We start from the raw sequence: 72,089 nt of genomic DNA on the forward strand, positions 1-72,089 counted from the left end.
AGAAGTAAATCTGTAATTTTTAGATTTGTTGGAGGTTCCGGATTCTCCAAATTTTCTAGAGTCAAGAGTCTTTATTTTATAAGTAATTAGCTGATCAAACTTTTCTTTATTAGGATTTCTTGATCAAAGTCAAAGTTTCCTTTGACTTTGAAGAGTCTAGAATCTAGGGTTTACTACTTTATATATTATGTCTTGTACTGGTTTTTGGGCAGCTAGAGAAATAAAATGTTTCAGAATTCAGCTTTATACTTTTCTTGAGGGTGTGATTTCCTTCTCTTATATGTGATTGCGTGGAACCCTAGTTGTGATTGCTTAAGTTATTTCTATTTTTTATTTTCTTATTCTTTACCTATTAAAACATATCTACTACAATCTAATTCCTTCATTCCAAATCGTCAACCCCAACCTTCATTCCATCCTAATCCTTAATCTAGTGCTAGTTTTCAGATCTTGCATCAGCCACCCTCTCGCCCCATTCGGATACTTAAAATAGAGGATGTATCAAGATATCTTGATTAGAATGCTGGAACACTAACAGGACGGCCCTGTATCGTCCTGACATATGGGATGGTATCCTGTTCCAATGCCCCATGGAACATCCTGTAGGGATTTGATGCCTACACAAGCTATCAAACTAAAGGAGAAAAAAAGGAAGAAACTTGTGGAAGTCTTGTAGCAGTTTTCTACATTCATAATCTATACAAAAATAGCAGACTTTCACCAGGCCCAACAATAAAGTCCTCAGCCATTCAAATGGGCATCCCTTCTCCTCTCCTCTTCCTCATTCCCTCTTTGATTGCCTTCTCTCATAATTCTGATTAGCAATATCTATGGTTCAGGTTTCTCATTCTAGCTTAAATAAATGTGCATTCTTCGTATAAAGTACAACCCCAAAAATGATCTTGATCCTTGTCATCTAGTACTCCAAATGTCGTAAGAAAGCCCACTTAAAATCTAATGCGCTGGTTAATATTACAAGTTGTTGGGATCTACCGATCGACCCCTTTTACACTGGCCCACCCTCGGATCTGTCCGACCGATGCCCGACTCTACCGACCGCACCAACCAATGACTGCCGACAGTAGCTGCCGACATTATCCGACTAAAGGAGTCTCGATCGGGCAGACCCATTCTGTTTCCGACTAGCCGAACGGCGGAGCCCAGATTACTGACTCACCGTCAGACGAGGGTGGCAGCCGATGTCCGACTTCCGCAATGCGCCAGACCGACCGACGGTATCCCTGGATTTTCACCCGACGTCCCGCAGCCGAATACCGATGTATGGTCGGTCAGCTCTCCCAAACGCCGTACGACTGCTATGGGCTGCTGTCCTGACAAGGACATGCGGCATGGCCGCCCTGGGGACATTGTCCTGCCATGGATATGGGTCAACCCCAGTGACTTGACAGCCCACGGTGATTCTGACAGCCTCCGACGATTTGACAACTCTCCAATTATCTGCGCCATTAATGACAGGACCACGCCATGCCCTACTATAAAACGGGGAAGGCAACAGTATTAGAGGGGGTTCTTTCTAAGCTCCTGAGCTCTCTCTCTATCTCTCTCTCTGGCTCTCTCCCACTGACCCCCTGATTCTTTTCTACTGTTGCCTAGTTTCCTCTCTGACTTGACCGTCGGAGGGTCCCCACCGGAGGCATCTCCGGTCAGTGTGGACTTCTTTTGCAGGCGCTCGTTCCCGACGACCAGACGACGAGGAGATTGGCCGCAACACAAGTTAATTTTGAAGTTACTTCATGGCATCAGTTTCTTGAACAGGATGTAAAGTGGAATGTGAAGGTTAGAAGCACATCATATAACAAAATGTAATCAACTTTAACTTTGTTAAGAATATGAGCATTTGTGTAATTACTCTGGTGCATGATAACCAAAGGTTCCCAAGACACAGGTAGAATAAAGATGAGAGGCCGTATCAGGAGCTTGGCTTAAAAGATTGAAGTCTGCAATTCTTGCTCTGAAGTCCTGAAATAAAAGAACATTGCTGGATCTGATGTCCTGATGCACTATGGAAGGTTGAACCTTCTCATGAAGATACTCTAACCCCATTACTGCATCCAATGCAATTCTCACCCATTGTTTCCAATTAAGCAAAGTACTAGGTTTTGCACGACAAACACCTTTTCTACCTGTAGTTCTATATATAGACTGGAATGTCAAACTTATGCATAAAACAGCCTAACATACATACCATTCAAATAATCATGCAGAGAAGCCATAGTTGCATACTCATACATCAACAAATGAAAATTTCCCTCGACACAATAGCTTAGCAGTTCCATAAGATTCTCATGCTTCAATCTTGATACCATTAAGATGACATCACAACGGCTTGATTAGCTCTTGAAAGCCAAAAACGAAAGATAGAAAAGCAACCACAGTGAAATTTCAACTCTTTCGTTATTTGTTGGAACTAAAATATAGAACATGTCATGTTACCGGTTCAAAAACTCAGTGTTCAACTCAGGATTGGATGGTGTATCAAGCTTTTTTATTGCAACTTCTTTGTTGCTGTTTAGAACTACCTATACACTCTTGCATGTGACCCTGTACCTACCAAAGACTGCAAGCTGAAATTGCAAGTCTTTTCTTTGATTTCATTTAAAGATAGTGCAGGCACTGCAATAACAGATGATTCTCTTTCTGATTCACTTTTGTTTGAAGCAGAATGTTCTGAGCCTTTTTGTGTACCTGGAGACCATTGAAAAAAGTGGGAAAAGTTACAATAATAATAGCAACATAAGCAACAACAGAAGGAAAACTAATTTTGTTTTTTTAACAAAGTAGAATTCCATTTTCTATTTTTCATATTAATTTAACTTATGCTTATAAGATTTACCTTTAAATGTTTGAGCAATAGTTTGTGATAAACCAACATAGAATTGCTTAAACATGATATAAAATGTGCCTTAAGTACTATATTATACTATGAACTTGCATCTTATAAATTGTGCCTCAAAGATAAAAAAGTTCTCTGCATTGAAATAGGTCTTTTTTTCCTATGTATATTCCTTTAGGGTGTGTTTGGTTCGCAATCAAAATTAGAATCGCAATGAATTGGAATGAAAATTGGAATACCATATTCCCCGATATGTTTGGTTTGTGATTAGAATCAAAATTGGAATTGAGATGCAATTTGAATACAAGGTGAGAGTCTGGATTGGGTTTTGGGAATTAGGCATTCTCATTCTTCCTCGGAATCAAAATGGGAATGGGACTCCTTCCAATCAAACAATTAGAATGGGAGTCACTTGTTACCATTATCATTCCAATGTCCAACTCTCTTCAACCAAATATGTCTTTAAAAATCTAACTAAACATTGTCGGTTCAAGAAAAGATAGCACAATTTGAGGGTTTGTAACTCTGTTTGAAGGTATATACATGACGAAGTTCGAGATCATAATACAAAGAATGAGAATATTAAGCTGAATATGAACTACTAAAGAGAAGCATCACCTAATGGCTGAAGGTGTCTTCCACTTCAAAACATAGACTGAACACAATCAATGAGAGGACAATTTTTTGAACTAATGATTAGTCTATATTAAATGTGTCAGTCCCACTACGTGCATATAAAGAACTTCATAACAATACTAAAAATATCACAATTTGCGATCACCCGGCCAACAAGTCTTGGCCCATCTATTTGGGTTTGGCTAAATGGATTAGGGTGGAGAGCCATCAAAACTTGAGAATGGTATACAGACCGCTCTCAACTTGATGTCAACCACTTATTTTTGTTTAATTCCTAGAAAATTCGACATCTGGCAAAAGAAGGGCTGTGTGTCCTGAATGGCAAACTGGTAGAAGAAAACCTACCTTATTGAATAGATTGTTTAAGCCCATGCAGTTGAGTGACAATCTCAAGTTGAATCATTTTAGTTATGGTGGCTCTCTTAGTTTACTTACAGACATAAATCTACATAAAAAAATCATTACCCATCCTCCAATAATAGCTATACCCTGAAATTAGTGATGATATGATCTATTTGTACAATTATTACTTGAAGTAATAATAATAGATATCCTAAAGCAAACTTGAAGTATAAGAAAAAGGAAATGGAAAATGGAGGTTACCATCTAGAGCACCTAGACTGCTCCCACCTACGTATCATAGTGCATATAACTTATATATTAATATTATGTTTCTTCCCATGTTGGCATGTCCAACCTATTCCCTTCTTTTTTGGGTAGATGGCTCCTTAAAACTTTGGTATATGCTATATATGTGTATCTTTCAAGATAACCCTCACTTCATGAGTGATATGTGGCCATGTGTTAATCTAGATGCCAAAAATGACATCTATCTCAAATATAATTATACTGAGTTTATACAGTATAAATATGTTTCATGAAACTAGAACGAACCTTCCGGTTCACCCGTACCAAGCCAAATTGGCATAGAATCGGATCGATTCGGCCTTGAAAATTGAAACAAGATCTGAACTAGTTCGAACCACTTCGAACCACCCAGTTTGGAGCAGTTCGGAGCTGAACTATGTTCCGATGTTTTTTTTTATTGGGTACAGTGGATTTCGGACCTTTAATTAAAAGATTGTAAGAAGATAAGTCGTCCAGCTTCTCTTCCCTTTGTTTTCGTCTCCGAAAACAACTCCCCCCTTGTCTACAGTACAAGCAAGATGAAAAATAAGAACTCGTCAAATAGAGGTATGTGAGCTTATTTCCCACTTTCTTGTCTTCTCTTCTCTTTTTTTTTTTTTTAACAACTTCAAAATCTATAAAAATTGAAAAATAAGAGGAGATTATGCTAAAATTTTTTATTTTGATATGATTTTATTATATGATATAGATATATAGTGACACTAAAATCATTAATTTTTATTAAGTATATAATTATTTTAAATTAAAAATATATATTTAAAAAGCTTCGTTCTCATCTTGTGGGTCCGCCAACGTGTGATTGGGCGAGTGCATTGAGGATCATGCTATCTTTCGGACCTTTTGTCGAATAGATACTGGGCATCTTGTGGCAGGTGGTGTGGATGATGAAAAGAGGAAAGGAGTGTCTGATGGAGGTCGGTCATCGCCGGAGACGACAGAAGGAGAAAAGTCATGGGTCTGTGTGGGTCAAGGGCCATCGAGGCAATCCAAATGGATGGCGCAAAAGATTACATCAGAGGAAATGGAACAACTGCAGAAGTACTTTACCAAAGTAATTGAGTTTCCGAAGGAGATAATGTTGGAATCCCAGAAACAGTGGGATAATCATTCTGTCCTCATTCAGAGCCTTGGCCATAGAGTCCCAATGGACTGGCTTGCAAAGGAGTTCAAAATTTTTGAAATGTTAAATTTGTGTTGTTGTAGAACTTTGAGTCTAGAGCTATCAAAGATTTATATTCTTGTCAGGGTATTGTCACGTAGATGATGTATTATTCTTTTGTTCTTAGAGAAAAAAGATATTTTTCAGGACACATCATCCATCCAACATTTTAGATTTGTTAGAAAAATTAATGTTAAGGAATGTTTGATAATAGAAGATAGTGTTACAAATGTGTCAAGTTGCTTATGAGCTATTCAAGCCCAACTCAAATCCAAGTCCGATTTGATTATTATCAAGTTCGAGTAATTCGAATAGTTTTTCGAATTGAGCTTGAGTAGTAGGATATTAAGCTCCAAAGCTCGCGAGCCTATTCGAATTTATATATATTAATAATATTATTTTTATTTATAATATATATTAAGATATATATTATTGGTAGGCTAATACTCAATTTCGAACTCGAACTCGAGTTTTAGTATGGCTTGGTCGATATTCTAGTTGAATCAAATCGAGCTCGAGTTTTATCTATTTTTCATCAAGCTGAGCTTAAACTTGGGATATTGAGGTTTGATTGGTTTCAAAATGAATTTGAGTCATAGTATTTTGAATCGAGTCGAGCTCGAGCTTCTAGTTGCTCAACTTAGTTTGACTCGATTGCACCCCTAATAGAAGATATAAGCTTATCTTATTTTTAATCCATATGACTCCATAAGTTGCCAAAAGTATGCTAGATGGGCCTTAATATACTAACCAAATGATTCTTATTTGGTACAGACCTAGAAAAACTTATCAGCATAATTTAATAAAGAAGTTCATAATATGTTAAACTAAAAACATTTCGACGTTCATTAAAAAACCAAATAGGCACAATCTAACCATCAATTATATCTTAATTACTTATATATTTATTTTCTGTTTCTTCCACCTACTTGCATCTGTAACTTAGCCTAAGCTTTAACTTGGATATGATGAAAGCAAGATTCCAACTGTCTGATTGATCAAATCATCCACTGTATGTAATAGATTGCTAAAGATTATTAACAAAAATCAATAATATTTTAATGTAGATATTAATTATTAATATTTCATATATTAAGTGAAAGAAATAATTTTTAAGATAATATTTAACAAATTAATAATATTTAATATTATATTAAAATATAGATAAAAATATATTATTTTTTAATAATTAGGTAGTTTTCAAACATTATATTTTAGGGGTAGTGTATCTTCTAAATTAGAAAAAGATAATCTGTGTGATGCGCAGGTAATGCGCTAGTCATAAATATTATGGTGACTATTACAACATAATAAAAATCAGATAAAAGAATTTATTTATATTTAAAATATTATATATATAATTTTTTTTAAATAAAAATACACCATCATTTAACGTGGTAGCCAACAGTGAATGTAAAGTTATGGAAAAGTCACGGCCATCAAGTAATTTGTACGTTGGATTATGTGATCTCCGGCCATTCTTATCCAAGACCAGCGAATGAGGAGGGAAGGGCTCAAAGCCTATAACCGCCGTTAAAATTGCACGCCGTCTGAAAAGTTAACCGGCGTCTCTTTGGAGTCCTTGGTTGGAAGGAAGCGCTGGTGGAGGCTTAGTAGGGTTTTCGGTGGGGAAGAGCAGATGCGGCGTCTCCAATGGGCGACCGATGGCGGCCTATGGGAGCTGGACCGGGAGGCGCCGGTGACAATGGAGGGGACGGCGAGGGCGGTCCCGGGCGACCCCCTACCCCTGGGTCTCTCCCGCGGCACCCGCATATCCCGCCCCAAGCAGCTGGACTTCATGCACCGCTTCATGGCCTCCCCCCTCGTCCCCTCCTTCGCCGGCAACCCCTCCAACGGCGGCCGTGGCCTCCTCCTCCACCACGCTCACACCGTCCATCTTCTCGAGAACTGGTCGGTATTCCAACCTATTTCTCTTTCTCCCCATTGCTGATGCCTCCAATTGTTATTGTTATCAGGATTTTAGGTTTGATCTTGAAATGTCCCCAAATATTTGTTGTTCTTTTGTGATGGGGTGAAGCATGAATGGGAGGAAAATGAATGTCATTTGAAAGGTTTTATCTTCAATTGGTTGCATGGAGGTATGTTAAGAAGAGTGGGTGAGTGTCTGGTGGTGGTTTGAATTGTCTGATCTCTATATTTATTGTAGGGGAGAGGTAAAATAATTGTTCTAAATTCAGCTTCTGCTATAGCACGAGGAAGGCAAATTGCTCTTGTTTGTTAGTTGGTCTGTTATAGATGGTAATGGTCAAAAAGATTATAGTGTGAGAGAAACAATTATCTGGAGATATTATAACATTAATTCTAGATTATGCTTTCTGGTTTTAATTGTAATTATACATTTGTTACATCTCTGTGCATTATCACAATAATAATAATAGAAGTTATTCAATTAGAAGTTTTGAACAGAAAGGTAGACTATACTTTGCCAATATTTACCTTCTGTTCAATGTGAATTTTGAAGCATTAAGCTTTATAACTATTTAATGCTATTTCAAAAGGATATTTAAGTGTTTTTATTAATTGGGTTTTTTGTGTATGTACTCTCTTAAATATGGGAATTTGTGTGAATACCCTTTCAAAATTGATATGTATATGTATACCTTCATAAAACACTTGTTTTGTGTGTATACCATTCTTTTTTCTCTCTCTCTCTCTTTTTTTTTTTGTATATGTATCCGTGCCATTTAACTGTTAAAAAAATAGTGGTTTAAAATTAAAATTACTAAATACCTTTACTGGGTACACATGCAAGAAGAAATATTTATAAGGGTATACATGTAAATAGCAACTTTGCAAGGGTATTCACGCAAATTCCCATATTTAAGAAGGTATACATGAAAAAAACTAATTTTATTTTTATCTATTTGAACTTATTTTAATACTTAGATTTGTTTAGTGTCTAAATGTTTTTTGTGAAAATATTGCTCAAGGAAAAGATAGATTCGATGATTAGATAACAAAAAGAGCTATAGAAATTCTTTCACTAATCATGAGATTTTTCAACTTTATTTTTCTTCATTTATAACAATTATTATATCTTATTTCATCCCAAAGCAACTTGTTATAATTATTGTTATATATGTATATGAGGGCATGGATTAGAATATAAAAGGGGATTAGAATCACTTAAAGGCGTAGGATAGATTGCAATGATCAGGCTTTCTTCCTACTGTTATGCTCATGGGTGGAAGAACATCATCAATCATTCTCAAGCAAAGCTATTTCAGGATTTTAGAACCCTTCAAATTCACTCACAACCTCTGTGCCCATGTCGTAGAAGGCAATCCTTTATGTTGGGTACCTTAAGCCACTTTTCTTTGGAGCTTTGATTTCCTAGAAAAAAACTAGTATTTGGGATCCATCTTGTCACAATGATTTTAAATTAGCCACCTGCCTATGCATGAAAAGTTTTCTAGCTCTAAAAGATCAACATCGCAAATCTCACACACCAAAAAATAAATGTTGCAAATCTCTTACAATGCTTTCCTTTAAATAATCAATAAGCTAAAGGTAGAACTTGACCATCTTCACATGCAATGAGTGGCAATGAGAGAGACTCAGATTTCGATAGTGAGAACTCCAACGGAGGGAAGAGAGGGAGAAGGGCTGCCAACGATGGAGAAAGGGAGTTGAGGGAATGGTTTTGATTTTGGACAGAGGAGTGAAAGAGTGACCAAGAGAGATCAGAAAATTTTTCAAAAGAGATAGAGGGATTAGGGTGATCTGGAGCAGAAAAGAGTGAGCCTGTTACCCGCTTCAAAGGTAAAAAGATAATTTCATAGTTTTAATTAATTTTTAATTTAGTAAATATGATTTTGGCTAGTGATGTTATCTGAATCAATATGTCAAAGGTATTCATGCAAAAATAGTGTTTTATGAGGGCATGCGTGCAAATATCAATTTTGAGAGGATATTCATACAAATTTCAATATTTAGAAGGATATTCATGTAAAAATTCAAGAACTCATTTTTTTTGTATATATATCCTTCTAAATATATGGAATTGCATGAATATCCTCGCAACATTGCTATTTGCATGTATTCTTATAAATATTTCTTTTTGTATGTTTATCCATTAAAGATATTTCAGTCATATCAATTTTAAACTGCTAATTTCTTAATGACGTTAGATGGTGTGGCACATATGCAAAAAAAAAAAAAGAAAAAAGAAGGATATACATGTAAAATAAGTGTTTTATGAAGATATACAAGTATCAATTTTGGGAGGGTATTTATGCAAATTTCAATATATTGGAGGATATGTATGCAAAAAATCCTAATTAATTTGCCTTTTTTTGCCCCAAAATCTTCTAATTGAGTTGAAATATTCAATGCGTATCCATTTTATACTTCCATGGTCTGTCGTACTGCCTCCTACGGTCTAGTATAGAGCATACCGTACCTATTTCATACTACTACATTGTCTTGTATCATTCCATTATTCGGCACACTATCTCATATCGTACTGATACTTGATACATTGTCTTATGCCATACCAAACCACGTATTGACACCATATTAGGATGGTACCCGTATGGGTCCAGTACCAAGATGGCGAACCTTATATACATCTAACTATAATTTTATAGTTCTAACTATAATTTTTAGATTCTCATCATTCTACACAATTTTTCTCTTTTAAGTGTGGATTGACACTTTGCAGGTCTGCAACTGTTCTGGGGCAATTCCATATACAGAAATTTGTATCTATTATCAAAGAGAGAGCATCAAATCACCTTGAGAAGACCTCATGGCCTAAAACCATTGCAAAGCACATGCTTGATATATTGTCTCTGGGATTTGGTACGGAATTCCTAGTCACACCAGATTCTTCTTTTCTTCTTGAAGCATATGATGTGAAGAAGGCAAATCGAGGCAAAGCTATCTTTCATCACAAGGCAAGTTGTTAATATATATGCCATGAACCACATTTATCATCCCTGTTTTTAAGATTATAGGTGAGCAGTAATGTTCTTGGATTTAAATCTTTTTACTAGTGTTTGTTATGCATTTTTTTATAGCAAATTAACTCTTTCTGCTACTGGAATTGTAATTTCAAGGTGCTGCCTAAGCAGGATGGCTTCTTACATTCTTGCAGCTTCCAAAACACAATTTAACATTGGAGGCGGCTTGGCCTGGACTTTTTGTTGATAAGAATGGGACATACTGGGATGTACCATTGTCAATGGCAATTGATCTTGCTTCAATTACTGCTGCTTCTGGCTTAAGCTATCATTTATGCTTACAGCATAATAGAGGACAACCAGAACACTTTGGTGGTGATAAGATGAGTGATAAACCTATGTCTCTACTGCCAGGGTTTTGTGCCAAGGCAGCCATTTCCATAAAAAAGAATGTAGACCTATGGAGAACAAAAGAAGGCAAGTTAAAAATGGTCCAACCTTATGATGTGTTCCTCTCGGATCCTCATATTTCAGCATCAGGGATTTTTGGTAAGCCTCAAAATGCGATATAGATCTTTACTTTGTAAGATGTCTCTAATCATGTAGATCCATGCTTTAATTAGCTTGTTTTACACCACTCAAGATTTAATACCTATTAGAGATGGACTGCTATGATATTACCATACGGGTTTTAAGTTTGTTCTGCTGCTCTTGTTAAAGTGAGTCTTAAGTTCTTTTATCACAATCAATTCATAAAAAGCCACAAGAGGAAGTAAAGAGGTGGTGAGAGACCAGAGGACTGCTGCTGGATTTCCAGTGGGTTGTGGTGGTGCAAAGCAGTGGAGTTTGATGATGAGGACAATTGGCAAGAGGTGTGATGCATGAGAGCACCTGATGTTTGCTGGACAATGGCTGGTTTTTTGAAGGGCTGGTGGTGGAGGAAAGCTGTGGAGTTTGATAAGGAACATGGGAGATGGCAGTTGGTGAGGAATACATCTCTGGGGCCAAACAACAGGGTTAGAGCAGGCAGAATGGTATTCACCAGGGAAAGACCTCGTGCTGCAACTGGTGACAGATGATGACAAACCCACTAGGGAAGCTTTGTCCTAACAGGCAATCTAGGTCGTTCAGAGATAAGGTAGTTGAAGGAGGGACAGAGGGAGGAGGATTGTGGCAAACTTCTTGGCGATTGCTAGCACAATTAGAGCCAACACATGCCTCGAGTCATAGACCAATCGTCCTTACAGTTGGAGATGGGTTAGGAAGTTAGGATGCTTCCTATGTGTGGAGCTTGGGCACATTTGAATGATGTGTAGCAAGATTTCAGGAACCGGTACCGAGGCTCGTAACGATTTCTGATCGGTATCGTATGGTATCATACCGTACTATACTGGACCGTACCGACGATAAAAAATTCAAAAAAAATCTCATCTAATGGTCAAAAAAAAATCAAACCAAACCGGATCGAACCAGCAGCGTACCTCACCGCACCGGACCAAACCGCCTGGTCTTGGGCGGTTCGGGCTGATACCATACCGAACCGACTGGTTTGGTCCGGTTCAGGTCATTTTTCAAAAAATCGGCCTGAACCAAACCGGTTTTCTGCCAGTATGATACGGTACGGGGTGTGTACTGGCCGGTTCGAGCCGATACGGGGTGTACTGGCCATTTCAGGCTGGTATGGAATATCATAATGTGTAGCAATGGAGTGCGTTACTACTCCTGTTGAGACATTGATCGTACTTGGAGTAGATGTTGCCACATGTTTAAGGTGGTGGCCCCTCTGTTCCGTCAAGATCTTGCATCTTCATTTTGATGGCTCAAGATATCTATTTGAAACTCCTAGCACTTAGCCACCTTGTGATGGTAAACTTCTAATCTCTCCATGTAAATAAGGTGGCATTGGTAGTATATGTGGAGGCTATTTTGGTTGCTCAATCCTACTAGAGGGGGTTGTAGAGGGCTCGATTTCTTTCAGAGGAACACTTCTTGGTTCCCTTGCCATCAAGAGAGTTACTTCTAAGGATGGCTAAGGAGGTAATTATTAGTGCTATGGAATTCCAAGTATCTATCTATTCTTGGTCTGTTTCCTTAGGTGGATTTTTGGAGCAACTCAAGTACAAGTGGATCTCACCATGAGGTCTACTATACCGTTGTTGGAGCTAATTGATGGTCAAAGCCATTATTAGGGTGTTTGGCATCTCGCTCGATTCTAAGAAGGTCCATGATGGAGTTGGAGTTGTATGATGCAATCATATTTCATAATGATGTCCCTCCAGAAGTGGAGTTAATGGTTGGTCCAATAGTCTATGTGGTGAAGGTGAAGCTTTAATGCCTTGAGATTCCACTAGGTCCCACACATCGGGCAATAGAGACGGACAATGCATTGGGATCCTTGGCTTGCAACATCTCGTGAATGACTAAGGATTTAGCAGGAGCATCGGGTGATGAACTCAGTTGTGAAGATAAGTAGGTGAGGAGAACTTTTCAACCAAAGTAGGTGTAGAAGCTTGGGAGGCAGAGGACGAGGCAAAGGAGCAATGGTGGTGGAAGGGCAAAATGGTCACATTCAGCCTAGTTGAGCACTTAAACTGGGTGGAGGAACCTGATTCACCTCCAGATTGACTCGCTTTGAATTTGAATTTGAATAACTCTCATTAATCCGAGCCTATTTGCAGGGAGACAGTCTTGGTACTCCATGAGTTTCATATTGATGTCTCGAAGTTTGCAAGGGGAAGAAGCCAAGTGAGCTTCGGGGTCTAAGGAATGAGGTGGAGGGGCATCAGTGGAGGAAGGGCAAAATAATCAAATTTAACATGGTGGAGCATTCAAACCAAGTGGAGGAACCCGGTTCGCCTTCAAACTAACTCGCTTTGAGCAATGCCCCATTGTTCTTTGCCTATTACTAGGGAGAGAGTCCTAGTGCTCAGTGATTTCCACAATGATGTATTGGAATCTGCAAAGTAGAAGCTTCATAAGAGTCCAATCCCAACTTGGGACTCACCTAACCTCTATGAGGCTAGGTCATGCGAGGGCTAAACCTCTAGAGTCCAGGCATGGTTGACTTTCCACTTGTGGGTGATGCACTTCAATGGGCATGGGATAAGGCTAAGATTCCTACCCGATGGAGGCCGACAAGTGCATGTCTGGTAAGGAGCCCAATGCAAATAGATATAGGGTGCATCACTTACCCCATTCTTGATATTTCGGACCCATTTTGGGTGAATCAGAGTGCATGCCACAGAATTCCAAGCCCTTCATGATGCAACCCAACCTATTTGAGGGGTAACCTTGTTGTAAAAGGGAATTGCAGCACTTTGATTGAGGTCACCATGGTCAAAAGAAGAGATAGGTTGAAAGTGAAGGCCCAAGCTTTCAAACAAGGTGATGGTGACCATGGGAACATGGTACATTGTGCCACGATACATGAGTCTAAGAAAAGACTCAAATGATGAGTTGGTGTCATGCACTTTAAGCCAAGAAGAAATTCAGATGTTGGGAAGAAGTGTGGTTTTGTTTTCCAAGGAGAGAGCAGAAGCAACTTTGGAAGAACTCAAGATGTTAGAGAGGAGAAAAGAGGTGTTGGTACTGCAAACAAGAAAGTAGAGTAGAAGGCCTCGGATCTCCATAAGGGTGATGGAGTCTTAGCTTAAAGTGGACCGGTGGTAGGGGTGATTAGGGAGGAGTTATAGGGGTTGCATAGAGAACACAATAGTTTGGTGGCTTGGGCAGACTGGGTGGTGAGATGCATATTCTAACATAGAATATGAGGAGGTTAGGCAAACAAGAGAGCTATGGTTCATGAAAGTATCAAAAATAGTAATAGTACCATTTTTTATCCATAGGAAATGAAAATCGCTAAGTTTTCTCTCAATCTATTTTGGAAAGTGATGAGAAGGAACTTTGAGAGTTGGTTTGCCTCGCCTTTGATGCTTTGGGCTTAGCAGGTGGTATTCTGATGGCTTGGAAAGAAGATCAGGTGGAGGCAAGAAGCATTGTCAAGTGCAGCTTCTTCATATCAGCAGATTTTGTAGAAAATTGGATTCATTTGGACCTTGACAAATGTGTATGGCCTGATTGAATCTTCTTTGATGAAACATTTCTAGGCAGAGCTCAGGCAGATCACATGAAGATTTAGTGGGCCTTGGCTGCTAGCAAGCGACTTCAATGCCATCTTATGTGCTCATGAGAGAGAGGGAGTAGCAAGAGTAGACAGAGGATGTCTATGATTTTGTAAGTTAGTCTGAGACATGGAACTGATGGAGCCCCGGTACAAGGAAGGAGATTCACGTGGTCCAATTAAAGGGAGAATATAACTTTGGTGAAACTAGATTGATTTCTCTTCTCAATGGAGGAGGATAAGTTCCCATGCTCTATGATGGCGTTTCCATGTCTTTTCTTTTGACTATGACCCTTCATTATCGGACGCCCTTCCTTCTAGGGCTTCTAGATGACTCTTTAGTTTTGAGAAAGCATGCAGGTTTTACCCATAGTTGAATGTGTTATTTGAAGCATAGGCGAGGAGCATCCCTAGTTCGCAACATCTGGCATCATCATGGAATAAGAAACCTGGAAACCTAAGATCTTTGTCGAAGAGATGAAGCAATGTTTACAATTTCATGAAATTGCTTAAAAACATTGAATGTTTAGATGTTGTGGAGGAGGAAAGATAGTTCACCTCATTAGAAGGATTGAGATGATACAAGCTAAAGTGGAAGTACAGGACTCGTCCATGGAGGAGGTGGTACTGTGAAAGCAATACTCGAGATTCAATGGTTAAAGGAAGGAGACCAAAATTTGGCCTTCTCTCGCAATGTTGCTAGTTATCAAAGGCGAAGGAACTCATCCAGTTAGTTTGTTGGCAAGTGAGGATGGATTGGGGCAGCTTGTATCCAAATCAACCAAGGGATTTTAGTAGCCTTGAAGCTGGTTTCTCTTTGGAAAAAGTTAAGGGAGCAATGTTCGCATCGATAGGGGCCAAGGCCCTAGGGCCAGATGGTCTGCTCATGTTTGTGTTCTAGTTGTGCTTGGAAGTATGAAAAAGGAGATCCATTTTGTTTGTTTGAGACCTTCAATGATTCAAGCTTTGTGGGTAGTTTGAATTATTCATTCTTTGTCCTCATTCCGAAAAAGGTGGACTCCAATGAGATGGATTGTTTGCTGATCTACCTACTAAATAGTTCGATCAAGATTATGTCCAAAGTACTTTCCACAGATTAAAAAAGGCGATCCATGATCTGGTGCACCTGGACTAGCTCATATTTATAGCGGGTAGGAATGTTTTAGATTGTTTTGTAAGACCACGTGTTGGAGGTTCATTACTGGAGGAAGCAAGGGGTGGTACTTTGCAAACTAGATTTTGAGAAGGCATATGATTGGGTGATCTAGAAGTTTCTTTTCGAAACCTTGGAAGCAAAAGGATTCAGACAGAGATGGAGGTCGTGGATCATTGCTTGCTTGAGTTATGCTAAAATAACTTTTGATTTGATCGGGGAGGAAGATATTCTTTAATCCGCTCAACTCGGATCTCTCAAAAAAAAGGTAGAAGAAGAGAGTTTTCTATAGTAGGGCCAAAGTCCATTTTCTTTCTTTTATTTTTTTCATTGATTAAAAAATGAGGTACATATATTCTATTTATAATAATGAGGTCCGTCCTTATACAAATTGGGTTGGGTTCCTCTTCTAGTTCTAATGGGACTCTTTTACCTAAAATAGACGTATCTAGTAGAAAAAATTTTAAAAAATACTAAAATTCTTCATGAGGTAGATCTTGACTTCTACATTAACTTTATCTTCTGTCATTCTGCTGGATTCTTCTCAGATTAGAAACTACGTTCGGTTAAAGTCTTATTCGAAAGAAAAATCTTTGGATTGACCGGCCCATTTTGAATTTCAGATGAAAAAATTTTGGTTTGATCGCTAGGGGTGCCGCTTACTTATCGGGATGGCATCACATCATAGATCTCAAAAAATTATCCAATTTTAAAAAAAAATCATCATAATCAGATATCGTATGACTAAGATATGGTCTTCGGAAGTTTGGTTTGTGACTTAGCTTCCTGCTGTGGTAGATCTTGCTTGTGGATCTTGTCCAACCCTATCTGTAGTGGCCAAAGTGATCCATATCGAGTTCGATCATCTTGCTGGATCAAGACTCCTCATGGGATTTAGCTTCCGCTAAATTAGAATTGAAGGTGGAAAAATGCCTACTTCCCTGTTTCATGGTTGAACCACTTGGCTTTCCTTGAAGATAGTTTTCATCATTGGTCTTTCCTGCTAGATGATAAATCTTGATCTCTAGATGTAGGAGACGACTTAACTATAAGAGTTGTTAGTGCTTGTATTGAAGGTGTCGCCAATTGAGACACGACCTAAGTGAGTTAGGCAATCTTTTTCTCTAGTTGTATGAGACGTTTCTTCATCTTATCATCTATTGAGGAAGAATTAGCAGCCATACTCATCTTTTATCCTTCGATGTTCTTCAAGCACGAATAGCCTTTCTCCTGACTGGTTGTATTACTCAAACGTTTGAACCTTCCATAGATATAGATGATCAAAGCTCTGATATCGACTTGATCCGATCGGAGAGAAAAAGATTTCCTTCAATTCACTCAACTTGGATCTCTCAAATAAAAAGGTAGAAGAAGAGGAGAATTTTTGAAAGTAGGGCTCAAATCCTTTTTCGTTCCTTTTTATTTTTTTAATTAATTAAAAAATGAGGTACATATTCTCTATTTATAATAACAAGATCCGTCCTTACACAAATTGGATCGGATTCCTCTTTTACTTCTTATAGGACTCTTTTACGTAACATAGATGTCTAGTAGAAATAATCTAGAGAAAGCTAAAATTTTTTAAAAGGTAGATCTCGATTTCTACATCAACTCTACTTTTTGTTACTCTATCGGATTCTTCTCAAATTGGAAGCTACGCTCTGTCAAAGTCTTATCCGAAAGGAAAATTTTTGGGTTGATTGGTCTGTGCCTGATCCCAGACGAAGGAATTTTAGCTTGATCGCTAAAGGCGTGCCCCTTTACTGAGACGGCTTCATGTCGTAGATCTCAAAAAATTGTCCAATTAAAAAAAAAAACATCGAAATTGGACGTCGAATGATCAAGTTATGGCCTCCGAAAGTTTGGCTTACGACTTGGCTTCTTGATATGTTAGATCTTGCTCTTGGATCCTATCCAACCCTATCCGTAGCAGCTAAAGTGGTCCACATCGAGTTCAGTGATCCTCTTGGATCAACTTTTTTGTTGAATGGGTTGCTAGGGAGATGGATCCTATGCAGAAGAGGATTAAGACAGGGGGATCCCATCTAGCCCTACCTACTTGATCTTGTAGTAAATGTTCTGAGGAGAGTACTTGAGAAAGCTAGAAGAGGACTCATTGCTGGAGTTGAGGATGCCAACAACATGTTTGGTTTGTTGAACATTCAATTTGCAGACAATACAATAATTTTTTACAAGGCGATTTATCTTCCTCAGCCTGTAGTTGCTCATGTAGTCTGAAGATCAATTTATCTAGAGTTGCATATCTTATCTAGGTGAGGTCCAGGGGCATATACAGACTTGTGCAAGGATTCTAAGGTACTAGGTAGTGAATTTTTCCTCTTCTGTACTTTGGCTTGCAGATACATCCACATATCCTAAGAGGAGCAGATTGGAGACCTCCAGTAGACTTGTTCGAGAAGAAGCTGACAGGTTGCAAGTGTAGGTTCCTTTCACTTGGAGGGCACCTGATATTGATCAATTTTGTGCTGTCAGTCCTGCCTATGTACCACCTCTGTGTTCCATATGCCGGCATGGGTGTTGATGAGGATCGACAAGATCCTAAGGAGCTTCTTATGGAAAGGAAAAAATAGTGTGGCAGTGGGTTATTGCCAAGCAAAATTGGAACAAGTTTGCAGATCTAACATATAAGGATGACTGGGTGTCACTAACTTGAAGCAATTCAACAAGGCCCTCAACAAAGTGTTGGTGGAATTTACCACAATGGGGTGCTGCTTCATAAAAGAATATGATCTTGTTTAGATGTTACAGGACAAGGATCCCTGACAGCAATGGTCACTCTTTAAGGCCTGTAGCTTCATGCTTTTGTTGTGGGGTTCTTAAAATGGAGGAAGAGTTTTTAAGTGGGGTGTGCAAGAAGGTGGGTAGTGGGACGAGCACCAAGTTTTGGTAAGATATTTGGGTGAGAGCCTAGCGGCAGGAATGTAGAGGGTAGAAACAGAGTTACTGCTTGGCGACCGAGGTTTCGATACTTGATATCAAGGGTAAAGGTAGGGGCAATTCAATGAATTATCCTAGATAATGTCTCTGTAACCCTTCTGGCAGAGATGAGCTAGTCTAGAGATAAGGGAAGAACGGGGTGTTCTAGGTGGACAGGTTTTAGACATTCTTTGGAGATGATGGTGTTATTGCTCTTTTCTCCTTCCCCTGTGGAAATGCCTTGGAGAAAGGTTAAGGTTTTTATCTGGCATGTGGTGAATAGGAAGGTCCTATTAGAGGATCAACTAAAGAAGCAAAGTTGGCTTGCTTCCAAATTGTCAATTTTGTGGAAGAACAGAGGAAACAGTGAACCATTTATTCCTAAATTGTGGGTTTGCTCAATCCATATGGTAGCATTTTCATCATAGACTGCTTGTGCATAGCTTTCTAGAGGATACATGGGATATATGGGATGGAGGGGTAACTATTTGAAGAAGGCATGGAGAGCCAGATGGGATCCAGTGGTGATGGGCATTTTTTGGGGTATTTGGCTGGAAAGAAATGCCTGAGTTTTTAGCCGTAAGAAATAGATGGGGATGGACACCATTAGAAGGATCAAGAGATGGCTCACGGACTGCTTTAGAGTTGCAAGTGCTAGAGCCTGGAAGCAGGTGGCAAAGACCTTGAAAGAACCGAAGCTCATCTAGTGTTTGGGTCCCTATATAGCATGGTTTTGTTCAGAATATTTTGGGTTGGGTTTGGGTTGGTTGAAGTTCTTGTTTTATCTTTTTGTTCTTTTTTGTACTTATTTCATTAACTTAGTGAAATATGTTAGGCTCTTTTGAGCCAACTTTTCCATCAAATCATGGTCAATACATGAAAACATGAAGAATATAGATATTGGAGAATATTGTTGCAGATGTCAAATGGCGTTGTTTCAGTTTTCTGTGTCAAGATTTGTTTTTCTTTACATCGTTTGGCACGATATTCTTTAGTAAATATTGTAGATGCATTCATCATGATATTGTTTAGTAAATACTGCTGACTGGAGGTAATTATTGAATATTAAATATTTGTGTTCTTTCTTCCCCATGAAAAAGGAAAGTGATTCTTTTGACATAATCTTTCCGTACTTTTAAATCCAACTGAATCGACTCCTTGCAATTTGGAACACACAGAGAATTTATAGTACTTAAAATTCTTTCCCTCCATTAAATTGGTAACTCTTCTGACTAGAGAACTTCCTTAAGTCCTTAGAATGGAACCTAACTTAGTTAAGGTTATGAGTCCTTATTTGATATTCTTCCCCTAGTTCATATTTTGTGCTGAAACAGTCAACGCAAGCTTCTTTCAGAACATTTGTCCATGCATATAAGAAGTGTCTTATTCTCTTTTTAGAGCCTTCCCCACTAATTAACACGCCTCTCATTTCTGCAACTTCCTTTAACTTTGGTAGTTGCACGTGATGAAACATCTCAATTTGTTTTCTTTCTCCCCCTCTTATCCAACTATTGCTGCTTAAACTATATGTCAATTTGATCTTCATTTGTCATTCTATTTATGCTTTTCTTCCTCTTTCATTCTTTTCATTTTGCTAGTTATTAAATGGCTCACTCTAGATCAAAACAAGAAAACGAATGTAGGTGACTTGCTGAGTTGTTTATTGGACTTGTATAAGGGTTGCTGATTACGCTCATTGCTAGTTATTTATAAGAACTTTTTGGTCCATGGTCTAAATGTGTTTTTGCCCACTAGGAAAGCTTGCAGTATTTGCATGGATAGTGATTATGAAAATATTGCAGTTTATGATTCAACCTTTTTAGATTGTTTATTATGATTTATGTCAATTGAAATTGGGTGAAAGACGTGCTCTTGTTCAGAATTTGAAAGATAAAGAGAGAAGGCATTTTCTCATCCCCCACTCTTCCAAACAAAAGGCATATAATGATCCTGTGATTAGAAAGAGCTGTCAAATTGTATTTACTGGTGGTTGAGCCAAGTTGCAATGGGGATGTGACAATTCATTGAGGTGAATAGTAGTTTAGTAAGCCCTTTACTGTACATCAGAGTGTGTAGCTCAGGATCATCATGGTATACATCAGATGAGAGGCTGGGGCACACACCCCTGGTTCCATGGGATGAGCATCAGGCATGTCCCTGTGCAACATGATGGCCTATCTTTCTTTTGTTCATCACTAAGGTTAGTGTTCATGTGTTTCAAATTACACTGGTGCTTGTGATGTATAAATTTCAAAAAAATGTGGATGTTCTTCTCAGACATTCCTTCTCATTTAATACATCTCACTAAATACACCTTGATCTATCATAGTAATAAATCCAAGTATTGGTATGCCTGCTGAGCTATGCTCAAATCTTCTAAATCTAGCTGTATTTTTACTATCAGGGGTTTAACAAGTCATTCTTTGATATTGCTGAGTTGGTGCACGTGACAAGGATGTAATGTTGTTCTCTTGTGAGAAGAGTGGATATTTCCTTCCTCTGTTAATTATTTTGCCTGGCAAACGGCCTTTCTTTCTGTTGTTTGCCGATTATTTTGTTGAATTTCCATTTTATACTAAGCATTCTTTTTGTCTTACAGGTGCAGTGACCGGTGCATTGCTGGGAGATTGTTCAAAGAGGTTCTTTGTCAAGGACGAGTCACACAGACGCAAAACGATCAGTTTCAGTTCCCAGAAAAATAAATTTGCACTATTTTCTGATGCCTTTGCATCTGTTTCCTTCACGGCTCAACATGGAAATTTTCAAAGGCCTTTTCTTGATCTCACAAGGTTAAATGTCCGACTAGATTTTCCTTCAGGTTCAACATTCGTAAATGGTGCTGCTCGTCTGGCTCAAGACTTTTATCATTCTCGGCAACCAGATTCAGCAGCAATGTGTGCTATTTGTCCAGACATGACAGTTGCTCTTCAGCAACAGGTAGCTGCATCTTCTCTCACATACACAAAGCTGCATGTATATACATCCTTATGTTCATAAGAATGTTTTTCTCCATACATCTGTACATGTCTACGGATGCATGTGGGCCCATTTGAATGCTGCACGCACATATTTTGTGAATAACTCATTTGGAATCCCCTTCTTTTGACCCTTAAACCCATATTTGAGACTCTTGCACATTTAGATCATCGTTAGTAGCATTATGCAATCGCTTAGTGCCTTTGAAGTAGAGAGAATCATGTGGTCATGAGTTCAACATGTCTATGAGGACGCAAAATAGGTGACTAACTAGCTGGTGAGTAGCTGCTGTCTGACAATCATATTACATATGGGACCTGGAGATGTCTTATGGTATTACTGTATTAGTGCCATTAGATTTGTTGCTTTCTCTTTTCTCATGTTAAACACCATCCCAGGCATGTGAAACCAATTGCTGCATAAAATGCTGGAGAAAGATGATTCAATGTGGATCCTTGGGCCTATGGATGTCATCTTTCTGTTTTCCACTTACTTCTTTAGGCTAGGATGATCCCAAAGAGTATTTGATGAACAAACTGCCAAGAATTGACTTCAAAATCTTCATACAGATGGGTGACTATTACCTATTTCAAATTTAATTGGAGGATGATAAACTAATAGTTTAGACCAAGGGGCAATACTGTTGATCAAGAAATACCTTGTTTTTGATGATTGATGGTTCACCTTTGGATGTCTTACTATTGGATGTGCAAGATGCTCCAATAAATAGGGCTTCGCTGACATGAAAACTGAAGTTGCTGATGTGGGGCTTCCTCCTTTTTTGAATAGTTAGGTACGAAATACATGCGCGCATCTAATTTGGGAGATGTGGCAAGAGGACAACCTTTGGAATTGAACATGAAACCTGTCATCGGTCATTAAAAGTGCTGCCATACTAATAGAACCAAGTCCTACTGGCACCCCAAACTCTTATGTAGAACCACTTCAATGCTAGCCAGTTACACCATAACCAAAGAAATACAAAAGATGAAATAACAAAGAGTTGAAAGAAAAGTTAGTTGCATGGAACCCAAAACATGCATATGCACTCGTATATGCATACAAAGCACAAGCAAAGTAGAAGTTTGAGAACCAAACTTCTTCCTCTCATTTTCCTTCCATTGCTAGCCCATTGCTCTTGTAACCAGCCCTTTGACTGCCCATTAGCATTCCTATTCCAGTTTCTAGCAATCAAATATAAGTCTGGGTTGCGATTAACTAAAGAGGCCATCATGATGAGAAGGAACATAGTAGAAACCGACAAAAGCATATTACTATTCTCTTGGCCAGGACATAAAACATTTTCGTCCACAGTGCACACCATACAAATGCCATTTTTGTTGCTCCTTCCATGACCAAAACAATTGTTGGGCCTGAAATTGCTGGCATTAGCTGGCTCCGATTAGTGACATCGGCGACTATGTTGCTATAGTGATGCTTGATTGAAGAAGGGTTGGAAAGCATGTTGAGTGAGGCAGGTGGAAGTATGGGTAGAGTGAAGCATAGAACATTTTAATATGGAATTCAAAACAAAACCAATGCAACCATCTAATAATGTAAAGATATGAAATTATGGGCTGTATAAGATTTATACTATGTTAAAATGGTTATGCTTTATTTTGATAATCCTTGTTTCTAATCATAAAAATAGAAGAAAAAGAGAAAGTCTTACTACTACATAAATGATAAAGCAAATACAACTTCAGGATAGATGTTACTTAATTCAAAGCATCCTTTCAAGTAGTTTACCTGTTTGCTTGAAATTTGGTTTTCTTCTATGTTAAGCCACATGTAGGGCTGTTAATGAGCTCAACAAGCCCAAGTTGCAAAAAGATTTGGGTTCAAAGATTTTGGCATGCTCTCATGTTTTGGCCATGAAGTTCGATCAAGATCAAAAGATAGAAGCTTGAACTATCTTGGATCGGTCTCAAACATGAAATTTCGGTAAAATTAACTAAGGGTTGATTTAAGCCTATATCGGCTCGATTAAATTCAATAAAATAGAACATTGAATGGTGGGGCAGAGTGTACCAAAAAAAAAAAAAAATTGGTGGGGCAGTGAACCGAAGCATAAGGGCAAGGGATAGAAAATGGATTCATTGAAAATGGACGTGGTGGCAATGGTGAAGGGCTAGTATGCAAAATGATAATATAATATAAGCTCATCATAACTTTAAATGTAAAACAATGTAAATAATAAAAAAGGTCTATAATCATTATTTTTTTTAATGGAAAATGTACATAGAACATTCCAGTTTGCTAGTTTAAGAACAATCTTAAAATACTTCACCAAAACATGATTATCAAATTCTCTCAAGGTAATCCAACACAAGTAAATTTATGAATTAGTAATTCAAATTTGCAAACAAATTTCTATTCTTGAATGGAAATGATAAAAAGAAAACAAATTTCATTCTAGTAATTCATAAATTAACATGTAAGCTTTGTGGCATAACAACATCAAAATCCAGTCTCATTTTAAAAACCTTCTTCACAGGCAACGACCTCTCATCTTTGCAACATGAGTTGGAGTTTTGCATGGCTTCCCTGTGGTAGATTGATTTCTAGTTGATAAATGAAAAAAGTGGAAGGATTCAAAGCATGATACTGCGGATATATCATGCTAGCAAAAAACAAACAGTTTTATTCACTCAACAATCAAATGTTGGAAAAATCTTCTCAACTTTGATGAACATTTACCAAGCAAAATGCCAATAGTTTTATAGAAACATATTATGCAAATATCATGTTATCAATGGCATTTTCAACAAATATCAAAAAGAATAGCTTCTTTTTTTTTTTTTTTTTAATATTTTTAATCTGTTCTGTTTTCCAACTACACAAATTATTATCTTTCTGATGCTTCTATTTCCTTAATTTATTTTGAATTTAAGCAATTTGGGAGTACTCTCTTGCAATTCATGAAGTGTACATCCCCCAACTTTCTCGCTGATTTGTTTTTGTATATTCGGTTTAATATTTTTTTATATCTGTTTTATGTAATTCAATTACTTATAGTCATATTGTTGTTTTACTTATTCTTTTTTTTTAGATGTGCAATGCACATGCCTAGATGCTAGTGTTTTGTAAATGAAGAGGACCTATGAGCATTGGATACGCATGGTGAAGATGTTATGTGCTGAGAATGCTATGTAGTAAAACCAGGAAGAACACGTAGAATGATAACGTTATAGGGAGAATAGGAGATGAACAAATTGAAGTGGTGAAGAATTGTGGTAATCACATGGCAAAAAGACTAGAGGAGGCCCCATTACGCCAAGGGCTATAATTTCTTCGATGATGTTGCAAGGAATGCTACTTGAACATATTTGCATTTTGGGAGGATCTGTGGATGATTGTAAGCATTGAGGAGCTAACCATCTTCCACTTTTGTATTTTTGTTTTTTTTCCTATCTTGCATTTATCATGCAATTGCTTCAAGTGAAGCGACTAAAGACTAGATGCTGTTTTCTTTTTTCAAGACAAGGAAGACTAGATGCTGTTTGTGTGACATCTTTTGCACTTCTATCTAATAAATTTTTATTTCTAATTTTCTAGCTACAGTCAATGGCTGCTATTCAAACTTAGCAATCTTATTTGGAGATGATGTAATTTTACCAATTCTGAATGCATGGTTCACTTTTCTCTTTCAAGCCAAATCGTTGTCTTTTTTCCTTCATGCATTATAAGTTTTCTTATCTTGTGGATTTTATCCAACGACATCGCAGATTGTTGGACCCTTCAGCTTTCGAGTGGAGTCCAGAATTGAATTCGACCCCAGGGACAAAAGCCAATTTTTTTGCATAGGTGAGTCAATATTTGCAATTGACTGGGCTTTGAAGGTTCTAGGTTCAGCTAAAGCAACCGCTTGGTATTCTCCAAAGCGTGATGAGGCCATGGTGGAGCTACGGTTCTTCGAGAGCTGAAGAATTCTGTAACAACTTGTCTTTGACATGCAATTCTTTTTTGATAGCTTGAAGAGTAAATCACACCTACTTTGCTGGGATTATGGGCCTGAAGTTTCATTGTTGTCTTCTTCCTTTTGCTCTGCTCTTTGTTCCTGTATTTTCTTTTTGGGTTACTTTTTCCATTTAACCAGTTATATGGATAAACTTGGGAACATCAAATTTACTCGGTGCCATTTTCAGTTCCAATTTTATGAGAAGGATGAAAGTGCAGAGCTGACTACCAGTCAGAAGACCAATATATCTATTGTTCTTGTTTGAATCATCTTTCCATATTGAGGCAAAAAATTATAATTTGGAGAATTGAGATATCGATTTTTCCAGAACTCTTCTCGATCTAATAAACATATAAGCTGAGATGTTCAAATAATTTTCTCAACGGTGGGTACCAGTTTCTCGGTAGTTTCCCCCTTCTTTCCTATGCATCTCACAAATGTTTCGCAGATCTTTCTAGCAAGGGTCTGATCTTGTTTTGTTTTCCTTTCAATAATGCAGCTTATAATGTTGGTGATGCCTCTTGGCCATTTTTGTTTCTATCTGGTTTGTATCAATTGCAAGTTGTGTGAGCAGAACTTGTCTCTCATGTACAATTGCAACACTCAACCTGAAATCCAAGTTTCAGATGAGGAGGGTTTGGTCTGAGGCTGTGTGCGGATGAGGTATGCATGCCTTTGTGCTGCATGGAATATCCACCATTTGTAAAGCTTTCCTGTATATGTTCCAATTTCAATCATAGATGTTTCTATTATTTATAAAGTAGCACGTTTCGTCTGCCATACGTATATTTATTTCGACTTTTTGTTCATGTTTCATGTTACTTATTTTTATTCATTTCCGCTGAGTAGAAGCTGTGGTTTAGCTTTGAGCAAGTAGCGCTTTCTTTCTTTTTGTGACAAGGTGCAAAGGGACGGTCGACTTAGTGGAACGAAGTGGTTGCCAGACGTGCATGACTCATCTCTGGACGCACGAGGCTAGCTTTGCTGATTGGAACTCGGTCATGATGCTTTAATCGTCGTGAACAAGGTAGTTTAAAAAAAAAAAAAAATTCTTTACGTGGCTTCCAATCCCATCCTTCTATTACTCAAATGGGCCCCACACAAACTATGAGTACGAAAAGTACTGCACGAGCATACCTCCCCTCCGGCAAACGCCGCCTCCCGCAATGCGCTTGCCCATATCCGCCGTCCAAAAAAATTCATGTCCTAAGTAAGACCCTACGATCCAAAGGGGCCTTCCAATTGGACGACTGGATCAGTTTGGACTAAATGAACCATATAATACAGACGGCCAACATAAAACACCCTTCCTCGTCCCTGCCTTCGAGTTGTCGTCACCAGCCACGCAATGACAAACTCCAATCAATTCCCTTGTTCTGATGCTCTCTCTCATGCTCTCACACGCAACACCTACAACAACCCACCAACCAAGCAAGGAACTCTCTCTCTTCGTCGCTCTCTCTCTCTCGAAGGAAGAGCAGTAAAAATAGTCTAATAGAGCTCCCTTCTGTCTATTTCCTTTCTCTAGATAGAGAAAACAACAAGAGGAGCTTTAATTGAGCTCTCAAGAAGAGCAAGGAAAGAAACCGAAGAACAACAGTAATCTAGAGTTTGTATATATAAATATATAAATATATTTATTTATAATTGTGAATGGAGGAAGAAGAGGAATCCTTATTGCCCCAATTTCTCCGCTTTCGACTCTCCAATCCTCTCCCCTTCTCTTCCTCCGAGATCGAAGATCCTCTGCTCCCCTCCACCTCCTCCACCATCGATCCATGCTCCCGCCGGAAGTCCGCCCTCCACCGCTCCCGCACTGCCCCCGCCATCGCCGTCATGCGCGACCTCCTCCCCACCAACACCTCCTCCTCCTCCATGCCCAACTTCGGCTCCGCCAGCTCCATCCTTAAGAGCTCCTCCATTCTTCTTCTCGTCTACTTGTCTCTCGGGGTACTGGTCTATTCCATCAACCCCCAGGGCTTCTCCGGCGTCGAGACGCACCCCGCCATCGACGCACTCTACTTCTGCATCGTCACCCTCTGCACCATCGGCTACGGCGACATCCACCCCCTCACCCCCGCCACCAAGGCCTTCTCGTGCGTCTTCGTCCTCGTCGGCTTCGGCCTCATCGACGTCCTCCTCTCCGGCGCCGTCAATTACGTCCTCGACGTACAGGAGAATCTCATCCTCGCCACCGCCCGTGCCAGTGGTGCCGGTGCCGGCGCCGCCAGTTACGTGTTCGACGCCGAGAAGGGGCGGATGCGGATCAGGATGAAGGTCGCTCTCGCGATCGGCGTCGTCCTGCTCTGCGTCGGGGTGGGGACGCTAGCTCTGTACCTGGTGGAGGATCTCGACTGGATGGACTGTGTGTATCTGTCGGTGATGTCGGTGACGACGGTCGGGTACGGGGACCGGGCCTTCAAGACGCTGCCGGGCAGGATTTTTGCTTCCTTGTGGCTTTTGGTGTCGACCCTGGCGGTGGCGAGGGCGTTTCTCTACTTGGCGGAGGCTAGGATTGATAAGCGGCACCGGAGGATTGCCAAGTGGGTGCTGCACAGGGACTTGACAGTAGAGGATTTGCTTGCCGCTGATCTAAACCAGAATGGCTTCATCAGGTCGGTGCATTCTACTCTCTTCCTTCTTTTTGTCCCATAATTAATTTTCGTGCATGTTCATCAAATTTCTAAATATAGTTTGAATGCCTGGAATATAATCAGTTTGTGACAGACCATGTGTTCTTGGTTTCAACTTGATAACTGATATGCAAGACTGCTAGTTGACTCCAAAGATGTACAAAAAAAACAATTAAAATTACCTTGGACACCATCAAGGTGCTTATACAGAACAGCATACCCACATCATTTGATGCCTCATGAGAGTATCGGAGTAGGGTGTTGGCCGACTTAAAGATATTTGCTTGCAATTAAAAAGCAGATGAAATTATAGTTAACAATTGTTATAAGAAGTGCAAGATGCAACATCTCAGCTGAATCATTCTTGAATATGCCTTGGTTCCTGGTACTCTGTATGGTTACATACATAACTCATTAGGTCTGATAGTTTGAAGGGCAACAGTTTATATGAAAATGGAAGAGAGCAGCAAGGAATTTAGGATATTTGCTTGCATATGACATAACCTTTAATACGAATGATATGATAAATGCATGTGTCCAACTGAAATGATTTGCGGATCTAAGAATTAATATTTAAAAGGGAGTTGTAGTAGATTGCTTTTAGCATAGTCAGTTAACCCTCTCCCATCACTATGAGACAACTCCACAGACCCTTCTTCACCTTTTGTCCCAATGAAGGGTTAATTGCACTGTCAAGCTAAGACTTTGCAAATCAAATTGGAGACATTATTTTTCTAGTTAGATCTCCTAATTTATGATCCTTCTGGCATATCTAGGCTTCTTCACTTTCAATGACTTCTGTTGGATTTTGTTGCACATGACTGTAACATCACACCTAAGATCTTCATTTCTGATAAATGTTCCCCAAGTATTGGTTTATGATCAGAATTTGAAGCTCCTGTATTTTCCCTCCAGGTGGGTTGTCTTACTACAAAACCTACCATGCTTTAACTGTTCTCTAGCAACTTCCTCTGTATTGTGTAACTCATATGCTACACACATTGTACATTGTAGTACATCATTGATGATCTTGCATCCATCTTAGAATACTCGTGCTCTCCATTGTCATCTTATGCACCCATACTTTCTATGTTACCTGCATATTTTTTCCCTACAATATCACACACCCTATTAGAACTTAAGAAGATTCTCAACTTTCATGCATGACAGATCATATGAGTCTATAGCATATTCTATTTCATCCTTTGAAATACTTGTTTCACTTGAGTTGATGCATTTTGTATATATGAATATCTTTCCATCTCTCTCTCTCTCTCTCTTTTTTATCATTTATTATGACACAAACACCAGACATTCTTCCTAAGGTATCCCATGATCATTGAGATTCACAGGTTGCTGCATATTCCTGAAAAGAAAACGGGAAAACCATTTTAGCACTCTTTGATTTACATTCACTACCCAATTCATTGCAAACCTTAGGCTAGATGCTAAAACTAGAACTGTTATATCAATGCTGACTTATTGTTTGCAAGACAAAGCTAAAATTGACATAATAAACCACACACTGTTCCGTTATAAGAAAGTTTACTTTCTTATGTGCACTAAATATGATTGTCAAAAAAGGACATTAAGGTGTTTTATTTGTACATGATAGAGAAACTTCAGCTCGAAAAACAAAAAAAATGTAATATATAAACCATTTCCTATGACCTATGAGTATTGTCCATTCCTTAATATCCATAGCAATAACCATCATCATGCCTTCTCCTGACTATTTGGCATCATCTGTCCAAATCTTTCTTTACCAATCCGTCCAATGATTGTGAGACTTCTTGTTATATTATTGACTTGGTCGACCAAATTCCAGCACTCTTTTAATAAACCTTGTTCATGATTATTTGAAAGGCATGATTGATACAAACATTTCGGGATAAATATTATCTATATAATGTTGCTTGAATATTTGATCATAGATATGCCAAATCACAGTTGGAGCCTGCTAGCTGAGGTTCCATTCAAGAATTATGAGTCCTCTCAAACTTTGGCCCAACTATTAACCATTTTAGAAGCCATCTTCTAAGTCTAGTTACTGCAAGTTGAAACACTTGATCATGATCATCCTTTACCTAGTAAATTCCTTTGGCCATTCTAATAATACCAACTATGTTGTATGGACTGGAATGTTCAGTAATAAGGGAGTTTCATGTCCATAAATAAGCATAATGGAGATGGCTGATGTGGTAGGTATGGTGAACATTCTCTAGATGCCCTAATAAATGCAAAATGATGAACCTGATTAAGAGTGGGATCCTAGCTTGAAGGACTGGAAAAGGCGAAGGCAAATAACAAGTGATTTACTGGTTTAAAACAATTTAAAAAATATTTGTTAGAGTGGAAAATATGGCCTTGGTTTGGATATTGTTTGATTTGATCCAAAGGTTTGTCTGCTTGTTGCTTATCATAGAATAAGAGTGGAATACCACATTATTCCAGGCTATTCTGCCAAATGAGCTTTTGCAATGAGGATTAAGTCAGGGACAAAGGGACAATAAGAAAATTACTAATTGCATTTAATAGCCTCTGTGCCCCTTTCAAAGTTAATTCATGATTTTAGATAGTCAAAGGACAGGAAGGAGCATTTAATGTTTTTGAAGCCTAAATGTTATTTTATCTACTTTTTTTCTTTTAACAGAAAAATCTCATAAAAAAGTTGAGTAGGAAGGCTAATAGAGAGATGTTAGAATTGTCACTTCTGTAAAGATAGGGAACTAAAGCCTTGGCATGTCAAGCCATTAAGAGCCTACTGAAAAGTCCTATCTTGTTCTTCACTCATATGTCCCTATAAATGCAGTTCCTTGTATATAGATAATTCCAGTTAATAACTAAATCCTCTTCTTCTCTACTAAATTTAGTTCTCTTGCGTTTTGCTCCCAAAATTCCTGTTGCACCTGAAATCCCAACTGACCTTGTTTAACCTTAATATAGTTGTTCTGGCTAAAAGGAGGGATAAATTCGACTTGGATCATCTCAGATCAAGTCTGCCTTTTGCAGTCTAACCTGGTACCGGGACCTTTTTTTCCATGTGAGGAACAAGGTCTAGAAACATACAGGCAAGTTTTTTCTGTATATATGTATCCACTTATATTGCAAGTCTTGATTTTTGTTTCCCTCTTATACATTTTGCTTACTATCCCTAGTGGATCAAGGTATGCCATACCTTATCGAAGTGATATGATGCGGTGTACCATATCGTACCGGTTCGGTATCAGTAAAGTACATAGTATGGAGGGTGTATTGGCACTCGATATGCCAAACCGGCCCATGTAGTGGGCATATCGACATAGTGATAGGATGGCACCGATACAAGATCTGGTACCGAAACAGCATACCTTGTGGTGGATATAGTATTGTCCATGTGATATTCTCATACATGGCAACCTGTAGTACTATCACCATGCATGCTAGGCATTATTGCCATACATGGCATAACATGTACCATGCTAGCATGCTAAGAATGCCCATTACTGGCACAATATGGCACAACATTGCACAACATGTATTGTGCCAGTCCCAAGTTGGCATGACATAGGTAAGCAGTTAGAATCTTGTTTTGGAGATTAAGAGAACTTATGTTTGTTGGTCCAGTTTAAAGTACATTGTCCAAAAATGTTCAATTCAAATGAGCACTAATGATAATAATCACATCGAAAGAAATGAAAGTATCATCACCTTTTCTATTGTGACAACACTCCAATATGAGGATGGACAAACATTCCATTAACAGCAACCAAGAGAAAATAATCTGTTAAGGAATATACACATTCTAATATTAATATTAAACATAACTACTTGGGTGCCTATATATATATATATATATATATATATATATATATATATGTGTGTATGTGTGTGTGTGTGTGTGTGTGTGTGTGTGTGTGTGTTTTCTCCTATTTGTGAGGCTCTGGGTTATTTATCTCAATAGCTCTTCCTCTTCTCACCAGTGTGTGTGTGTGTGTGTGTGTGTTTTCTCCTATTTGTGAGGCTCTGGGTTATTTATCTCAATAGCTCTTCCTCTTCTCACCATTGTAAATACTCCTATCTTGAATAAAAATACCCAATTTATTCAGTTTTTGCTAAATGAGAGAATAGAAGTGCTAAGGATTCAAGTCTTGGCAGGACATTTCTTGGGATATTGAGATGGGGTACCATCCCAAGCATCAAGACATGACCGTTCCACCATTATCCTCGCATCCCAATCATCATGTCTTGAGACATATTTTTTCTCAAGTGTTGGGATGGGGCAGGATGGCGGCGCATCCTGTTCAACGGAAAAATTGGGACAGCCCTATGTCATGGGATTTAAAACCTTTAGAAGTGCATCTCCAAATCTAAGACTTAGAGAGCATATTTATCAAATGATATCAATAATAAATTAAACTTGGCCATGGCATGTGGGTGGTCAAGGGACTGCATAACTCATATGTGGTATGTGGGCCATATATGCAGTTAATATCTTATTTGTTAGCTATGTCAAAATACGTTGGGTGGGCTTAGGTCCTTCCCTTCTACTCAAAAGAAAAATATTAAAAAATGTAAAATACAAAAATATAGTGATAGGAATTGTCATGCCCCAAATCTGGGACATAACATAGTCATGCTACTTAAAGATACCGTTCTAATAATACGAAGCCTATTAATTATAACCAGTTAAAATCTATCACAAATGAAATATAATAAAAGATTCAATTCCATCGTTTATCAAGAAATTAAATCAAGATTAGTTCAGAGCATTTGGGACATAACACGGTCATGCTACTTAAAGATACCGCCCTAATAATACGAAGCCTATTAATTATAATCGGTTAAAATCTATCACAAATAAAATATAATAAAAGATTCCATTCCATCGTTTATCAAGAAATTAAATCAAGATTAGTTCAGAGCATCTAAGTCCAAGATCAAATACCAAACTTATGTCTCAAAATTTATAAATAGTTGGCTATAAGTCCATGATCATCCAATAAACTAAGTTTCAGCTATAAAATTTTCAAGCATGTTGTGCAGACCCCTAAGTCTGGATTTTTTGTCATTTCTAGCCTTATTCCTCTGTTAAAAAAAAATAAAATAAAGAGATATGAGCTACACCAGTTCAATAAGTAAAATTTACGTTTTCTTATCGAACAAGTATAAATTTTTTCATGATAATATAATATTTTACCAAACAAAGTATTTCATAGAGTATATAATAAAATAAGTCATAAAGAAAATCATGCATGCATAAATCATGAATATTTTGTAAACATGATTCATAAATATTTTTATCATGTTTTCATGTCATAGTTCAAAATGTTACTCTTAGATATTTATGCGATGGTCCCTTTATCCCACGATAGAGCCAATATTTTTAATCAACAAAGTTTTTGTTTCGTATGCCAACTTTATACTTGCTGGCAGGGTTTGTGTTTTTATGAATGCTGGCTCTAGATGTCGATCTTCCTATAGAGATGCGTCATAGCTATCGAGAGCTTTTGAATTTTTCTTAAAACATACATATATGTAGATAAAAAAAATAATAAAATTCATGCTTCATAAACATGCTATTTTCATGAAACATATTCATGAAATCACTGACCATAGTAAAACATACTTTTTCATATCTCATATGCTAATCCTTATTTTATAAAAAATATGATTTCATCAATAATAGATCATTTACATAGAAAATATGATAATTTAAAAATAAATAAGGAGTGTAAGATCCACTTACCTCATTCATCCTAGATCTTTAACTTCGTTATATGAATCAGGTAATCCTATTTAAAATATTAAATCACAATTAATTTTTTTTCGATAAATTTAATAAATTAAATAATAATAAAAAAAGATGGTTGATCAAGTGATCAGTCCAATAGACCATTCAGGTATCAAAGCAATTCGAGATCATCTTGTTGGAATCAACACGAGCTCTAGAAGAGAAAGAGATGGTTTAGTACAGGATTCATAGGTCTTTTTAGAGAGAGAAAGTGGTTGAGAGAGAAAAAGTAAAGAGAAATTGGAGAGAGAGTCTTCTTTTTAGTTCTTTTATTTTTTTTAAAGAGAGAGAAAGAGAGGGAGGGTGAGAAAGAAAATCTAGAGAGAAGAAGAGAGAGACATACAAGAGAGAGACTCTTCTCTCCCATTTTTTTTCCTCTTTTCTTCTCTTCTTCTTTCTTCTCTTTGGCTGGACAAGGGAAAAGAGTGTGGCATCTAGTCGTCAGAGGATTGGCAATAGGGGACGACGGTAGGGGAGCAGGGGACAGTGGGCGGTGAGAAATCAAAGGGGAAAGAAGCTCGAAAAATAGGGGATCCGAGTCTCTTCATTGTTCTTTAATGGCTGTTCATCGTTGGCCATGTCTTTCATCAGGAAGCATCGCAGGGAGGCCGGGCAACCTGACCGAGGGTCTGGTTTCAACTGGCGCCAACGCTGGCGGCTAGAAAATAAAGAAATCAAGATCAGAAAATAGGGGAAGTCATTCGTGATGGATTATTGGTGAAGCCGATGGCTGACTGTGGTGGCCAAAGCCATGAGAAGATGAGGAAGAGAGGAAGGAGGACTAGGGTTTTACCTTGACTTCGGCAGACTCTCAGCTTCAATTTCTGGCAGGCACAGTGATAGTGTGTCGTGACTTCAATGGGAGAAAAGAGGGAGGAGGGGTCTTTGCTCGGTGGAGTGCCTTGGAAGGAGGGGGAGAAGGCTTTATAAAGGATCTCCTAGGGTTTTGCCAGCCCTAGGAGTCCGATTCCATACTAGACTCGATGGAGAAGAAGACTCTTCTTAGATTTTTTTTGTATTGTTTCTTTTTCACTTTAAATTTTATGCATCCGATCTAATTGGATCAGGTTATCACATTTTACCCCCTTAAAAGAGTTTCATCCTTAAAACTTAACATATTTTGTTCTCTAAATAAATAGGATTACTTAATCTTCATCTAATACTCCATATTTTCATTGTGCAATTCTAATCTAGATCGATTCTTCTGTACTCTTTCGTTCATCTAACCCTATGAATTATAATTCTAAGCTTAAGTTTTACCCATGATCAAATATATTACTTTGATACCATAAAATATCACACTCCAAATCCGGGATATAACACAGCCATACTACCAAGGGATACTGACCTCGATAACACAAAGCTTATCAATCATAACCAGCTCAAATCCATCCCAAATAAAATATAATAAAAGATTCAATTTCATTGTTTATCAAGTAATTAAATCGAGATTGGTTTAGAGTATCTAAATCCAAGATCAAATACCGAATTAATGTCTCAAAATTTATAAATAGTTGACTATAAGTCCATGATTATGCAATAAAGTACGTTTCAGCTATGAAATTTTCAAGCTTGCTACGCAGACCTCCAAGTCTAGATTATTTGTTGTTCTTAACTTTGTTCCTCTATAAAAGAAAAAGAAAATAAAGAGGTATGAACTACATCAGTTCAGTAAGTAAAATTTATGTTTTTTTATCAGATTAAGCATAAGTTTTTTCATGATAATGTAATATTTAAAAAATAATAGATATTACAAAATAAAATATTTTATAGAGCATATAGTAAAATAAGTCATAAAGACTATCATGCATGCATAAATCATAAATATTTCATAAATATGATTCATAAATCATTCTTGTCATGTGTTCATATCATAGTTCAAAATATTGCTCTCATATATTTGTGCTACGGTCACTTTATACTCATAACAGGATCAGTATTCTTGATCAATAAAGTTTTTGTTTTGTATGTCAATTTTATATCCATTGGTAGGGCCTATGTTTTTATAGATACTAGCTCTGAATGTCGACCTTCGTATAGTGATATGTTCATAGTTATTTGAGAGCTTTTGAAATTTTTATATCTTTTTTTTAAAATATACATATATATAGATGAAAAAAAAAATTCATGTTTCATAGATATACTATTTTCATAAAATATATTTATGAAATCATTTGCTACAGTAAAACATACTTTTTTATATCTCATATATTGATCCTTATTTATGAAAATTATGATTTCATCAACAACAGATCATTTCTATGAAAAATATAGTAATTTCAAAATAAATAAGGAGCGTAAGATTCACTTACTTCGTTCGTCCTAGATCTTTAAACTTCATTAGATGAATCAGATAATCCTATTTAAAATATTAAACCATAATCAATTTTCATTCGATAAATTCAATAAAATTAAATAATGATAAAAGGAGGTGATTAACCAAGTGATCAGTTCGATACACTATCTAGGCACCAAAGTGATTCGAGATCATGTTGCCAGAGTCAACATGAATCCCTAGAAGAGAAAGGGATGGTTCAGTACAGGATCCATAGGTCTTTTTAGAGAGAAAAAGTGGATGAAAAGAGAAAAAGTAGAGAGAAATTGGAGAGAGAGTCTGGTTATTTATTTTATTTTTTTTCAAAAGAGTGAGTGTTGCTTGAAAAAATAGCAATCCAAGAGGAGGGGGTGAATTGGGTTCTTTAAAAATTTTAGCTAAATCTGAATTTAAACAAGTATGTGCTTTGAATTAACCAATTTGTGATGTGTATAATATATGCAGCAACGGAATCAAGACATAGAAGAGGCTATGCAAAAATTAAAATAATGCTAAATAGGAATTAAAAGCAAGTAAAGTAAATACGAAATGGTACAACACAAACACAGAAGTTTGTAGTGGTTTGGTGCAATCCTACACTTACATCTACTTCCTAAGTTTTTCTTGAAAATTTCAATATAATTATCCGATTACAGCATGTTTGTTTTATCCAGGTTCACAAACACATCCAATTGATTTTTCAGGATCATCAATCAAAATTTATATATCGATTATTTTTTGGATTCACAATCAATCCAGTTGGTTTTACGGGCTTACCAATCAAAATCTTACAAGTCCAATTCTAGGTTTGGATGGGCCTAATCCAAATTTCTTTTATCCCCAAAAAACTTGAAAAGAAAACAAGAATATAAGATGCAGAATTTCAGAATAAATTAAAATAAAATATTGAACTCTTTTGATGCTTGAAGAAGTTGCTGTTAAATTGCTCAAATGATACTTCAACTTCTCTTCTTGATGCTTGAGAGGATGTGGAAGTTGATGGAGATGATCTCTCTTGAAAGTTCTCTGAATTCTATGCTCAATAACCTCTCTTTTCTCTTCCTCAAGAGTATCCAATGAAGCTCACTCAAACTGATGTATTTTTACTTTTCAATCCACTTAGCTTTCTTTCGAATTGATTCTCTAGCCTTTAATATGCTTGAAAGTTACTGGAGAGTGAGTCTTGACCGTTGGAAGCCTTGGAATAGCTATTGGAGCAAAACACTAGCCATTAGAGATGTGCAGAAAATTAGCCGTTATTGCTAATTCCATGTCAGGAGTCGACTCCAATTTCTCAGGGGCCGATTTGAGATGCCCACGAGTCGACTCAACTACTTCAGCAGTCGACTCGGTCTCAAGATCTGAAAAATTTACGTTTTGTTTTTTTGTGAGAGAGTCGGCTCGTCGTCTTCATGAGTCGACTCAATCTATTGGGATTGACTCGAGCTCTTCTGGGGTCGACTCGAACTGGGGATCTAGAAAATGCTGCTTTCTGTCTTTCTCTGAAAGAGTCGACTCTTCCTTTACATGAATCAACTTGAGTGCGTGCCCGTCAGCTCCAAGTATGTCAGAGTCGACTCCTCTTTGCTGAGATCGACTCTTGAATATTTTGAAACTTAAAAACTCTATATTTTTAGTCCATTTTAGTATAGAGTTTGGCTTCTAGCCTTCTAAGGTCGACTTCATTAAATCTGAATCTTAAAATTTCAGTTTTTAATTTCTTGACTTAGCTTCTTTTGAGGGAATCTTTTTCATGGATGAATTCTTCAATTTAACCACCTGAAAAATACTACATTCATCCTTAAAACACATAACTAGTATCATAATTATTCAAAGTTTTGAAATCATCAAAATCAATCATAGGGTCAACAATCTCTCCTTTTTTGATGATGGTAAAATTTTAAGTATATGCACAAATAAATATAATGCGTTTCAATTAATCTGCCAATATGATTCATGAAGTAAATAATTAAGCATTTGCAAGCATGTACTTCATGAATGTTTCAAAACAGTTTAAATTCAGATTTCAAAGATTAATGCACATTTCAAATGATTGTCTCAATTCAAACAAATAAGCATTTTAAGCATGTACTTTAATGCAAGCATATACTCAACATAACTCTCCTTTTTTGACAACATCAAAAAGCATAAGAGAAGGATTTAAAATGAATCATCAAAATCAAGCAAAGACTCAAATCCAAAGGCATTCAATTTTCAGAATTTGATTTGATTTCTCCCCTTTCAAGATTAACTTGAATTCAACTTTTAAAGTCAGATTAAGATAATAGGACTTCTCCCTTTTAAAATTCAGTTTTTGAATGCTTCTCCCCCTTCTTTTTTTTGCATAAACAAAATCTCAAATTTACTTAGAAAAGTGCTTTGAGCTTTAAAGATCTAACAATGATAGAGATTTTCAAAATTAAAGATTTGAATAGATCATTCAAAGCAAAGCACAAAACATATTTAATTTTACAAAAATCATTTCATTCTTTCATTAAGAGGTATCAATTAATTAAATTCAGAAATGGTATCATGAAGATATTAGAGCAAATCTACGGTCCTAACATGTAGTATTTGAGCAAAATTAGAGCAAAATGTGGTATCAGAGTAGAATAGGCTTAGTATAAAATATTTTTTTTCTTTTTGCTGAGAAACAAAGCAAAGAAGTACAAGGCAATAGTAGATTGTCTGATATCAATTGGAGATTTAAAAACACATTTCAAAATTGTTTCTCGAAAATGATTCATCTCAGCAAAATATAAAAGTATGTTTGAAGTTTAGCTTGATACCAATTAATTGTTAAATGTGATTATAGGATCAAGACATCCAAAGTATGAATGAACAAATCAAATGATCAAAAAACACGTGAATGCTCAAATTAGGAAAAGCATTATTTAATTGTTCAATGAAAAATCATTTTTCCTCCTGTTTTTCATGGCAAATGCTAGAAAACTTAATTTCCTTAATTCTCCCCCTATTTTTAATAATTAATGCCAGAAAGAAAATTCATGTTTCTTGATTCTCCCTCTTTCTTTTCAAATTGCATACTCAGTTAATTTTAAGTGAATAAGCCTTACATTTTTCTCCCCTTAAATGAAATACATATTGAATCAATCAAATAAGCATAGAAACCATACAAATGACATTATCAAACACATTTAATTTCCAAAAAAGATCAGATTGTCATTGATTTCCAAAAAGGTAATTACAAGAGGTGATTACAAAGAGAATAAACATCAAAATATCCAAAATATATGCCATGTACATCTGCCAAAATGATGGATTGCTAGGAAAATTATAACTCTATAAGATAAGTCCTAACATCCTATGAAGGTAGAATAGGATAGCTCTAAGAAATGGGTCCGGCCTAAGAAGATGAAGGTGGTCTGGCACCACCTTCAAATGACCATCCCTGAGCATCAACCCTCGCCAAGGTGATTGCCTGAATCATCCGTGTGGTCTCCTTCCTGAGCAATGAAATGGCCTTTAAGGTGAACTGATGAATCTCTGCACTAATCATAGTAATAATCCTCAAGGAGACTCTTAACAAGTGAATCCTCATCCAGTCTGGTAGATGGTATATCTGAGCTCTTCGGATGACTAGATGGTGGAGCCTTTGCCTATATTGCTTGTGCTATCAGCTCTTTTGATCTGGTATCACTGATAGGTACAGCTGTCGGAGCCACATCATCATCCGAATCTTTGTCCTCTCTTTGTGCCGCTCGCGGATCCAACGACCGTCAATTTTTTGAAATCCCATCCGTCGTAGCAACCGGTCGTTTTAAGTATAGTATGTATGAGAGCTTTAGTAGTCTCCCCCTTAAAATCTACCTCATGCTTCTGAAAGATAACTGTCAGTACCATATTATAGGATAGTGAAGCCTTCAATTGTCCTGCTGCTTCCTCCATCTGTCAAATCATAAAGGCCAGAAGATTCAGGGGTATTTCTCTAATCACATGGTACATGAAGGTAATGTCTCGTCCTGATATAAAATCGAACCTCCTCATCTTGGGGAAGAAAATTCGATTTGCCATGTGATGCAGGAGGCGCATCTCAGTACTTAGTTGGTTTGCACTCACTTCTAATTCATTCACTGCCTCTCTCCCCAAAATGTACTTCAATCCAATAGATTTGTTTTCTAGCTTTTACGATGAGCTACCCTTAGTGGTCATTCTTAGAGTTCTTGCCAAATGTTCTGCATCTAACTCAGTCTGGACACCTTTAACCTTGGTATCTATAACTCTATGTCCAGATTTCAAATTAGCATAAAATTACCTTATAAGCTAGGGATAGGTCAAAATGTCAAGTGAGCACAAGTACTCCTAATCCAAGTTTTTAATTTTCTGCTTAAAATTGAAACCCTCTATTTCCAAGAATCCAAAGTCAATTTTTCTTCCTGTAGAAACTACTTTAGAAGATGAAGTAGACCTAGAGGGGGTTACCTGCAGAGGTGATAGTGCCGGAGGAACTGGAGATGGTGGTTGCTAGGCTGTAGAGGTTCTTCCTTGATCATTCCTCTATTTGGACTGACGTTCATGGACAGGAGAAGGGCTCAGAGATTCACTAGGGCTCGAAGGTTCTGCACGGAACTGCTTCTTCCTTTGGGCTATGCTCTTCTAGGGTGCCATTGGAGATCAAATCCATCGAAAATTGGTTGAAAATCAGAGGGAAGAGACTCATTTTTGGAAGGAGAGGACTTTGAAAGAGGTTTCAGCTCCAAAAGAAAGAGATAGGAGCAGAGCTTTTGGTCGCCTCGGGTTAAAAGACCCATCCCCCATAGAAGCGTCGACTCAACTTAATCTCGAGTCGACTCTTGATGAGGGGTCGACTCTAGTGGAATTGGGGGTTGACTCCTTACAGAACTGTTTTTCTATAAGAAACTACGAGTTGACTCTTTGATTTCAAGAGTCAACTCCTTGATACAGAAAATGGTTCAAGGAGTTTCAAATTAAGAAAAATTTGTTCAAATTAAATAGAGATCAATAGGCAATCAAATCAAAGATTAAGAATGATATTCAATCAATTTGGGAGATTATGAATTAATCAATTGGGGTTTTATAATCAATCAAATCAAATAAGATTAGCCAAGGAGAAACTAGATAATGGCTTTAAAAGATAGGTTCATCTAGGGGATTTTCTAATCCTTAAAGATCAAGCTGATATGCAATGCAAGTTAACAACATCAAGCATGTGATCATTTATGAATAAATATATTATCTTGATGATCTTTGAATCAAGCAATTTTTGATATATTTCAGTAATTACATGTCTTATGAAAATGTCAAAAATTAATTTGAGTTTTGCACCCTAAATGATTTTATATGCAATTAAGCTTATTTTAATTTAAGTTTCTCAAATAATAATGTGATATGAAGAGTTATGAGGGTATGCTGAATTTAAAGTAAAATTTATGCTCATAACAATCAAAATGATACATAGAATAAGGAGAGCATATTGATCAATACATTCAAGCATACACTCTAAATCCATCAAAATCAATCAACTATGCTAAATTACTTTAATAATCAGTGATGATATGATGTAGAGAAGGTTTAGCTTTTACCGAACATCATCATCCATCCCTTTTTAAGTCCTAAGCATCCATCCTTGAAGGTTTTTCTCCTTTCATTTCATTGGATACTTGGCATACTTGCAAAATCATTTTCTAATTTTTGGTATCCAAGCCATTTTGGGTCCATTGGAGTTAGTGCACATGGTTTCTTTTGAAATTCAAATTTATTTAATCAAAATATGATCAATTCTTTTAGTATTACATTCTGAAGCTCTATGGCCAACTTTGTTGCATTTAAAACATGTGATAGAATGATTTTCAAATGAAGCTTTACTAAATATATTATCGATAAATTTTTATTTTTTTGAAGATAACTCTTTGATTATTCAAAATCAATTGAAGTTTTTGTGAATCAATTATAAACTTTTCAAGCATAGACTTCAATGTTTCAATTTTTTTTCTTAGTTTGGCATTCTCTTCCTTTAGAGATTTTTCAGATTTCAAAAGATATTTTTTTCTTCAGCTAATATTTTTTTTCTTTCAAAAGATCTTCTCATTCAATGAAAATTTTGTTCTTCTCTTCATCCAAAAGTAGATTTGATCTTTTAAGCTCTTTATTTTTCAGCTTTATCTTTTTGAAATCATCCAATAATTCATAAAAGGCTTCAAATAATTCTTCAAAAGTAAATTCGAAAGAGTTTTCAATGTTTACCTTATCGTTATTAGCTATGAGGCAAAGATTGACAATACCTTCTTCCTCTTCTTCATTCGAGCTTGAAATATCGTTATCTCTCCAAATAGTCATCATCGCATTGCTTTTGCTATTTTTGAAGTTCTTTTTGAGTAGAGGGCAATCGGACTTGTAGTATCTTTTTTTATTGTACTTGTAACAAATGATATTTTTTCTTTCTTTTTCTTCATCATCTTCCTTTTTCTTCAAGCTTTTCTTAGTAAGAAACTTCTTGAATTTTCTAGTGAGCATCTCCAAGTCCTTATCTTCATCTTCACTTTCTTCTTTATCTTCATCCTCCGACTCATCGCTTTCTTCTAATCTTGTAGCTGATTTGAAGGTGATGATTTTTTTCTTCTTTGACTCTTCTTTTTTCTCTTTTTGAATCATGTTCAACTCATGAGTCATGAGTAAACCAATTAACTCCTCCAAAAATAGCTTACTAAGGTCTTTCACTTCTTGTATGGCTGTCACTTTGGCTTTCCATATTTTTGGCAAACACCTCAAAATCTTGTAAACAAGCTCATTGTTAGTATATGTTTTGCAAAGACCATTTAGAGCATTAATTATATCAGTAAATCTTAAGAACATATCAGAAATAGGCTCATAATGCTCCATTTTGAATAATTTATATTTATGAACAAGCAAATTAATTTTAGACTCTTTAACTTGGCTTGTTTCTTTACGAGTAATCTTTAATTTATCTCAATTTTTTTTGCTGATGTACAAGTTGATATTCTATTAAATTCGTGTACATCTAATGAGCAATAAATACATTAATGGCTTTTGCATTTAATTGTGCCATCTTTTTATCATGTTCATCCTAATTTTTTTCAAATTTGGAAAGGGATACTCCATCAACTACAATTATGGGTGTGTGTGGATCATTAGTTATGACTCTCCATATGTCATAATCCAAAGTTTATATAAATATTCTCATTTTAGCTTTTCAAAATATGTAATTAATGTTGTTGAATAATAGTGGTCTTGAAGTTGATTGTCCTTCGGCAAATGAGGAACCAACCGGGGTTGCCATGATTTTTGGCTCAAGATAGTTAGGTTAACAATAAATATTATAGCACATACTCTGATACCAATTATTATCCAAAAAGATAGCAACCCAAGGGGGGGTGAATTGGATTCTTTAAAATTTTAGCTAAATCTGAATCTAAATAAGTATGTGCTTTGAATTAAGCAATTTAAGTAATTCTGATGTATATAATATATGTAGCAGCAGAATCAAGATATAGAAGAGGCTATGCAAGAATTAAAACAATGCTAAGCAGGAATTAAAAGCAAATAAAGCAAATAAGGGCACAACATAAATATAAAGAAATTTATAGTGATTTGGTGCAACTTCACACCTACATCCACTCTCTAAGCTCTCATTGAAAATTTTACTATAATCATCCGATTACGGTATGTTTGTTTTATCCAAGATTACAAACAAATCCAGTTGATTTTTTGGAATCATCAATTAAAACCTTTATGCCAATTGTTTTTCAGGTTCACAATCAACTAGTTTGTTTTAGGGCTCATCAACCAAAATCTTACAAGTCAGATTCTGGACTTGAATGGGCTTAACCCAAGTTTCTTTTATCCCAAAAAAACTTGACAAAAAAATAAGAATACAAGATGTAGAATTTTAGAACAAATTAAAATAGAAAATTGAACTCTTTTGTTGTGCAAAGAAGTTGCTGTTGAATTGCTCAAATGATGCTTCAACTTCTCTTCTTGATGCTTGAGAGGATGTGAAAGTTGATGGAGATGATTTCTTTTGAAAGCCTTCTAATTTCTATGCTCAATAACCCCTCTTTTCTCTTTCTTATGAGTATTCAATGAAGCTCACTCAAACTGATGTATTTTTGCTTTTTAATCCACTTAGCTTTCTTTTCAATTGATTCTCTAGTCTTTAATATACTTGAAAGTTGTTGGAGAGTGAGTCTTGACCGTTAAAAGTCTTGGAATACCTGTTGGAGCCAAAAACTAGTTATTGAAGATGTGTAGAAAACTAGCCATTATTACTGATTCTGTGTCAGGGGTTGACTCCAATTTCTCAGGGGTCGACTTGAGATGCCCATGAGTTGCCTCGACCACTTCAGGAGTCGACTTGGTCTCAAAGTCTGAAAAATCTGCATTTTGTCTTTTCTTGAGAGTTGATTCGCCATCTTTATGAGTCGACTTGATCTGTTGGGGTTGACTCGAGTTCTTCTGGGGTCGACTCGAACTAGGGATCCAAAAAATGCTGCTTTCTTTCTTTGAGAGAGTCGACTTTGCCTTCACAGGAGTCGACTCGAGCGCATGCCTATCAGCTCCAAGCATGCCAAAGTCGACTCCTTTCCTGAGATCAACTTTTGAACATCCTGAAACTTAAAAACTTTTTGTTTTCAGTCCATTTCAGTGCAGGGGTTGGCTCCTAGCCTTTTGAGGTCGACTCCACTAAGTTTGAACCTTGAAATTTTAGTTTTTAATTTCTTAACTTAGCTTCTTTTGAGAGGATCTTTTTCATGGATGAATTTTTCAATTTAACCATCTGGAAAATGCTTCATTCATCTTTGAAATACATGATTAGTATCATAATTATTCAAAGTTTTGGAATCATCAAAATCAATCATAGGATCAACAGAAAGAGAGGGAGGGTGAGAGAGAACCTAGAGAGGAGAGAGACAGATAAGAGAGAGAGAACTCTTCTTGCTCTTTTTTCTTTTTTTCTCTTTTCTTCTCTTTTTCTTCTTCTTTCTTCTTCTTTTTGGCTGAACAGGGGAAAAGGGTGTGTGGCAGCTAGTTGTCGAAGGATTGGCCATAGGTGGCGATGGCAAGCGGTTGACGACAGGGGATGGCTGGCGGTGAGAAATCAAAGGGGAAAGAAGCTCGAAAAATAGGAGATCCAGGCCTCTTTCTTCTTTTTTTTTTCGATGGCTGTTCACCGGTGGACATGTCTTTCATTGAAAAGCATTGTCGGGTGGCCGGGCAACTTGACCAAAGGTCCAATTTCAAGTAACAGCAACGACAATAGCCAAAAAATGAAGAAATCAAGGCCAGGAAACAGGGGAAGACATTAGTATGGATTTTTGGTGTAGCCGGTGGCTAGCAGCGGCACCTAAAGCCATGAGAAGATGAGGAAGAGAGGAAGGAGGACTGGGGTTTTACCTTGACTTTGGTGGACTCTCGGCTTCAATTTCCAACAGGCACAATGATAGTACGTTGTGACTTCAATGGGAGAAAAGAGGGTGAAGGAAGGGTCTTTGCTCGATGGAGTACCTTGAAGGGAGGGGGAGAAGGCTTTATAGAGGATCTCCTAGGGTTTTCGCAGCTCTAGGAGTCCAATTCCATGCTGAACTTGGTGGAGAAGAAGACTCCCTCGGGAGTCTTTGGCTTAGGGTTTTTTCTTGTTTATTTTTCTTTTTCGCTTTCAATTTTGTGCTCCTGGTCTAATTGGACTAGATTATCACAGTAATAAGTTTTAAAGAAACAATACCAAAATTAATAACAAATATAATTAATGATTGTGCTTATTAGTTAGTACCTAATAGCAATAATTGTAACATAATTACTATTTTAACATTATCAATAATACCTATGTCTAGCGAGCTCGAAACATATCCGATTGAGTCATTGGTTTGAACCAGCTCCGTCCATGGCTCACGTAAGAGTGGACCACATATGCAGTCAAATGCTAAGGGTGTGTTTGGTTAGCCATTAAAAAAATATTTTTTTTGCTTTTTGATTTTTGAAAAGCAAAAATCAAAAAGCAATGTTTGGTAACACCATGAAAAGTAAAAAGCAAAAATTAAAAAAATCAAAATAATTGCTTTATATGCAAAGCAAAAATTTTTTGCTTTTCAAAATTTGCTTTTCTGTTTTTTTTTTACTTCCGCATATCTAAAACGTCAAACCAAAAAGTAAAGAGCCCGAATCCTTCTCCTTTGTCGAGCTCTTCAGCTTTTCATCTCCTTCTCCCTCGTCGAGCTCTTCACCTGCCGTTTTCAAATGTTGCTTTTTTGCTTTATAGCAACGTAGTTATCAAACATACTTTTTACTTTTTTGCTTTTACTCGATAGCAAAAATAAAAAAAAATAAAAAATACTTTTTAAAAATCAAAAATCAAAAAGTGTAACCAAATGCACTCTAAGGGGCTCATGTATATGGTTGCACAATGATTAGGGAACTATCTTTTGGCCCGTATGCAGTTTGATCACATATGAGCAAATGTATGCAAGTGGAGGAGTACAGCGACATATGTTGCTGCATACACCACATCATATGGTAATCTTCATTTTTATCTCCTCTTGCCTCCTGCTCCTATCCTTTCTTTTTATGAAAGAATGATGTATCGAAAGATGCATGACAGGGAATCAAATCCAGCACATGTGTTTGCAGCCTCTTGGTCCAAGTTAGTATTCCATAATAGAGTTCTAAAGTTAAGTATCAGTTGTACTTTAAGTAAAATTACAAAAGACTCCATATTTAGTTGAAAGCTTAGCGGATGGAATTTGTCACTTAGGGTGGTACATTTGCTTCGAAATCTCCTTGGAAGTTTATTCCAGCACCTTATTCCTAAGCATTTTTTTGTTATTTCATGAGAGCATACATGCATTTCCACACCTGCATCTGCTTTTAGTAACTAAGTTTGAAACTTAAATTTCAAAAGCCTTCAAAGATTGGATTTTATAGTTGCTTGTGAGCTTACATGTACTTCCTGTGTTCTCATTTTGTTTTCTATAGAAGACTTCATGTGCCTTCTTGTGGTGAGCTCCTCTTCCTAATCCCTAGATTTTTAGGCTCTTTTCTTTCTTTCTTTCATTTTTTTTGGGTCCCAATCATTCTTCCCCTGCTTTTATTCCTTTTTAATGTTTAAACTGTTAAAATTATTCTCTTATCTTGAAAACAAATCAAGGATACACTAAGACATGAATACGCCTTAATATTCAGGACTTCAAACCCTATTATTGCTTCCTTAACAGGCATGCTTTTATGAAACCTTCCCACACCCTTTTATTTATCAAGATTAACACAAACTAATATTACAACAACTAACTCAGGCAATATATAGAATTAAATTTCTTCTCTATGTTACTGTGATTGAGAGAACATTTTTGGCTTGAGAAAACAAAATGGCATTTCTCTACCTTGAGATCTTGTTGGTGTCTTGCATTGCTTTTCTTCCCACAATCTTGAGATAATGAAGGATAAATTGCATTTAATGTTATTGGTGTATGACACTAGGGAGACATACTAACCATTGGATGTGACATTGACTTGTTAGATGAGCCAAATTGTATTTTCTGTATACTAGTCCATTTTGGATCATTTGGTATTGTATTAGTTATGGAGATGGCTTTGGGAGCTGAAATTATGGAGGAATACTTTGGGCAGTAGTCTAGAAGTTTGTGCAAGTAAACTTGGTATAGAAAAATGTAAATTAAGTGGGAATAGTGGATCAATTGAAGCCTCAAGCAAATTGACCACCAACGGAAGCTCTAAAGCAACATTTTATGATATATATTAACTCTAGTAGTTGAGATTGTTGGAAAATATATGTAGAATACATGCTGGAAAATATGATCTTTGGAACAGGTTGCGTTGCCAAATGTTAGCAAAAATTTGCTCGAGTGTAATTAAACCAGTATGTTACAAGAATTATGAGTTTGCTAGAATGAAGGTGGATGCTAAAAAGATGAGAAACTAGAAAGGCATATGTTTGATGTATGATAAATTAGAGGGGATGGAGTCGTAGTGCAGATATGATCTGAGTTGGTCAAGGGGGCCATAGATGCTTTTGGCAAGGCAAGTGACTTAGACTTCATGTTTGAATGTTTTAAAATGAGCTGGTATTTGAAGAATAATTGCGGTTTTTGATAGATGAGGTCTTTTCGTTGTTAGCTACTCACAGATGGTATAATACTAGTTGTTTATTAATGGATTCAATGACAAAGTGAAACCCATGAAGTCTATGAAAATTGTGGGGGATTCAATACATAAGCCAAGCTACATATAGTATATGAAATCCGATTTAACACAACACATATGGAGATGAATTGAGTTCATCAACAAAGAACATGCAGATTATATAAAGCCAATAAAATTTTGCAGTCAAAGTGAAAGATCTCCAGTTCATAGATTATTGTGGATGTGAAGGAGTTTCTTGTCACAAGTATCTTGAGTTTTTTCATGTTTAGAGGATACAGCATAAGTCTTTACCATTTGCTTTATTTCTGGTATATGTCCTTCATCAAGTTACTTGAACGAACTTCTGTTCAATCTGAAGGCAAATGTGGGGCTATGGGCAGTATATACAGTGTCTCATTATTATTTAAGAGTATTAAACAAGAAAGTGGTCATATGGACTGAAAAAGTTGATGAAATTTTGGCACATTGAAACTAATTTATCATGCTGTTAAGTGTCTGTTAATTTTATGACATTGGATGTTGGCTTCTTCTTATCTTTTTCTCAAAGCTGAAATACAGGTGAATGTTTGGCAATGAGCTGCTAGGATAAACAATTTTGGGGTTGGAAGAGCATCTGGGTGATTCCTAGTAAAGCTACATTCTTCTGAGGTTTGGTATACTGATAATTTTCTTTTCTGGAAAAGGTTCATTCCTAGTCTGTGGCCAAGATATAATTTAGGAAAACAGATGATAAGATGGGAGAGTAAATGGTTGATTTTGTGGGATGTGCATGGAGAAAGAGGTTTTTATATTAGAATAGGTTTGCTGGATAATTAAGATGGGTGGTCTCTTCATCTTTACAGGTAGCATTTTGTGAAGTTCCCTAGGATCTTATCTCTTCAAAAAGATCAAAGCAAGGCAACAAGGATGACTAGGAATAAGTGGTTGCGATTCATAGTCATCAGCCATGGAGCTAGCTTCTACCATGAATAAGTTAAGAAAATAAATGACAAATAAATGACAAGTATGTGAGCACATCATTTTGTCTCATGTCACTTGATGCCCATTTTGAAAGGTCAATCTCTTTTAGCTTTACGAGCTTTGATGAAATAACAACCGCATGTTCCTCAGATTTTGTGCTTGGCCATTGGAAATGGCCGCTCACTAGGTTACCAGTAATACATGCACTTTGCAGGATATGTGACCAACACTTTTACTTCGCAATCTAAGACTGAGAACTAGTTTTGCTCCTTGGCTCACTCAGTTTGATTTCCAATCTTGCCGAGATTTTCAATGATGCACATAATTGACTTAAGGTAATAAGTTTGATGACTATAAGGTTAATGCAAAATGAGTGGTGTAGAGGGTTGAGGGAACGTATAATGCTTGATGACTTGCGGGAGTTTATGCTATTCTTCTTTCAGTATATTAGGTGATCTATGTGATGTCTTTTTTGGTACTGAACCCACTCACTAAAACAACTTCTTCTATGTTCCCTCTCCAGCTGTCCTTAGCTCTTCACTGGACTATTTTAATCTGAAATGAAGAAAGTGTTTACTGCTAAAAGTTTATTGTTGCTTTGCTACTTGCTTGTTCCTGTTAGTTGTACTTTTTTATTCTCAACTTCTAATATCAGGTTTCTTCGAAAAAAGATAGAAATATAAATCTGCATATGTAAATTAATTAATAAAGATCTACTTATATATATGTTCATCTGATCATGTATTGATTGTAATTTGTGCGTGTCATTTGGGAATATTGCACTTTCTTTCTTGAGAGTTGACTTGGCTTCAAAATCTGGGATGTCACTTGAACTGCAATAGAAAAAGGGGTAACCGGCATGGCCAAATCTTCTCACCTAACCATGCTGCTGGTTAGGTGAATCCTTTTTGTTTTGCTGGTGCCTCCTTGGTTCATATAAAATGAATTTCCAAGATGAGATGGCTGAAATTTGTTGGAGTTTGTTTCGTAGTTAGAGAATTTACATTACCTGATTGAAAACAGGTTTCCATCGTGTTCCTGTCAACTTTAGCATTCTCATTCTGTGACTTGACAGATACAACATATGTAGCTTCAACAATACAACTCATAAGTAGTTAGTATGCATTCATTTAGGGTTTCTTTGATGATATGCAGTCTAATGCTGTCCCTTTTGATTTTTCAGTAAATCAGAGTTTGTGATATACAAGCTCAAGGAGATGGGGAAGATTGGAGAGAGAGACATACTGCAAATCTGCAACCAGTTCAACAAGCTCGACCCCAACAACATAGGAAAGATAACCCTCCTCGATCTATTGAATGCCTCTAGATGACACCAGAGGAGATGTTTCGCCATGTACGACTCCAGCTCAGCAGTAGCATTTGTTGCTCTCCAAAGAAATGAGGGCAAAATAGTTCACTATCGTGTTATTTTACTATATACAATTATAGCAAATTTAAATAGAATGACAATTCTTCTTTCATTCCCTTCAATTTTTCAACAAGAAGAATTATGTGGGAAGGAAATTTACAGAGGTGATGCTTCTTTTTCCTTCTTACCGAATGCCAAGTGCTTGATCAAATATAATCCACATGTTATGTCCCAACACAGCTTCATAATCAGGTGAACCAAGTCATTGGCGCTGGACTGTGTTTCCCATTATTATGACTTGTAAAAGGAAAGTAATAACTGCCATTTATTTGGTTCACTGGAAAAGTGGAAATTAAAGGAAGAAGCTGCTTCCAATGCTTTTTTGAGGACAGAGGTTGCCTCTACAATTGGACCACTTTCTTGTGATACTGTCATTTTATGGGCCTCTAATCATTACCTCTAACATTCTATTTTCCTTGTCCATGGGGTCACATAATATCAGCTAGGGTCACAAACAATGAAGAAGTACTAAAAAAGAAAGAGCCTGGCCCCTGTGCTTGTGCGTCGTGTCAGCAACGTTTAGCTTTTTAATTTATGTGGAGTTGAGTTAACGGGAGAGGACGATTCTCCGTTCTGGGAACCAACGGAACGGACAAACAGTCTTCTTCTTCTTACATGCAAGCGGACGATTAGTGAGTAAAATAGCATAAGAAGTCGCATGCAAGTGGATGATGGTGGGTGAATAGGTATAAGACGTCGATCTCTTCCCGACGTATTGGGATGGAGAGCGTGCTTTTGAGTAGTGGTGATTGAGATTTCCGTCTTGACTGGTGAACAAACGCCAGGAATTTGGAACATGATGGGTATGACAACGTTGTTCTGTTTTTAAAACTTATTAACATAAAAATTTTTTTTTGGAAAAAAATGAAAGTTATGATGGCAGTACTGCTACTTGCTATTATAAAACTAGCAGTACTCATCATAACTTACATTTTTCTTTCAAAAAAAAAAAAAATCTACATTTAACATTGCTGTCGCTTTTTAAAAAAAATAAAAATAATTTTTTTTAGATTTCTAACAATAAAAAAAATATATTTGATTCATTAATTTTTATTTTTTATTCTTTTAACAATGATTGGCTGTAAGGAGAAAGGAGGATGTGGCTAACGATAAGGGAAAGCTTGTTATTGGGTGGATAGATGGCCGCGGGAGCAATAGAAGGAAAGAGAGGGTGGGATGAAGCTGAAAACATAGCCAAAAATAAGAGATAGCTCGATATTTAATAGAGGGGCAGCTGACAAGTCTTAATAAGTCGGTATGATTGGGCAAGATTGAGTAGAAGAAGAAGGATGAAAATTAATTTAAATTTTTTTTAAAGTATATATCTTCCTAAATATATAAACTTACATGAATATATTCACAAAGTTACTATTCAAATGTATACCTTTATAAAATATTTATTTTAGATTATATATATATATTTTCTTTTTGTCTATAAGTACTCATGCTATCTCATGCCATTAAAAAATAAGTAGTTTAAATTTGAAATAATTGAAATATCTTTAACAAGTAAATATGCAAAAAAAAAAATTATAAATATCTACATGCAAATAGTAATTATGTAAGGTTGTTCATATAATTTCACATATTCAGAAGGATATAAACTCAAACTCAAAAAAAAAAAAATTTTTTTTTTGAAGTGCATGAGCTATGCACATGGAACTAATAGTAGAAGAAAAACAATTTTATAAATTTAGAAAGGCTTTATTAGCTTCAAATTGATTTGAGATGATATAGTTTCAAATCAAGATATTTAGAAATCAAAATCTAATTCACAATTTAAATACTAATTTCAAGTTCTAATACAAATAAATTTGGTTCAAATTGGATTCAATCACTTTCTACATTATCTATCTTTTAAAGTTGCAACATTATAGCTGGTAACACTTTACAGACTTTATTTAGATAATGAAAGTAGAGTTAGTGTGGTGATATTGCGCAATTGGTGTCTCTTTTATTTATTTTTCATGTTTGAACATTTTCTCCATTAGTTTTTGGCCTATGGCATTCTATTTTGTTTTTATTTATGTCCATGTTGGTATTCCATCCACAGGCTTTGCTTTTTCCCCGATATTGTTGAACTCTTGGATTTCACCTCATAGAATGTGGATTTAAAAGACATATATTTGCATATCCATAGTTGTATTGCCTTTATCTACTATTAGATGAATGCTTTTCCATTTTTTCTCTCTTTTGTTTCTTTTTCATTTGTATTTGTTTTTCTTTGTTTTTTTCCTCGTGTCCTTTTCCGAATGTTTGCATCAGCGTTGGCATTACGTTTATGGTATTAGAAAAAAAGTCCCCATTGGTATGTAAAATGACTTCGAAATTGGTTTGCTGCTGCCTGTTTGGTAGTCACTGTTGTTTTACAACATATTTCCCTGTTATCTCCCATGAACACTGGAATTATATGAAAAAAAAAAAAAAGAATCAGCTTTTCCGTTTAATTCTTCAATGAAAATTTAATTATACTTTATTACGAGAAGTTCCAAACAAATAACTTGATAAATTTATACCTTCGTTCAATTTTTATTTATTTATATGAAAGATGGGGAACTGATGTCTTCCAATATTTTACTGCCTGATATTGCATTTGCCTGGGATAGAATTGTACATTTTGAGATATTTCTGGATGCTTGTGTATGTATATCTGTATGTATGTATGTATCATATGTATATAAATGTATGAATATATGTATTGTGCTCATTAATTGGAAAGGATTTTGGGTCCTCTTTTCCTTTTTTTTCTTAGCTTTAATTTGACAAAAAGATCAACCGGAATTCAATTATTTATATTACTATTTAGTGAAACAGGACACCGATCATATTTATCATTAAAAAGTATATATATCATCCAACACGTCGACCCAAGACAAAATTCTTAAGTAACAATTTTGAATCATGAACAACAAATTCTAATCTCGATACCCCCTCAGTCCTCACGAGTTTTATCCATTACCCTGTTAAGAACTCGAAAATGATATATTCGGACACCAAATAGTTTGCTTCCTTTTCTTATAAAGAATTGTTGGATGGTAGTTCGACATCATTATTTAATATTTTAATCTATCCATCACGGATTAAAAGCAACGTAGAACAGCCAGCATTGATCCATCATGCAAAGCATATTGGGGACCAATACATGCTCACAAATTTAGCTGAAGAACTTGGGCAGAAAAACCAATAGAAAGGAACCCTTGATGTACTCTAATTCGCAAGTCAAGAATGCGGCAAGGCATTCCATCATAGTATAATAAATTAATCCACCCTACCAATCTTGAGCTAAAATATGGCATCGGGAAAAAAACTTTTCTTAATTGAATAAGTCTGTCTTGGATGGAAAGGTTTTTTCACTTAACTAAGGATACGAAAGTCCAAAACTGATGGAATCAGGAATCCTCATCTATTAAAAAAAAGGCTGAATGTATTAGATACGCATAATATATAATATCACACAATACTCTATTCTCTTTTTATTATAGACCTTATTCTCCTCCATTATTTTTTGAAATTTTTTTTTTTAACTTAAACATCGGAGAGGTCCCGATGCCAGACCTCCTTTCTATCTTTTTTTTTTGTGTGCAGAGCGGTGCTTCTTCTTCCTGTATATATAGATTGGTGCTCTTTAGATCAGTGGATCGAATTTTGATGGCAACAAATATATCGTAGGTAATCTATGTTTGTTCATTTATACTATTACATGAATGAATATGTATATACATTGCAATGAAAAAAAATATTTTTAATGATTAAAGTGCCACTCGTTTCAATGATGCAAGCATGAGCTAGAATCAGATTTTTTTTTTTCCCCACCTATCCTTTCAAGAAGGAAATATGTAAAGCTTATCATTAATTTAGAGTCACAAATGGATGTGAATACAAGACTTGAAACTAGGTCTCTAGATCAACCACCCATTGTATCAATAACAGGACACTTCACCAACCACCAGCTGTCACCATCTAGTTAGCATCAAGTGTTTTTTTTTTTTTTTTTTTTTTGTAACGATAGTTAGCATCAAGTTGACTTGGTAAACCTTATGAAAGTTTACTCACATCGTTTTTTGAATGTCAATTATAACCAGTTTACTGAATGTAACAAGTTGTCAAGGTAGATCATAAAATGGATTTCCGTATATCTGATGATCCAATGTAGGCTTTTCCAGCTAGTTGTTTCATTGTTGAAGGACAAGCGATGGTCAAGAAATTCTAAGTGAATTTGTTAACTAACTATGCTAATTGGTCAATTAACCTTAAATTATTAACAGAAAGGGGGAAGGAATCAAGTTGCTGATTGGGCTGCATAAAAGAAAGGTTGTAATGCTATTGAACATTGTTATTTGGGATACGTTTGATAGCCTTCCTAGCGAGTTGAGTGATCCACTGCACTTTAATACTTTGGAATATACTTTCTTAAAAAAATCCTAATTCTTTTCATCTTGAGGGTTTCATGAGTGATTTTTGTTGGAAAGCATTTTGGATCAAATGCTCACAAAAGCATTCTAACATCTCTCTCTCTCTCTCTCTCTCTCTCTCTATATATATATATATATATATATATATATATATATGATATAATAATTAAAATATAATATTATGAACATAATCATATTATAATTATATTATATAATATAATATATAATTTTAATATAATAATATATACTTATTTATGTATAATACATGTGCTTGCTAAAAATACCAAGTATAGGATATTTTAATTAAATCTTAAATAATTCAAAATGAAATAATTATTAAGTTGTTGAAAAAATAATTTTTATGGGTGAAGAATAACAATCCATGATCTTACTCAAAAAAGTTAGTCCGAAGATATTATTCTAAGTTGCTTGACATCATCAAAGTATCTGAGATTTATTCAATGTATAGCTTGTATGGGATGAAACACATTCCTGCATGGATCAAATATTTGTATGCTGGTGCATAAAAATATTACAAATGATTGTGATACACATTATACACCTGGTAAACTATTAACCAATCAACATCGCATAATCAGATATAGAAAGCAACTGAGCGCCACGTTACATGCATGGTTGTCGTTGGTTTGCTGGCTGTTGCTAGCTAGCAGCTGGCTGATCATGTGGGTGAAAAACCACCAAGATATTCTTCTCTAAGGACTTTAGAGTTGATGGAAGATCGGAGGAAACCTTCTTGACAAGATAAACAAGAGGCCCAGAGCATCATGTGGACAAGTCAACAATGGCCTTAATCCCACAACTACTAGACGTACGTCTGCATGAAACTATGAAACAAGGTAGCATCACATCTCACCAACCCCTAACCCCCTCTCCATGGATAGGAGCAAGCTGTTGAGTTCTCAAGTTGACAGGTTGGACCGACCAATGACGTCAACAAGAGATCATTACAATGTAATAACTATATTTTTATTTTTCAAAAAATAAAAGAAAAAAAATAAGAGAAAAGTAAGAAAATTTTCATTAATAGGAAATGATAGCAATATGGTGATACATTATCTCTTCATGGAGATATATCTTGGTTATTTTTCTAAAAGGATTCTATCTCATTTTCATCCAAATCACTCCCAGCCTTGCATCATTGAAGTGTTGCAAGTAAAGTTCGCCGTATCGGTACCAGATCCCGTACCGATAAAATTCTGTTTTATGTCGGTACGCTTTGGTATGACATATCGGTACAAGACTGATACGGTACGATAATATCGGTATGCTTTGGTATGACATATCGGTACAAGATCGATACGGTACGATATGGATGGTACGGAATAGTACGGAGCAGTACCGTATTCCATGGTTGCAAGAAAATAGGAGACACTAAGAAATCAAGCAAATACAAGATGAAGAGAAGTAGAAAACAAAGAAAGGAGGACTACCTAATGATCTTCCCGATATGCTCGGGGAGCATGCACTCCTTCTGGGCCTCAATGAAGCCGAACTTGCTCATCCTCATATCTCTTGGAGTTAAGCTTGATGCCACTTCTTAGCCTTCTCCATCAAGTATACCTCCAGCTCCACCAGACAGCCATATGTTATAGGAGGGCTGCATACTATCGAGGCAGAGGGAGGCTTGATGCTCTGGTGGTCCTAGGTGGCATCTCCAGCAACAACGACAATGGCATCTAAGATGATGATGATCACTGTCTGCTATTCCACATCTCTTTGTTCTTCCACTTCTCTCCCTCTATACTACAATTAGGAGTCGATGGAGAAGAGATCTGGTGCTCTATCTCTATTTCTAGAAAGGCTGCTATAGGATTTGGAATGAAAGTGGGGATAGGGGATTGGGAGAGAATGGGTAGGGGAGCAAGGGTTTTTTCATCTTTGGTTCTTCTCAGTGCAAATGGTAAAGAGCATGGGGAAGCAATGAAGAAGTGTCAAAGGGGGAAGGGAGGTAGGGATTCCTTGAGCATTGAAGTGGTGCCCTACAAGAGCTGATATGGTATGAGTTGGGTGAATTGTGTGTTATGGTCCTACTATTAGGATTGGGCATGGCAATATGGAGAAGGATGAGACTAGACATTCAGATTGGTTCATCTGGCTCTCTTAGGTTTGACTGAGTTTCGATCATTTCTAAAATATCCTTATAAATTGGATTGGATAGGCAACCAGGTTCTGATTCAATTGGTCAAACTGCTCAATCTAGTCTAATTTTAAAAACATTGGCTAAGATGTGCCTGGTTTTAGTTTTGCTTTATAAAAGAGAAGGAGAAGCCAGAAGCTATCACAAAAGACTTTTTGATTTTTCTTTTTTAAGAAATATATTTTTTATAATATTATCATTTATTTTTTTGAGAGTATTTTTTGCTTTAAAATTTATAAAAATACTTTTTAAATCAAAATCAAATACACCTTGGGTGAAGCTAGATATTTTTCCAACATAATGCTCAAAACTAGTTGAGTAGAGCAAAAGCATCCATTAATGTTTAAGCCCTTAGATATGACTTTTTAAATCTACCTTCCAATGTGCCTACAAACTTCCATAGAGGGCTGGGTTCACACATGAAGATGCTAAGTGTTGCCACCAAAACCCAACCTGATGGAGTTAAATAAGTTCGTCTATTGCTACTTTGCTCTGAGTGGGGTGTCTGACCCACACAAAGAGATAATTAGAGATTACCAGAACTAATCCAAGCAAGGATCCTCTAATGCCTTTGGAGAGATGAATCCCATGAGCAAGATCTCTTATGCTTCAGCTATAAGGAGGCTCATGTATATCATGCTATGTATGCAATCTGATATGGCCCTTATTGTAAGTATTACAAGCAGATATCAGTCGAATCAAGGCGAGGAGCATTGGACAGCTGCGAAGAACATTCTTAAGTATTTGAAAAGGACTAACAAAATATTCTTAATTTTTAGAGGAAGAGAGTTGAGCATACAAGGATTCACATATTTAGACTTTATGTCTGATGTTGATGATAAAAAGTCTATATTAGGGTGTATGTTCTTATGCAATAGAGGTTCGATTAATTGAAAGAGTTTCAAATAACTTATCATTGCAGACTCCACTATGGAAGCTGAATAAATCACTACTTCTGAGGCTGCAAAGAAAGCCTTCTGGTTCAAATTTTTTTTTATGAAATTAGGTGTAATATCATCGGATGCCATAACACTCTACTGCTTCAACCCTACCATAAAGAGTGACAATAGTGACATCGAGGAGCAACAAGATAGCGTTTGAGAGCATAAGCAGGAAGAGAATGTCACTGACCTTCTTTCTCAAGATGTCGTGGTCAAGCTTCCTCCCTAAGCCCCAAGGAGTAGGCCTTCTGGCCTTTGTAATTTTTCTTTAATTTTGTGCTTGATCTTCTTCCACTTGTTATAGGTCATCTTTTTTTTTTTTTTACTTAGCCATTTAGGATGGCAAAGTTGACCTTATTCTTTTATAATGAGATCTTATTTCTTTTCACTTAGCTATGTAAGAAGGTAAGCTTGACCTTCTTCTTTTGTAATGAAGATTACTCGATCTTTGAACTAAACAATTCTGTAATTAAACATCTGTGTGTTAATAAAATAAACTATTTTTGCTCGCATCTCATTTCTTTTGTAATGTCTGAGTGATTGATTTTCCTCTCAATTATTTGAGGTCATGTTGTAGATGTCAGTGTAGGCCGAATGAGGTTGAAGTGCCTTCGAAAATAAGCTCAAATATTTGTGGTCATCAAGCAGAGGTGGAGATCGGCTTCTTGAGGCTAAAGTACGGACTATGGTCCTTTGTGAAGTAATGGACTATGGTTCTTTGTGGTCAACTTAGATCTTTGCCCCTATTCTCATTACTATTAGGCCGAGGAAATGGATTACGATCCTTTAGAGGTTGGATTTAAGAGGCTTGGTAGTTTTCATTAGCTTGGACGTTTGCCTCCTATTCTCAATGTTGTTGGGCCGGTGGACTATGGTCCTTTTGTTGTAGCTCTTGGTTGGCTTCTTATACCGAGGTCTCCAAGGACGGCTCAACACATTTGGAGGCCTAAAGCTAAAAACTATTTCTTTCATTTTCTCCTATGCTACTGCGAACATAACCTTTTATGATCTGCCACGTATTCTTGGTCTCTGGAAAAAAAAAAACCGACCGATGCCACAGACCTTTTGTCTTCCACGCTCCTTACCATCGGTGACTGTGACCGGCCGATCGACCGTCGACGACCGCTCAGAGCCTCCGATGAGCGGCTCCATTCATCTTCTCGCTCGTGGATCGAGCGGGAAGGGGGGACCTGGCCACCTGGGGCAGGGGCCTTTTGAAAAATGAAAAAAAAAAGAAATCGGTCTTCTAGTTTCAGGACCAAGGGCCTTCGGTCCTTCGTCCTTGGAAGAGTTTGACGCATGACATTGGTGGCCGGCGGCCCGACGCCATTCATCTTCTTGCAGGAGCGGCAGGATGAGCGAGGGAGGGGGGGCGCTTGGGGGCAGGGAGGGGCTTTCTGACTTTCGAAAAATGAAAAAAAATGATCTCCGACGGCCTAACGCGTCGAGCGGAGGGGCGGGCTCTCCAAAAAATAAAAAAAAAAATAAAAAGACCTACCATCCTGTGACTCCCGTCCACCGTTGCGCCGCTCGTGGAGACGTCTTCCTCACAACCGGTGACCGACTGGCGGCCGACCGCGCGGGCCAAGCGGGGCACTAGGGCTGCCTGGGGGCGGAGCCGTGGAAGGAGCCAGGGAGGGTGAGGGGGAGGTTGCAGGGGTGGAGCGTGGAGTGGTGGAGGTGGAGGAGCCTGGAGCCGTCAGCCGTGGAGCGGCTGGAGCTGTGGCCGGTGGAGGCAGAGACCGCGGGGTGGATGCGTGGAGCCATGGAGGCAGGGTGGGGTGGAGGCGTGGAGCGGCTGGAGCCATGGCCCATGGAGGTGGGGTGGATGCATGGAGCCGTAGAGGCAGGGCGGGGTGGAGGCGTGGAGCCGTGGTGGAGTCTTGCCTTGCCAGGCTGGGGAGACCTTGCCGGGGTGGAGCGTGGAGGTGGAGGCGGGACTCGGGACTCAAGAACAGGGGGCCTTCTGGGGGTGGGGGCCTAAGGCAAGGGCTTCGGTGGCCTTGCCCTTCAGCCGCCCTTGGAGTTCTCCATTCCCATCCCAAAGCAGTTCGGTTATAAGAGTTCTGCTCACTAAATCTTCAATCAGTTGGATTTTTTGGATGGCTAGCATTCGAGTGATCAGGCTAGACAAATCTTCTTCCATCTGAGCCTAGGTTTTGGTAGATTTTTTTGTTGACTCTTAGCTAGTAGAACAAAAGTCCTAGTCAATTTTGGGAGGATCGGGAGTTCAGGTCGTCGGATGCACTTCCTAACCTTATAGGCTCATACGATAGAGGTTCTAGTCACTCTTAGGTTGTTTTTGAGAAGGAATAGAGGTTTGAATCTCCGTATTGGTTCCCTAGTTGCATAGACTCGTATAATAGAGGTCTCAATCAATTTTTGTTTGTCTCTACCTTTAAGGTTGGCAGTCTTTGAGAGATGTGTTGGGCTTGTAACGCATTATAAGATAGCATTTAGAAGATTAAAAGATGAATTCATTGATTGTTAGTAATAAAATGTATAAGACTTGATGTACAATTCTAAATGGTAGTAAACACAAATTCTAGGGGGTCATGGAAGAGGAGTCGGCTGCTGAGGTGTTCGTGGATGTGTCGATGTTGAGATCATTATTGAAGATGCTCAGATTCAATAAAAAAAAAAGATGGACTATGTTCTCATTCTCTCCAATGGTACCAATCTTTTGGTGCCTAAACCTTACCTAATCTAACGAAACTATAGTTGGTTTGCTTGGAGTGGTAGTTCGACTTGTACAAAGGGATGATCACAGAACTAATCTTACCAGGGACCCTCCAATTAGATAGAGCTTTAGGGGAACAGAGCAGAGAAAATAAGATACGAAGAAAGTACGAGCTATGAGATTTGGTCGATTAGATAAAATTCAATCTATTAACCGGCCCTTTTTATATAGAAATGATGGTATGGTTCTCTTATACTTTAGCTCTAAGATCAGTGGACAAGTTGTGGCCGTCCACCCGGCCCATATCTGTGCCTCTTAACTGTACAGAGTTGTAACAGCTCCTTCTGATTCACCCCGGTCTTAAATGAGCTTGCCATGTTTCATACTATTATTGAGCAGTAGATCCAAGCAGTAAAGGCAGCTGGACGTCGAATTCAGGGCATATTGCCAAGGCATATCATTATTCCTCAACATGGCTCTTGGTAAATGGCTTGCCTCCCACATGACACATCATTCCTACATGGGTAGAAGCATAATTCCACTCATATGACATGTGACCATTTTCATGCTCCTACCATCAATATACTCGTTCTTTTATACACTGCTAATTACTTCTACCAACGTTGTCGTCAACATCCATCCAAAAAGAATGCATAATCTCAATTTTTTTGATCCATACTCCGGATTTAAATCCTGACTTCTAAAAGGTAAGTCCTTGGGAGTGAGGAAAAGGGTATAGAATTTGACAGGCCTTAACAATTCACTAAAAAAAAAAAAAAAAAGAACTATAAGATGTATTTGTGCAAACTTCTTTGACTTACGTGATTTGAAAATAAGTAATTTCCTTTTGTAACTATGGATAAATTTCTTTCTTTATCAAAAAAAAGAAAGACAAATTACTTTCAAACTGACAAGGTGCAATTGGCTCACTCTATTGGATGCATGAATCCAGCTCCTAATCCAAGCACATTGTGTCCAGCTCGTAACCTTTAGCATTCCGCCCGGGACTGGTATATGCTATAAAGAATCGGTGGTCCAGAAGGGACCGGGTTCGTCTTCTAAATCATGCCTAATGAAGATGATGGATGACTTAGTACCCAAAAGAAGAAGAAGAAGAAGATGATATTATACCAAAAAATAAAAAAAATGAAGATGATAGATGATTGGACTCAGACAGTCTACCTACCGGTCCCTAATTTGTCGAGACTTATTCTGATATTATTAGACACATAGCTTCCAAGGAAAAGAAATATCACAAATTTAATATATATATTATAAAATAGAAGATGAAATTTTTTTTTTGATATTTAAAATTATTCATATAAATAATTTTTTCTATGCCATGTATCTTCCTACCTAACAATTTTTCAAGCATTAAATTCAAGCTTTAAATTAATAAAAAATTATATTAAATTTTATTTATATGAATTAAATTTTATTATTAATATATGATATTTTTGTATTTTCAGAATTAAAGATTATTTATATAGATAATTGAGAATATATAATAATATTAAAAATTTAAATAAATATTATTTTATTATTTATATATAATTTTTTTTGAACATGATTCGAATTTAGAATCCGTGTATAACGCGCGGGTTCGAACCAGGACCAGTGTAAACGTAAGCCCCACGGATCCGCTGCGGTGGGCGCACGGGACCACAAACGACAGTACATTCAACGTAAGACCCCCTAAAATTTGATGAAGCGGACGTCTGAAAACATGATTAACAGCAATAGATATGGCATACACGGCTTGCTTCCCACAACTAACAAAGTTGGAAAAGTCCACCATAGATCTCGAGCATGCTTAATTTCATGCGTAACACTGCATACTTCGTAAGAATTGGGACATGTGCTTAGGTTTAAACTAATGACCCTAACCCATGGGGCCAACAGAAACCATCACACGTGTCAACTGGCCATGCGCCGATTACTACGTTCTACCTGTTCGGTGACAACTATCTCATCTGAAGCATCACCTACTACAAGGGCAGAAATTTCAAAACATCAGGATCGAGAGCACCATGCTGGGGATAACTTGCTTTGCCTCCCTCTATATATAGGCCTGAAAGTCTTTTGAGCCATCAACCACAGATTGCATCCTCTCCTGTAGTTCTTGACTTCAAAGGCTTGTGAGTCATAAACCACACTGCATATACGCTCCTTAAGCTCTTGCAACCATGAGGTTCTCAGTGGCCAGAACTTCCCAGTCCCTCGTCGGTCCATGCGAACCGACACCATCAGATACACTCTATCTGTCGATCATCGACCGTGTGCCTGGACTGAGGCACATGGTAAGGTCGCTGCATGTGTTCAAGCATGGGCAGGAGCCAGCCAAGGTCATAAGGGAAGCACTGTCCAAGGCACTAGTCAAGTACTACCCTTTCGCCGGACGGTTCATCAACTCAGAACACGGCGATGTTCGCATCGCTTGCACCGGCGAGGGGGCTTGGTTTGTCGAGGCCACTGCAAATTGTAGCCTTGAAGATGTCAAGTACCTCGAGCACCCCCTCATGATCTCTAAAGATGAGCTCCTCCCCGAGCCTAGCCTGGAGCTAGACCCCCTTGATCTGCCAGTGATGATGCAGGTATAACGTCATAACCCTCATAATATTCTATGCTTCAGTGAAAACGGTTTAGGTTGCTTTTGTGGTAAAATGGTGTCTAAAATACTAGCAAAACTTGGCTAACTGTGTCGAAAATCCACCCGCGGCACATGTGTCATCTCAGTCGCACGAGGCAACGCACTAATCACCACCAGCCAACTTAACTGAGATATTAAATGCTTGAGAAGAACAGGTATCTCATTCCAGAAAAGTTAAACGGCTGATTTGTAGCTTCTTATTCGTCTCTTCACCATGCTGAATGGCAAAATAGAGGATCCAAAAGTCATATATGTCACTTTTTTTGGCCCAGGAGATTCACATGTCATATGTCAACTTAACTGCACAGCAGTTAATAAGAAGCTATGACGGAGTACTGTTCAAAAGGGTGATATTCTTTCAAACAAATATCTATAGATAGATATGGTGACAACATAGGCCAGCAGTTTATAGGGCCATAAAGCTGTAGGCAGTTTTCATAGTATTTTTCTCGTGAAAAATACAAAACTTATACCAATGACACGCACAGCCGACCAATACCAACCAAGAATATTGGCAAAGTGATCCCGCTTGGATAAATGTTCGTGGGCCTCGGTGGTTGCTTGTGCATTAAAGGTGCTTAATTGTGAACTGACTTTAAAGATATTTTAATTTATAGGTACTTGTGGCCTCTAGTAGATTATTTTCTAGGTACTTGTGAAATGACTTTGAAGATAATTTTAGACTAAGATAATCTGTAGGGACCTTGAAGATAATTTGAGACAAAAGCTATCCAAAGATTACTGTTGTATTCAAAACAGGATCGTAAACCTAACGCGTCTTTTCAGAAAGAAGCCCACAGCATTAGAACGACCGGAAAGTCAATTGTTATTTTAACTTAGAGCTCAGAGGTTTCAAGGACATTTTCCGCCTGATCATGCCTCGTCGGTCCACGGACTTGGACCAGTAGGGTTTTTTCTTTTTTGGTCTCAATTTTTTAAAATTTAAAAGGACTTGGACAAGGGACAAGTGGCAGACAGATAGCTCCCTCAACCCGGAGAGGACAAGGAAGCGTTAGGTAGGGATTTGGATAATATATTTGTGATGCTTGTGGAATTTGAGGGCAACGTCACCCTCAAGCACATGTTATCTTTAGGGTCACGAGAAAACAAGACATGCATCCGTAAGGTGCAAATAAATGCAAACGTTACATCAATATGCTGGATACAACGGTTGAAATGTCTATTTGACTGCCAGGGTGAAAGCAAATGGCTACAGCAGCCCCTCCGTTCTTTTGAGTTTACTTGATTTTATTTTTTTAGTGTCATTGCTGTTGTCCCAATCATAAATGAATGGACAATAGTAATTGACATGAAGGAAGGGGAAAGAAAAAAAAAAGGAGTAGGGCAGATGGATCATCTTGTTGCTTTTGGTTCCTAAACCTAGACTAATCTCCAACACAAGTAGATGCATGATATCAACCCAAACTCACTCAGTAAATGAATCAAATCTTGCTCTAAATCTTTGTGTTCTGAGCCAAGAGATGGTATTTCTATGTCGAGTTATGCAAACAATCTGATACCTCCGAAGTCATAACTCCAATTCCCAATCTCAGGTTACAGAATTCACCTGCGGCGGTTTCGTGGTTGGCCTCATCTCTGTCCACACCATCGCCGACGGCCTCGGTGCAGCACAGTTCGTCGATGCCATCGGAGAATTTGCTCGCAACCTCGCCAAGCCCACCGTCGACCCAGTCTGGTCCCGGGAACTCATCCCCAACCCACCCCAGCTCCCTCCTGGATCCCCACCAGTCTTAGCCTCCTACAAGCTCCTGTACTCCACAATGGACATCACCTCGGACCGCATCAACCACGTCAAAACTGAGTACTTCGATCAGACCGGCCAGCGATGCTCCACCTTCGATGTATCTATAGCCAAGACCTGGCAGGCTCGCACCCGGGCCATCAATTTGGACCCAGACGTCGACGTCCATGTCTGCTTCTTCGCCAGTATTCGCCACTTGTTGAACCAAGTATTGCCTGCAGAAGGTGTTGGCTACTATGGCAACTGCTTCTATCCAGTTACTGCCACCGCCCCTAGCGGTAAAGTAGCATCGGCCGAGCTCGTCGGAGTCGTGAAGATGATCAGGGATGCTAAGGCTAGGCTGCCTGCCGACTTAGCCAAGTGGGTAGTCGGGGATTTCAAAGAGGATCCTTATGAGCTGTCGTTCACATACAACTCGTTGTTCGTCTCGGACTGGACCCGGCTGGGCTTCCTTGAGGTCGACTATGGCTGGGGGATGCCCATCCATGTGATACCTTATGCTTACCATGCGTTCATGGCGGTGGCCATCATTGGAGCACCACCGAAGCCCAAGAAAGGTGCTAGGTTTATGACCCAGTGCGTCGAGAAGGAGCACTTGGAAGCCTTCCAAGATGAGATGAAAACCTTCTAAAGCTTGAATAAGGAGAATCCTCAGCAAGGAATAAGGTGCCTTCCATCAAGAAAGATGTTGTTGTAAGTGTAACATGTGGAATCAAAATAGTATTTGTACGCGATTGGAGAGCTCTGCCCCCGCTGAGCCTCTGTTTTAATAGCGTTATAAAATAGTAAGATATGTACTTGAGTCCATAATTAAATATCATTTTAGTTACAATGCAATTGCAGTGAGATGTGTAATTAAATAGTATTTCTACTACGGCAGATGGTGAGCACTAATGTATGTACTAGCATGGGATCCACGCAATGCGGTGGAGCTAAAAAAAATATGAATTAAATAATTCAAATATTATAAATCTTTTTTGAGATAAAAATTATGGTATATAATTATGTCTTAGGAATCTACTTGAATGCTAATATTCCCCGGATATCAGTTCTTTACTTGTGCGCTGTAGAAATGAAAAGTATATGTTGGATTACCGTCTTATAGAATTATCAATATATACTACTTTATGACAAAACATTATCATAATAAAAAAAAGTTTCAAAGTTAAATTACCTGGTGTGGATTTTTTTTTTTTGCTAGCGGTGCCGACAACGATCCTCTGGATAAGAAATACAAATTATTCTTAGTTTCGTCAAAAAGTAGTCAGCCGCTAGTAAAATATTTATAGTAAAAGTTTGATGTCGGAACGATATTTTTGTGAGAGTACCTTCTCTAAAAGGCTCAGAACGGATTTGTTTTTCAGGAGTTGTAATTACTCTTCCTTCAGCAACCTGTGATGACGAGGATCCAATGCTGGAAGCTTGCTGTCATACCCAAACCTAACATCCGGATCTGCCACGCTATACCGCTGCACACTCTCTAGAACAATGCCATAGAGAATATGTGATATCTTAAAATTCATTGCAATCCTTAAATTCCCATGAACACTAACAATCTCAATTCAAAATAAAATATTTTATGTTAACAAATGATAAAATTTATTTAATTTATAAAAATAAAATATCCAATTATTATTGATGATGCTCTATCTAGTCGATCTTTTTAACCATGATTCCAACCATAACCAAATACATACATCCTGTAGCTCCTTTGTACTCCCAACCAAAGAGTTCTGAGAATTTATTGGTGACTTGAGTCTAATTGATCTTGATTACATTGGACCTAGATTCACTTAGTACAATAATCGATAAGGGGCAGCTAGGTTTGGGAGAGGATTGATCGGGTATTAGCCACTAACGACTAGTTTCAATACTTTTTAGGGTACTAGGTTCAGCACCTTTTGAGGATTGCATCGAATCACTGTCTGCTTCTCATCACCACTGATGGCCTGCACATGCCTAGAGCTTCGTTCAGATTTGAGAAGTTCTGAACTTTTTATCCGAGATCATAGGATCTGATTAGGTAGGTGTAAAGGATGCCGGTCCATGATGATGCAAGATATCGGATGATCTAGAGGCTTGAACTGGTGAGGTGTAGGCTCCTTCGATGGAACCATCTTGAGATTGATGATATCTTCAATGGATCGAGGGATTGGAGGTGGACATCGTAGAGCTCCAGGTAAGAGAGGATCAGGAGCGGGGCCTCCGAAAGTCTGACTTGAGGTAGCTTCGTCATAAGCTCTCTGTGTACCACTCTTTACTAAGATAACAAAAGATGCTATGGAGGAAAAAATCCAGAATTTAGTGGATCAAGGAGGATGATCGGAATACTAGATTCTTTCACTAGTTGATGATGATCTGAAGGTCTATCAATCGCATCAAGCAGTTGAGAAAGAGTGACGGTAGAATGGTGTGGAGGATAGTGATGAGATCAGGGGTAGATACTCTAGTTCTTCAAATCGCATTATATTGTGCCATTAGGCAGGGATGCCCTCTTTCAGGGGTCCCAACATATGAGCCACATCTCTAATGAGAAGACTAAGGCCCTAACTCACCTAGTCTCTACTAAGAAGGTGAGAGGGGCACTCTAGTCTCTTGGGGAGGACAAGACCCTAGGGTCGGATGGATTCTCTCCTCTTTTTCTCCACTAATACTAACCTATTATTATGGGGGGGGGGTTGTGGAGGTGGCGTAGATGATTTTTGAGTCCAGAGGCATTTCAGAGGAGTGAAAAAAGACACTAATCATTTTCATCCTGAAGAGACCTGATGTGTTTGTCCTGGGGTGCTTTAAACCGATCAACCTTTGCACCACTCTCTATAAAAATATATACTAGGGTCCTGATCGGACAGCAGAAGCTAAATATTCTTTGCCTGATTAGCTTGGAGCAGGATGCTTTTATCCATGATGACCGCTGCATCACCTATAATATCTTGATCCCCCAAGAGTTCACACATGATCTGTGGCATATCCCTGTTCGTCAAAGCCAAATGACGATCATGTTGGACATGGAGCAGGCTTAGCACTGGATGAGCTGGCATTTTCTTCATTAGACACTATAGGATTCGACTTCCAGGATAAGTGGATTGACTAGATCATGGACTGTGTGGAGACCTCGAGTTTTGCCATCTTGATCAATGGCACCCAGATAGATTTTCTACACTTGGTGGGCAGGTTTTGCCAAGGGTGCCCTCTCTCCCTCTACTTGTTTATTTTGTGTGTTGATGTTCTATCCCGTACTTTGTGGGTGGTGGTTCAGGGATTAAGCTGGCCGACTGGCCTGCCCATAAGATTTAGCTGCTGTCACACCTTCCTTTTATAGATGACTGCTTGCTCATTGGTCAGACTTCAGTTCGAAATGCGAGATGCTTTGTAACTATATTGAGGCCTACTGTTGGGCTTTTGGCTAGCTTGTGAACTTGCAAAAGTTTGTGGTCATCTTCAGCCCCAAGACTAAGGTTCAAGTAAAGCAAGCAATTTGGGACAGGTTGGGGACCCCGGAGTAGACTGGGGCCTTGACCTATTTGGGGATTCCTATCATGGAGCAGAGACTTTGGAGGGCCGATTGTAGGCATATGGAGCAGTGAGTATGGGATTGCCTTGAGGGCTAGCAAGCCAACACCCTCTCCATGATGGGTAAGACTACTCTTGTGAGATCGATCTAAGTTCCATTTCGTTCTACCTCTTGCTAAACATTGTTGTGCCAAGCTCTTGTCTTGAGGGCTTGAAGTAGTAGTTCAAAAATTTTCTATAGGGCTCAAGGTTGAAAGAATAATACCCTATAAGTCAATCGAAATTTATATTTTAATAAATTTTTTTTAATCTTTCTGACTCAAGTACTTGATATTTTATGGATAAATAAAAAGTATTTATATTTCATCATATGCTGCATCTAATAAGATTATGATGAACCCCATAGATTAAGATAATGATTTTAGAGCTATGATGAGATCATACTAGTGAGATCTAAAACTCTAAAATCTTAATTTAGAATATTTCAGTCAATGGATCATTGAGTCAAATATCAATATTTTCGATAAGACTGGCACATTCTATGTATACTCAAAGAAGAGAGTGATTAATCTCACAATCACTTATGTGGAGATGCTAATACAAAGATGTGGATATTTATTGGAGAATGAGTTCACTGAATTGATCCATCTTAAGAACATCTTATGGAGTTTTACTTACCTGTCAGAAGATGTTTCTCTTAATGAAAGTTGTTCAAATTATCTTTTGACCTGAGACTACCATAGAACCTTATATATATGAATCCATATTTTGATTCATACTTATTCATGACTTAGTCATCTACGAGGTGTTCTGAATATGGTAGATTATGTATAGAAGTTGTGAGTCAGTCAACATGGAATCGATCACTCCTAGTAGGAGGAGATCGCATTGTACTTACTTCAATCATATGATGATTCAAGGAGACTTTGATCAAAGCAAAATAAAAATTAAAAAGAATTTTTAATATTTCATTAATCAAATCATCATTATAAAATTAAGAGAAATATAAATATGAAATTGGATTTGACATGATTCCATGTTTATAGTCATATTTGGGAAGCAGTATGATTGCAGGATTGAATTGCATAGTAACTTGCCATTGAAGAATATTTTTGATATTTCTATAAAATTTTATATCTTTCAGATAGACATAATACATTGCTAGATGTCAAACTTGTCATATAGGTTTAATCAAATTAAAGAATTTAATTCGATCGTCAATCAGAAAAGATTCTAATTGTTGAATTTGGATTAGCATGATCTGGATCTAAATCGATTAGAAAGAATTCTAATCAAATCAGATCAACTTGCATCCAGACCTACTGCTGGTTAGACATGGAATGCAATGGGTCATACATATAGAGAAATCAAGGATCTAATTAGATTAGATCATGTTTGTAGGATAAATATGCTAGCATGTGTTGCAAATTTTAGCTCCTAAATTCGAATCAAATTCGATTCGATTCTTAATTTGGGCTAATTAAACATGATTGGACTTAAGTTTTAAATTGGTTTGGATTGGATTGACCCTTGGCTGGTTGAGCCAAGGGGATTAGCACCTAAAAATAGCCTCTCCATGCACCAAAGATTCTCTCTCTTTGGCACGTGGGGAATTCCTTCTTAGTGCACATTTTTTGTGCACCACATGGGATGTGGCATTCTCCCTAGCCCTTATCCATTTTGATTTCAGGCTAATCTCCTTTTGGGCATGGACTTCTGGTCAGGCATATTGTGGTTGGTTGAGTGGATAAGTTTGAAATCAAATGAAATTTGATTTATCCTAGCTGCCCCCCTTATCCTTGGTGCCACTTGGACTAAGAGTCTAAGTGGTTATGGGGTCTCATTAATCTCCCGTGCCTTATTATTCTCCATGCCAAATATGGTTTGGCACAATCTATGTTGGCCATTGGGCAACCATCAGATAGAATTCTATCTGTTGGATAGAGTGGGCACCCCTAATGAAACCTTGCGACACTTCGAAAAAACTTCGAGAATTAATTATGCTCCGAAGAGTCCTTCTATGAGAAGGCATCTCTTCAAATTAATTTTTGATGTTTATCCACATGTCATGAGATATTGCTGAGGGACATGAGATAAATAGAATGGGCGTGAGATGTCCATTGGATGGGCATGAGATGTGCGAATAAGCATCCGCACGCAACCTACAAATAGGTGGCAAGCCCGAGGTCAAATGCATTCAATCTCGATCTCTTCTTTCTTACAACCTCTCCATTATTGTCCTAATAGTTTTTTTCCTTCTCTTGTTAAGACAAGATCCTCTTAAGGGCAAGAAGTCTACTTTAGGGCAAGGGCTTAGGAAGAGAACTAGGTGAGACAAAGAGAAAAGAAAGAAAGAGAGGGAGAAGGCTAGGAAGAGGAAAAGGAAGGTCAAGCTTTCAGACAGTGTTGTGCTGTCCAAAAAAGTTTTTTGAGAAAGAATTCAGTTAGAAGAATCAATTTTGAGAAGTGAGAGTCTTGAACCCAACTCCCGTGTGGATCAACATTGGAAGGCAAACATTTCAGTGCCTAGTGAAAAATCTGTCAAAATTTGGATTTAGCATTACAGGTATTCTTCTATACCTGCTATAATGGTGTGCAAATATTGTATATGATTGTTAATCATCAAGGTGATCCTGGTTTAGGGTTTGATGGTTAGGATTTCATATTAAATTATTTTGAAAATCTATGCTTCTGCTGCACCATCAGAACCTTACAGTAGTATCAGAGCAGACCTTGTTTGGTTCAGTCATATGCTCATAGTGATGAATTAAAGCATGCTATAAATTATGCCATGTCAATAATCTTGGTATGATTATATATTCATATGATTTAATATGAATTGATGCATATATGATAGAATCATAGATTTAATTGATATGCAGTTGAATTTTATATGTTAATATTAGAATATGCATGAGACCAGAAAAGCCGTCATAAAAAAATTATATTAAGTTATAGGGCCAGCAACTATGGGCTAATCAATTCTTAATCAATTGATCAATTGGTATCTAGAGAGGTGCCAAAGATGGTTACTTAATTAGGATCATTATGAAAGTATGGAGAGCCTCTCATCTACTTACCTGGCCAATTTGGTTAGATAATCTTGAAATTAAAAAATCTAATGTTGAAAGCACTACTTAGGGCTTTCCTTTATGCTAGGTCAATATTATGTCAAAAACTATAGTAGGTTTATTGTGCAACCCCAAGGCTTGTTATGGAAACTGATATAATATAGTCTTGATACATATAAGATGCTTACGATATTTTTGAGTATATTGCTTTATTGTGCAACCACAAGGGTAGCAATATTCGAATTTGACTATATAAAAATGAAGGATCTAA

At 37.4% G+C, this 72,089-nt stretch overlaps 3 protein-coding genes and 1 pseudogene across 5 annotated transcripts; 3 read left to right on the forward strand and 1 right to left on the reverse strand.

Moving 5' to 3' along the window:
* Nucleotides 1-1,866: 1,866 nt before the first annotated feature.
* On the reverse strand, nt 1,867-2,909 carry LOC109504872 (PTI1-like tyrosine-protein kinase 3; annotated as a pseudogene).
* Nucleotides 2,910-6,767: 3,858 nt separating this feature from the next.
* Nucleotides 6,768-25,635, forward strand: LOC105061510 (protein TRIGALACTOSYLDIACYLGLYCEROL 4, chloroplastic). Of its 2 annotated transcripts, none has more exons than XM_010945574.4 (5): nt 6,768-7,208; nt 9,982-10,216; nt 10,417-10,771; nt 21,032-21,369; nt 24,461-24,955. In XM_010945574.4, exons 1-5 carry the CDS (start codon nt 6,937-6,939, stop codon nt 24,479-24,481), a joined length of 1,221 nt encoding a protein of 406 aa, XP_010943876.1. In that variant the 5' UTR covers nt 6,768-6,936; the 3' UTR covers nt 24,482-24,955. The 2 variants fall into 2 exon arrangements, with proteins under 2 accessions (XP_010943876.1, XP_010943875.1); XM_010945573.4 differs by lacking the exon at nt 24,461-24,955 and adding an exon at nt 25,137-25,635 and having other exon boundaries at nt 6,771-7,208.
* Nucleotides 25,636-25,894: 259 nt separating this feature from the next.
* LOC105061511 (two-pore potassium channel 3) lies at nt 25,895-50,683 on the forward strand. Of its 2 annotated transcripts, XR_002163305.3 has the most exons (4): nt 25,895-26,032; nt 26,271-27,984; nt 30,949-31,073; nt 50,386-50,521. XR_002163305.3 is itself a non-coding variant. In XM_073255536.1 (3 exons), the coding sequence occupies exons 2-3, from the start codon at nt 27,023-27,025 to the stop codon at nt 50,531-50,533; spliced, it is 1,110 nt and encodes a 369-aa protein (XP_073111637.1). In that variant the 5' UTR covers nt 25,895-26,032; nt 26,271-27,022; the 3' UTR covers nt 50,534-50,683. The 2 variants fall into 2 exon arrangements, 1 of the variants encoding a protein (XP_073111637.1); XM_073255536.1 differs by lacking the exon at nt 30,949-31,073 and having other exon boundaries at nt 50,386-50,683.
* A 12,215-nt stretch (nt 50,684-62,898) lies between these two features.
* Nucleotides 62,899-66,066, forward strand: LOC105061512 (acyl transferase 4). The gene is made up of 2 exons (XM_010945577.3): nt 62,899-63,416; nt 65,026-66,066. Exons 1-2 carry the CDS (start codon nt 63,009-63,011, stop codon nt 65,863-65,865), a joined length of 1,248 nt encoding a protein of 415 aa, XP_010943879.1. The 5' UTR covers nt 62,899-63,008; the 3' UTR covers nt 65,866-66,066.
* The last annotated feature ends 6,023 nt before the right edge of the window (nt 66,067-72,089 follow it).

The sequence above is a fragment of the Elaeis guineensis genome, chromosome 1 (genome assembly GCF_000442705.2).
Source record: "Elaeis guineensis isolate ETL-2024a chromosome 1, EG11, whole genome shotgun sequence".
Taxonomy (NCBI): domain Eukaryota; kingdom Viridiplantae; phylum Streptophyta; class Magnoliopsida; order Arecales; family Arecaceae; genus Elaeis; species Elaeis guineensis.

Excerpts from the sequence above, each read along its gene's own strand:
- LOC105061510 (XM_010945573.4), top strand. The coding sequence starts at position 6,937 with ATGCGGCGTCTCCAATGGGCGACCGATGGCGGCCTATGGGAGCTGGAC. Across the intron at positions 7,209-9,981 it reads GTCCATCTTCTCGAGAACTG|GTCTGCAACTGTTCTGGGGC; the intron begins GTCGGTATTCCA and ends GACACTTTGCAG. Across the intron at positions 10,217-10,416 it reads AAGCTATCTTTCATCACAAG|CTTCCAAAACACAATTTAAC; the intron begins GCAAGTTGTTAA and ends ACATTCTTGCAG.
- LOC105061512 (XM_010945577.3), top strand. The coding sequence starts at position 63,009 with ATGAGGTTCTCAGTGGCCAGAACTTCCCAGTCCCTCGTCGGTCCATGC. Across the intron at positions 63,417-65,025 it reads ATCTGCCAGTGATGATGCAG|GTTACAGAATTCACCTGCGG; the intron begins GTATAACGTCAT and ends TCCCAATCTCAG.
- LOC105061511 (XM_073255536.1), top strand. The coding sequence starts at position 27,023 with ATGGAGGAAGAAGAGGAATCCTTATTGCCCCAATTTCTCCGCTTTCGA. Across the intron at positions 27,985-50,385 it reads AACCAGAATGGCTTCATCAG|TAAATCAGAGTTTGTGATAT; the intron begins GTCGGTGCATTC and ends TTGATTTTTCAG.